This window comes from Fistularia commersonii, chromosome 24, assembly GCF_037954325.1.
Source record: "Fistularia commersonii isolate RoL2024-O1a breed Wild chromosome 24, RoL_Fcom_v1.0, whole genome shotgun sequence".
NCBI lineage: Eukaryota > Metazoa > Chordata > Actinopteri > Syngnathiformes > Fistulariidae > Fistularia > Fistularia commersonii.
In genome coordinates this window covers 6,076,581-6,148,669 of record NC_141307.1, presented here as the reverse complement: position 1 = coordinate 6,148,669, position 72,089 = coordinate 6,076,581, and the positions used below count along the sequence as shown (strand labels likewise).

The window sequence follows — 72,089 nt, the reverse complement described above, 5'->3', positions numbered from 1 at the left end:
TTACGAAGAGTATTCGTACTCCTCTGCACTGCGGCGACCAAAGTCGATCCAGCCCATGTAGTCCCTGTCTGCTATTCGGTGGTTGGCGCTCCCTCTGCTGTTCGCTGAGGAGTTTCTCCGCACAGAACCTGGAGGCGATGGGCAGAGAACAACACGGTTACATTGTCTGTTTGCCGAAACAGTTTGTGACTGTGTCAAAAATATCTAATATCAAAGCTGAAGGCCATTGTTTCTCCAAAGAGGGAGGTATTTATGTACTATACACACCACAGAACATACATTAAATGTGAGTGAGGCTGGCAAATGGACCTCTTTAGTCCCCCTTAAATCCAATGTATTGTCAAGAATTCATCATTTTAATATAAAATCTGAATTAATCATAATGGCATTTAGCCAAGTTCATTACCATGTGCAGCATTTCTATCCCCAGACCGCCAGCAGAGACCTGTTTTTCTGATACAAGATGTTTGCTTGCGTATTTGAGGTTATTCTGGATGGACACTTTAGAGCAATTTAAAACTCTCTTTCCCACATTGGTACACATGCATGTACATTTCTGTATACAGTGTATTCATATACTGTATTCTCAACCCACACACACACACACCTCTTATCCTGCAAAGGGAAAAAAAAACAACAAACAAACGAAATTTCAATCACCGAATCTATATTTTTGTTTTCCCAGGCCGGATTTCTATTGGCTTGGAAATCAATTGAGAGTGCACGGAGGTACTGGTTTCACTCCACCCACCTCCTCCTACGTGACACACGCGCACAGACTCTCACTTAGAAGCATACAAGCACATAAACAGCGTTTCAAGTCCCTGGTGTGCTGAGAAGATTGGATGCAGAAGGCTCGACAACGACACCTCCTACACGGAAACATGCAAGTGAGCAGCGTGCGCGCACAGACGCCCACAAGCCCGGAGATCTTACATTTCGCTCTAAATCTGCCCTTTGACTTCTTGTGCACTTTGCTGTCTGCTCAGACTTTCCTCCACTCCCCGTGAGTGCGATGTATATTGTTCACCACAGCCATCAAACCGTGTTTCAAACGAAGACCATCAGTCTGCAAGGTTCTTCCAAAAGTTCAGTCTTTGTAAGAATCTTTGATCCTGCGGAGGCAGGAGCAGCTTCTACAAAGAATCCCTTTCAATATATCGCAGTCAAGTGGACGCTTAGATCTCGACAGCGCCCTTGAGTGTCTCCGGTGTAATCGGGGCGCTGAGGGACGACCGGCAGAGGGTTGCGGGCTTGTTTCCGTGGCATTTGGAGCAAAAATGAAAGAGCGAAAGGGGCTGGGTGGAGAAAATGGCCGGAAGGCACTTACAGATGCTATTTCAAACCACAAAAGCTTTTCAGAACCACTAATTCATTTTACATAGCAAGCTGTCCACCGTTTCCAGTAATTAGCAACACTTGGGGGAGGAGACGGCCGGGGAACAGCACTTCCGTCAGAAAAGGAATGCCCGGCCCCAATATCATTACTTCCAGATGTTCTACGCGCATCCATGCTGAAAGCAGACAAACAGGCTCACAGCGCACCTTTCCTGGAGGAGATGAGTCTGGCCAGCAGCTCGCTGAGGTTGGCCCTGGAATCTGCATCATCCTCCGGCAGGGGGAGAGCCTTCAGCTGCGGGGCAGAGCGGCTGTGTCGAAGGTGGGGCTCCTCCAAGGTGTGGGCTTCAACTCCGAGGAGAGCGGCTTGACACACACACACACACACACACACACACACAGCAGCAGATGTTAGATATGCAAAGTGACGGGGGTCGCGAGCTGCGTCTCCCATCGTTTTTTTGTTTTTTTTTCTAACCCATACCTTCAGAGGCAACAGAGAGGGGGCGCCGGGCCTCGCCTTGGGGCTGAGAGGAGAAGGGGAGCCCCGAGCAGCTCGTACAAAGGACTATCAGCACGACACACACACAAAGCCCTGCAGTCATCTGGAAGTGCAACAAAGGGGAAAGTTGAATCATTTCATAGGGAGCCGAGTCTAGGTTCTTCTCCCCTGATCCACCGCCGAAACCATCTGCCAGCCCCTTTCCCCCCCTCTTCCAGCAGCTAACGAAACGGCTTGGGGATCACGGGAGAACAATCCACGCTGTAACCCAAGGCTGCTGACGAAGACTTGACAGGGGTCCGTGGCTCGCGGTCAAATTGACATGGGAATTTTCCTCCGACAAAAGCGTTTTGCAAACGAGGGAAACCAAAAATGTCAAAATAAGATGGCAAGTTTGGTTTGCTTTGTTGAAAGAAAAAAAAAAAAAACTAAATTCAAAACCAATTTCCATCTTTCCCTTCACCCCCATCTGCCTTCAGCCTGACGTTAACACCAATTAATGCACTGAAGGATTAAAACACAATTGTTATTTGTTGATAAAGGAAAAATAAAGTTTTCTTCTTACCTTGAGGGAGGAGGTTCAGCGTGTTGGAGTGTGAGCGAGTGAGGCGAGCACTTCTCTGTTGAGTGGGAAGGATGCCCCTTTTATACTCTCGTTCGGTGCCTTGAGCCTGAGTGTGTGTGTGCGTGTGTATGTGTTGCCTCCGTGCACATCTTAGTGTAATCCTCAGCGTGTGGGCTGTATTTGTTACATCCTCAACAAGATGACAACGGGCTCCAGTTTTATTGTTTATTTGTTCGTCATAAAAATCCCATCCGGAGCCGTTTCATTGACGGCCATCATCAGTGTGTTTTGCGTGCGACGCGTATAATCACGCAGAACATAACCCGAGGTTGACGCCAGGCAAGAGTCAAATAACGAAAAGTCTGTTTTCCTGGGGAGACTTAAACCATCGCATGAATCTCTACTTGTTATTTCACAGGTGACACAGCTCAAACTATGACCTTGACACCATCTTCCTGACACCGAGCCCCCCCGGCCCGCCTTGTCTCTCTCTAACTACCAGAATTGACCCGGCTCATCGATCATCCAATGGCAACAAATCCCCGAGCCCGGGTCAATACTCATCGACCAGTTGTTGTGACTTAATGTTTTTATTAATGAAGCAGACAACCCGCTGATGCCGGGTCAGGATTAGCTGCGCCCGAGATAACGGGAGCCGAGCAAATGAAGCGTCACTCATGGCGTCCTCTTTGGGTGGCAGTTGAACAATAAATCATACGCCGCCCGCAGCTTTTTGGTCTCAAATACAAATCGACGGATGCCGAAATATTACAAACTGGATTTGTCATTCACGTGATTACTCCAAACTCCCCGCAGAATCAAGACTGAATGATCCAATGCAATCACTTTTGATTTGGGCTCAGCTGAACCCAAACTGACGATTAGTTCTTAAATCCGAGGGAAGAGCGAGTTCGGATGTTGACCCGAGCGACGACCAGCTCCTTCTTTCTATTTTCCCAAGGCGTCGCTCATGACGAATGCGTCGGTTGCCGAATACATCCGAGCGACGAAAACAGACGCTGCAAAACATGGACAGAATGTTTTTGTCAAGATGACATGGCGGTACTTTGAGAACCTTTGTAGATGTGGGTTGGACGACTTGTGCAATGACTTTACTACCCTAGAAAGGTTAAATTCTGCGAAAAGGCTCTGCGCACATCATGCATTCATCGGACGGGCGTGACTTCGCCCATCAGCGATCCACACAATGAATCGTATTTACGAGAGGTTGTTGTGTTTACCCTTTCGGGTAGCATCTCTCATTTCATCACTTTTTGGTTTTAACTCAACCTCGCTTCCTGCCAGATTTCAACCGGAGATGGAGGACTGGAGATCTTTACTGTTTACTGAAATATAAGTCTGAGTCATGCAAGTGTGAGCATCAACAGATCAGTGTCTTCCAACATCAAGTTGTGCAGCTAAACACTTGGGCTGGGGTAACTTCAGTGACCTACTGTCTGAGCATACGTCTGGTCAGACACAAATCTCTATTATTCTGTGGTGGTTATTAAAGTAATTTTTCTTTCCCTCCTAAAACAGCAGTGCAGAGAAGCTCCCGCCGGATTTCTCGTCTCCCCTGATCTTGCAAGGTTGTGCGTCTGTTGCGTAGTGATCACTGAAGTTCACGTCACAGGATTCTCTTGTCTTAAGAGTTGTCAAAATTACATTTCGCCACCTCTGGCGCTTCTCAAAGCGCCTGGGGAACCCCTTCTTCTCCCGACTCCCGGCTGTCACTCAGCAGCCCCGCCGTCACATTGGCCCACTTTTTCCATTTGAATATTTTCATCTTTCACATTTCTCTCGTCTCCTCGGCCTGCCCGTCTCCTCCAGTGCACTGAGAACGCCGCGACGTTTTTCTCCTGGCATCCTCGGAAAGCGAGAGTGTGGGAGGTGAGGCCATGGCCGTTCAAATTAGAATTAATTAACCATGCTGTCATGTCGTGTATGTGAGATGTGTGCGAGTTCTTCTTCAGTTAAGTTTTGGTTGCTCTCTGCATGCATGCATGCATGTGCGTGTGTGTGTGTGTGTGTGTGTGTGTGTGTGTGTGTGTGTGTGCGCGCAGCCCCATGGCAACCTGTTGAACAAGAATATTCTCACGTCTCCATGTGGGCGTTCAAACACGCATGACTACATGTCTATCTGAACACAGGCAACAGACACCTGAACTGAAAGTCACGGTTTAAACGTATCTCACGGTCTGCGGTGGAAGGTTACCTAACAAAAAAAAATAATGTTCATTTATACTTCTGAGCTGCTCAACGCGGTGATAGTAAACACCTTAAATAATGCAAAGATCCGTGCGCGTATCCGTCCGTGTGGCAGCTCACGATGTGAACTCAACAAATTATGCCGAATAATCTAAGGGGACCATTTGGCTCTGATAGCAGGTCTTAGTCACATATTCAAGAGAGCTGATTTTCGCAGCTGAGAGCTCATCAGTTCATGAGGAGAGTTTGTCCGCCGTACGTTTCTCCCTCAATTTGAAGCTCAGCACGAGCGGCATGTCACAAAGAACATTACATACTGTCCAGCCATCTGTTCGTGTCACTGACACACACGGTGTATGCGTGTGTGTCAGTGACAGAGAGGGAGTGAGCGCTGAATCCTATAAAAGCAAAAACTTTACGGAACCTGATATTAATGTTCTGCTTCTTTGTCAAAGTCAACGTAATCCTTTTTAAATCCTCCATTTGCTGCTCGCAGGGAATCATGGAAACCTGAGCTTATTTTCTGATTTCTTTTTTTTTTTTTTTCCCTGTTCATTCTGGTTCAGGTGAACAAGATATTCGCTCTCGCTTCCCCGGGCGAGGTCTTCACGTGGGCCGAAGCGAGGAAATTAAGTCAATGAAAATATTCCCTCTTTGAGTCCCAGTGCACTTAATGCACATGCCGCAAGTTTTAAATGAGATCACGTGTGTTCTGTGTTGGAGAGCGCTCAGGAGCCCCGAGGCTTTTGACCTCCCATAAATATTGGAAACACAAGCATGACTCCGTCTCCAGTTCAAACAAAACACCTACTAACTCCCTCGCCGATTTATGTTTTACATCTGGTTTGCTCAGCCTGAACAGAGAAAAATTAAACTTCCACTGCCGTAAACCAAAAAAAAAAAAATTTATGTATTTTCGACCATGTAAGAAAAAGTAAAAATTCATAAATAAACACGGCAAGTCGATAGGATTAAGAAATCAACCAGAGATCACTTGCAGAATATACCAGCACAGTTTAGCAGCATCCTTCTGCTACTTTATGACTTAACGCTGATCAGAGACGGAGGCAACCAGAAAACTGCATCGCTGCGTCCAGAGCTGCGAGACACACACACACACTCACGCACAGGAAACACACACACACACACACACACACACCACTTATTGATTAGCGTCAACGTGCGAACAACGCCGCTGGTGCGTGGATGCAAAGGTGGTCCAGCAGCTCTCAAGTGCTAATGAATTCAGCCTCAAGAGCAATATGAAAAAGCCACCTGGAGCCTCTCCTGCATCCGGAGAGGAGACTCCGATGCCTTTGACCCGCAAACACCCACCTGGAAGGAGACTATGGAGCAAGACGCAGATATCTGTGACGAATGCACAATGTGGATATGAATGCCTAAAGCGGATTATGCACGGTCTCTTTTCTCCAACAAAGAAAGACTTCCTCATCTCTAAATATTCATACCTCTGAAACCCAAACTCACTCCTTCCCGCTGGAAACGGAGGAGCCTTTGCTTTCGACGCATCCATTGCGAGCCTTCAGGAGACTTCTCTTTGTCCTGTCACTGAATCTCCCAGGAGATCGAGGGCCAGTGTGGACAGGAAGACCTATTACCCCGCGTGCTTCCCATCAATTGTTCTGACACAAGGATTGATGAGGCCACAGCCACGTCGGCGCAGCAGTGAGCCGCTCACACATATTATCATGTGCAAATTGCACAGATCTTCTCGTTCAAGGTTTACCGCGAGTCCCCCCCACCCCCCCATCTGTGACATACAAGATATGCGTTGTAATACAGCGGCTATTTTCTTTAACTCTGAACCCTCTTCCCTGACGTGTCCATTTCCAGAGTGAAATTAGATTGAAGCATCGCCGAAGGTTTCTTTGTGTTCAAGGGTTTTTCGGAATAGCATGGAGACGAGAGGAAAAGTCCGTGCCTGTCTGCGACTCGGTGTGGCTGATCTTTGTAATCACTTAGTAATTAGCAGTAAGCCAGAAAGTTTAGCTCTGCTCGACACAAAGGTCCCGAGGCGATCGATACTATTGATTTGCATTAATGAAAACATCGTCTCGACCTACTTCTTCGTCTGCGCGCGGCCGGGGCTCCGACTCACTTCCACACGCACGGTCTACGATCAGCTTTTCAGATTACACTTCTTCCATCTCTGAACAGAGGGCGGGGGGGGGGGCTCAGACATGACCCTTCACACAACTATAATGCCGTACCGGGATCAATACCGAGACGGATTTGCATACACAAACCAGGACCTTCTGCATCCAGACAACCAGGAGAGATCCACCACCAGAGCCAGCCCCAGGTAACTTCCACCTGAACCTCGGTCCATGTGATCCAACAGGTTTCACTCCTTGGTTTAGCTTTACCTTTTCACATTCCAGTCCAGGTAAGGCACGACACAAAAGTTGCTCTTTTGTCCCGACGAGCAACCCCTCCATTAGCATAGCAACCCCCTTAGACCAAGTTTCTGCCCATCAACGCTTCCATTTACATAAAAAGTCGCCAAAACCCTGGCAGTTATATGGGGGAAACTCTCCACAGGTCATTAGAACTGCAGAAGCCTCTTGGATGAGGGCTGAAATGTCTTCAAGTGAAGAAATTCAAGTCTGGTTGCCACGACAAGAAGACGCTTCCTTCAATCAGCGGGATGGATTGAATACCCAACAGCGAGCGCCAAACTTTGTTCACAGATTGGCAGGAAATCGGCGATAAACCTAAATACGTTAAAGGGTGCGATTTGGGGTTTACATGAGACCTCTGCATTTGCTTTTCCTGTTGACACTGTCGTGAGATACATCCGCGAAGGCTTAAGCAATCCGACATTATGAATGAAACAGCAGCGACGCTAATGCACAATTGTTTTTGGCTATTGGAAGGATTTATCTTCCGTCAGTGCAATTTGTTAAAGACAGAGTTTATGTGCGGCGCCACGGATTTTGTATTTATATTCCCGCTTAGCAGCCAAGCGTCTGCCCTTGGCAGCGTTCCTGATAACTGCTCTCTTGTTGTCTTCTTGACTTGTTCTCCGGTGCCAACACTTTCTCATTTAGAAGAGTGTGCATGTGTGGGCGTGCCAGCCCTATTAACCATTATCTACACGTTTGTCCCGTAGCTCACTGCCAAAAGTTGACATTTTTCTCCATCCCACAAAACTTTCTGATCTGACCCCGTTGAATACTCGCTTGGACGGACATCTCCACAGGGAATACATCAAATGGGAGAACGACGCCTCTGGTATTAAGACCAAAAATCAATTTGGTTCTCACTCCTTGTTCCACAAGCATTTCAACTTTGATAAAATTCACAAGCCTGAAAAAAGCAAATTGCTTCATTTTTCTTTTGCGCTCTGATTTTTAACCAGCGTGGCTGGATCTGCAAACGCAGTTCACTCAGCCGCAGTGGATATCCAGCTTTCCGGGCGAAAACTAATAATGTGGATCTCTCCTGGAGAGCAGAGGAGGGTTTTTGCTGAAGCCACAAGGGCCTTGGAGACAACAGACTTTTCCTAGCCCCGCTTTCAAAGACTGCTCCTTGAACGCCAAATCTCCTCAAAGGCAGGGAAAGAAAGGATCCTGATGAGGTTTCTTGCGATCGCCGGCTTCACGGCAAGATCTCGCACAAAGCTTAGCAGGTAGCTTGGCACACACACACACACACACAGACTCAAACACACACACACGACTCTCCTCGCAGTTTGCCTCCATACTGCGAGTGCTTGAACCATTTCGGAAGATTAATAGCTCTCAGCGATGTGAGCTAATCAATATCTCTTTGGCAGGTAGTTAGGCCTGCCGTCTAACTAAGGAGGTCTGAGGATTCCGAAACGTCGCTCTTCTATTTGTAGATTCGGAGCCAGGCGCCGCAGCTTCCCGGACATTATCCCTGCATATCCATGTCAGAATGATGAATTACCTCACGGCTGCCTCGCATGTATATTTGGATGCACATTTTGTGTCAGCTTGCTATAATTCAGTCAGGTGTGTGTGTGTGTGTGTGTGTGTGTGTGTGTGTGTGTGTGTGTGTGTGTGTGTGTGTGTGTGTGTGTGTGTGTGTGTGTGTGCAGCCAGCAGCCATATTTTAACATGTGCGGCATCCAATTAGGTTGATGGGGGTTCATTAAACTGTAGCACAGTTTTATGTCCAAAACTTTAATTTAAGCAATTAAAAAGCTTTTCTTGAAAGGTTTGTCAAAATGTAAAACAAACAAACACAAAATGAAGACAATAATTCAGGAGCCATTGGTTCCAATGACAAAGTAAACTTCATGAAGAAACTCCAGTGCTACTGGAAGAGACTAAAATGCCTACACTTGAAAATCATGCATTTTCATTTGAGCGTATTTGCACAGGTACGCTGTGGACTACGGAAACCAGAAGAGGCTGGTAATTGTTGCTCCTCTGGTGCTGTCGGGAGGAGAGCCATCAGCGAGTTTCCTCCGGCTCCTCTGTCCTGAATTATAAATGATTTTGTGGCGTGTCGGCGATGACAGAGGGGAGTGTGTACAGGTTGCTACCGCGGAGCAAACGCAGGAATCACGGGAAGGAAGGATATCCGTGGTGACTTTATTGCCTCACTTTTATGTGAAAACGATAAAACCTGACGTTGAAAAAGCTGTAAAAGCTGTCGTTTCAGGAGATAAAAAATCTTTACCCCCCCTCATTGAAATAACCCTGAATCATCCCGCTTGAAATCTGATCGCAATTCCATTTCTGAAGCAGGCAGCTGCGCCGCTGAACAATTTCAAACAAACCCGAGTGTTTTTGTAAGACAATCGTCAAGGCTTTAATGGCATTACTGCGTCCATATCCATAAGTTGTACTGCCACACAAGTTCTCATATAAGAGGCGTTGTGTTTGCAGAAGTGGTGAAGTTCTTCCGGACACGGCGGGGGCTGCGAGCTCACTCGGCGCTGCTGGGATTTTCAAGGAGCTCCCAAAGGAAAGGAGCACAGAAGATTAGGCTGGGAGTTACAGTCCACGGCTCACTAGAACTCAAGTACTGCACTTCATTTTGGGCAGCAGCTCTGCAGCGCTTGGGAATCCAGAGACCCCTTTTCTGCACGTCAGGGCGGACTCAGACCAAACTCTGTTCCGTCACAGAGATCGGAGTTTGGAACTCAACTCGGACAAAGTTAACAGAACAAGAAGGTAATGAGACTCAGCGCTCAACCTTGGACGTTATAAGTCATTACTTTGGACTCAAGACAAGACCGCGACTGCAGCAAAGAAGGAAAAGATGGTGCGACCCAGTAGACTGTGACAAAAATGGACTGAGTTATAGGTGTATAAGCTAACTGCTACATAAGAACGCTACGAAAAATAAGGGACAGCAGAAAATCTCAGGCTAGACTGTATGTGTCAAACTCAACGCCTGCGGGCCATGTAGGGCCCGCCATGTCATTTTATCTGGTCTGCGAGAACGTCTGAAAAGGTCTGATTGTTTTAAGATAAATAAGCCAAATGCCTGCGTTGACCATAAACAACATTTCCCACTATTCATGCCGATCATGTTACCCACAAAGTGATGGCATCCCACCATCACATTGCATTGGATCCACATCAGTGGCCATTTTAAACAAGTGGAATTGAGAAATACAAATTATCCCCAAATGTCCAGGGGGAGAAAAGTTGATGCAAATGGAAAGAGAATACATTTGTGCTTTTAGAACAAAAAACTGTATGTTTTTTGTGTTATGAGGCAGCGCTGCTTGTCAAAGAGTACAATCTGCAACGGCATCTTGAAATCAAACGTGGAGCCTTCCAGAAAAAAAAAATGTCCAAGAATTAAAACCCAAACTACAACATATGCATTTGCATAGATTCTATGCAAATGCATACGTAACATTTTGGATTTGAATGAGTCATAAATTCAGAGTTATTTAACATTAAGGAGTAGTTACTTTACTTTTGGTGACATTTCTACTGTTATCATTACATGTGGCCCTTTGAGGGCAACCATTATGCTGATGTGGCCCCGCAGTGAATATGAGTTTGACACCCCTGGACTAGAAGAGCAACATCTGTATTAAAATGCACGCCGCTTTACGCTTCGGGGTTTTTTCTGCTTGAGGAAGGGATTTGATGGACATGTATTTTGAAGCCACAACAAACAAGCGAAATAAGTTAATAACTTGGCGTAATTGGCTGAGGCAGACGGCCGCCCCTTGCTCGCTCACCGGTTGGTTAGCCCAGGCCTGACTCCTAAACAATACCTTGAGAAAACTTGTGATTTGGGATGGTATAAATAAAAACCGAATTGAGGAACCAGTGCTGATAATGTGAACCACCAGCCTGGATCGCAACGCTTTTTCGGGCTCCAAAGTATTAGTGCCCTAAATGTTAATATAGATACTGAGATCTAGCCACACTGACCCAGACGTGCTTGCACACCCTTGATGTCGATGTACAATTTGTTGCACAGACGTGTAATAGAGGCAGAACACCGTCAATAACAGACGATAAACACCTTTCATTATCTCATCATGGCGCACCAATTACACAGATAAAGCCGTCTCGAGGAAGCTCTATTGATCTGTGTCGTTGTAAAAATGTAACAACCTCAACAAATATTGACAAGTGGGAAAGATAATTTAATTCCCCGTGTGCTGTGAATGTGCAGCAATATACTGAGCATTAAGCGGGTGAGGAGATCCATCTGCATAAAAACCAAGCACCTCATCAGAAACCTGGATTTCCCTTCTTTAAAAGTGAATGACTTATTACTTATTGAAATCTCCCCATTGTGGAATGTTTAAAGGAATACTCCATATGATTAACATCTAAAACACGGTACAGAGAATTGGTCTTCGCAGGTTCCGGCTCTCAACCACGGTCACTTTAGTCATCTTCCCGAGCACCCTCACATCTACAGCAACGACTTATTAACCTTTCCCAAAGATCCCCCGCTTTGGTCTAAATTTTGCTTTTTTGTGCCACGCTGGAATCGGCATGTTCTCCTTCTACGCCGGCTCAGCAGATGGTATTCTGTTGAGTGCTTCTTTGAAGCTTCTCGCCCATCTGGCTTCTAATTTCTTCTGTTGTCAAGACTTTTTTTTTTCCCCTCCATCAGTTAAGTTTTGACTTTATGCTTCCTCCACCCAACCTTGATTTTACCATCTCCTCTTTCTTGCTTCCTCAGAGTGACTGTCTCAGTCACCCTCTGCCACTTGTAGGCACCTTTTTGAGCATTGCAGCTTTACTTTGCATCTCCTAGTTTCTGTCTCCGCTCTCAGTCAGCCAGTTTGTATGAAAAACTGGCATCCTTGTAATATTGAAAGTTAACATGGAAGGCACAATTTTGAGATTTGTCTAGTAATTCTGCCACCTCACTACACCAATCATTTTTACTTTTGTTGACCTTGAGGTCCAGAGAGGCAGAAGGCGTTAGAGCCACGCTTCAAACCAAATGGGCCTTTCTTCAGGTGTGAAGACAGAAGATGTGGGTTGTGATTGCAGAAAAACCAGTCGGACTGCAGCATGTGCATAGTTACATCACTGCCAGTCGGCGACGCGCTGCCGTCCAGCCGGCTCCGCTACGTTTGATCGATGGCTGAAGGCTCCTAATGTGTAAGCGCTGTTTGTTTTGTCGTGCACATCTCACGCTGGGTTTTCTGAAGAAATTGTCACTCATCTTGGTTGTCTGCATTTTTTCCTGAGCAGATCAGTGTTGATTATAATACTGTCCTGGCTCGTCCCCCTTGTTCCAAAACTTGTTGAATCCTGAAGACAGCAGGGGATTTAATGATTTTCCTCTCGGTTTCTCCCTCCCTTTCTCTCTCCCACAGGATGTATAATTCATTAGGCATTAGCGGAATTTGGCAGCCATTTAGTCTACAAGAGCGGAGAGCTGTAATGTGACACGAAGTTGGCAATTACGAGAGAGAGCCTGTCCAAGCAGACTCTTTGAGAAGACGGGTGTCATCCGGAGAGAACGAGCGCTTCGGTAGAAGATGAAGAGGTAGATCACAGGTGTCATGCAATGCTTCTGACCACTGCCAAAGACCTCAAAGTGAAGGGAAGGATTCGGGAACAATGTAACTTGCACCGGCGCGGCCCGTCAAACCCAAAAGCTGCTGCCGTGGCAGTTTCAGTGACGCCGTTTGAGCCTGGATGGCATTCGGACTTTGTTTGTAAAGTCGCAGCAGCAGCAGCAGCAGGAACATCTGCAGGCCTCGACTGCAGCCGAGCTTAGCCTACATTTCTGAAATCAACAGGTTCGTAAGAACTAGGTGTCAGACAGCGGGGTCACCATCACAGCATTTTGAGAGTCAAGCTTGCATATTGTGTCGATTTGGACTCGACAGCCACGACTTAACCCATTAGGTTTGTTTGGATAGTTTCCCCCCCTTTTTGCAGGGCAGCAATGCACAACAAGCACGGCCGACCGTGACAGTCCAGTTAGAGTTCTTTCAGGTGGGAGCTTAACATATGTGCAGCAATTGTTTTGTTTTTTTTTGTTTGTTTTTTTAAAAAAATCAAATCCCTGAAGCCTCTGAAATCACCAATAGATGCCTGATGTGTGTAATCCTACCACACGATTGAACCGTCTGATGCGTTCTGAGCGTCAAACAACGTTAACTCCATCAGTTTTCTCATCTAGCAAACATTATAGCATATTTGAGTCATGCGTAACAATCGCATCTTACAGTTTGACTGCCAGGTGAACAGGGAATTGAAAATGCAAGCAAACCGGCGTCATTTGCACTGTATTTAATGATGGTCCGCGTAGATCAGCGGGGTTTGTCTCTGGATGGACTTCTAAAGGTTTAAGCGAGAGATGTCATCTGAAATGAACATGCTGTGTGCAAGCCTGTTATTATGGGTGTAAAATTAGCCATGTGCTCCATGTCACTCGCCACTAATAACTTCTCACTCCAGGCAAATCCCGGCAGGAGAGATGCGAGCTTAGCCGAGTGAGCCTCCGTTATATGGTTCTATCAGATTTTCTGATCATTGATTTATCAGGAATTCTAATTGTGAAAAAAAAAAAAAAAGAAAGAAATGGAGTTTTGGATCCATTATCTTCAACAGATACAGCATTTCTAGCCGTGCACGCACAGTTGCCCATCAAGTCTATTTTACTTTTAACAAGGACCAAATTGGTCATTTAGCCTGGTGAATAGGAAAAAAAACACTGAGGCCAAAATGCAAAGTCTGGGACATTATTTCCCAATCAACCTGAGCGATACCTGTAGTTAGATATTGTCAGTTTGGCAATAATAGATAAATTAATCTTTATTGGCCCTGACGTTAAGGAATTAGTCACACAGCCATTTATGTGTACCCAGGTTACTATATTTGAGACACACAAACTTATTGCCTACAGACGTCCATGGCCTCAGACCATAAAGATCTACAGTATGCAGGATCTGCCGTGTGCAGAATGAATCATAATGAATATTTCATATTTGGCATGCCATGTCTGTAGAAGCAGATGGTACCTCTTCTGTCTGTCTCCACTGCACCTGGACCCCGTTCACTTAGTCGCATTCAAGAATTTCTGCTCCCTCTTCCTTCATATCTGCCTCTTTGTCCGTCTAAACTGTGGTATGTGCTCGCTTTCCGGGGGTTGGTCCGCTCTTTCGAGTGAGAGCAGCTGCGCCGCTGCCTCCCGACATCCACCAGATTGTGTTTATTGTCAAACTTGAATCTGATCTGTCCTTTATCTAGAATATAAACAAAAAGCGCCCTTCAAGCCGTCGGCACAGTCAAACCATTTTCTTTTCGCAGTGAGCAATTACGGCGTGAATTTGTTCCAGAGGTCTGACATTTGTTCACCAGACCTGTAATTTGTTTGTCTGATGAAATTCCGAATTACAAAAGGTTAATTAAAAGTGACAAAGTATTTGAAATAGCGGCTTAATAAGCTAAGAGAAGGGTGCGATAAGTCTTGCCAATGCACATTGTGTTGTTTTGGGAAGAAACTGACAATAGCCTTTCATCTCATTATCTTAAACGGAGAAGGAGGAGGGGGTCGCCCATGTTCAAGCTTTTATAATTTAACATTTAAATCTTTGCCACAGCCATAAAGTGAAAAAGTAATCGCATTTTCATGCACTCTGCAAAAAACGGGCGTTAATGGGGATATAGCTACTGTATGTATTCCCATGCAGAGTCACCATTATCCTTTCCACTAGCATCCCATTAGTCAGCCATGAGGTCCACAGGATGCCAGTGTGGAGACAAAGAAGAGAAAAAAGTGACCGGAATCTATGAGGAATCGTACAAAGACTGAGCCAAATGCAATAGGCTGCACAAAAAGCCTGACAGACGATCTCGACGGAGCCAATCTGCCCATCTTCCAGATGGCTCCATCCACAAGCAGCGAGGTGGGGGTGCGCTTGAATATTCCTTGGAGAACTGACGACGCTTCTGTCGCTTCAAGAAAACCTTTTTATCGTGGGCATGCACAGCTCTTGAAGAGACAAGCCGGCTCCAGTACAGAGATGAAATGTTGAAATATTTGATCGAGGCCTTGGTCGTTTTTTGGACCGATCAGATTTCAACGTATTTTCAAATAAATGATTAGTCTAATAAACAGAGGCCTTTAGATTTACACTGCTTTTACATATGTACGGGGACTCCATTGTTCTGACAAGCCAGTCTCCCTTCCCCCCCTCGTCACAGGTTGTAGAACAAAAGTTTCTATCCGAGGTCATTTTTCAGACTTTTATCCTCCAAGAGATGAGAAACCCATTGGTCTGAAAGAAACAGCCTTTCGGACCGGTGCACCCAGCAGGTGCGGATATTCTATTTGGTATCGGGGGCAGCGATGTACAAAAGTTTAAGGCTGCTGCCAGAAACTAGAAAATTTGGATTCAGACCAAACATTTGGTTGTGTCAAAAGCACAGAGTTTCAAGACGGTGAATGTTTGTCTCAGCCATCGCACCGCCACGGACGGTCTTTGGCCAAAGACGAGTCCTGCTTCTGCATTAGCAGGATACCTTACAACTGCTGAGCCTAGGAGGCACTTTCTATACAAAAAGCACATCATCATCGGGAACAAAAGTTGCAATTCACACGCACCCCTATGAAAAGTATGTTTCAGCCCCTCAACCCCCCCCTTCGCATTCCTTCATTAAGAAATCTTGGTCCACGTAATTTGGCTTTTGAGAAATTGCAAAAAAAGAAAACTCATGTCAGAGTGGAAAGAGAGGTTTACAAAACTATTTGCGAGAATAGTGTCAGTGGTTGCATAAATATTCACCCCCTTTTAAATTGACTGACCTAATTCATAGATTCAGCCAGTTGTAGCAAGCAGGAACACATGTAGTGTTATGAGTTCACCAAAGTGCAGTTGATGTACGTCAAGTGATTGTGTAAAAAGGTCTGAGAGGATCTGGTTCATCAGTATCTCCGCTACAACATCAAAACAAAGGAACACTCCAAGCAACTCAAAAGAATTGAACAGGAGAAGGCCACAAGTAGGTTTCCAACTTACTGGGCATTCTACAGGTCAGTTACATCCATCACTAAGATAAAGGAGAGAGTGTGGCACTTGTCTAAAAATTGGGCCAAAGTGGGCCATCCTCACAAATATTGAGGAAGGAGGACCGGACCAAGACCCCCAAGACCTTGATGGCAAAATACAAAGACGCCCCCCGTTTCGAGTGTATTGAGACTAATGGAGTACCGTGGGTGAGAACAGCGTCACGTTTGTGCAGTTATGGGGGCATGGTTGTAAAAGGACTATCAACAATGGTGATGGGCTGGTTTGGTATCCACGTAGGGAACAAACGACAGACGGTGGTAGCTTTGCCAAAGAAGAATGGAAAGGGTTTTACCCAACAACTTCTTCCGGAAGAGGTAGAAACAGGGTAGGAGCACACAGGTAAACATTTGTGGTACAGGTTGCAAGCAAGTATGTGAACCCAAGTCTAAAAGAGCTAAACCTGGCAGCTGCACTGCCTGATAAAAACTGTTTGGAATTCGATATTCTCAGGAATTACGGCCTGATGTTTACCAAGCCTTAGAACAGCTCTCTGAAGACCTGCAATTAGCTGGCTTACAGGAAGCTGGAAAGGGTTAAAAAAGCATCTCTAAAGCCCTGAGGATTCATCTGTCTCAGGTAAAACAAATTGCCCCTAAATAGACAAAATAAAGCACTTTTGCAACTTTCCCTAAAGGGAAATTTAAGGGCAGCAATTTAAACACCAACCAATGTACACGTCAGAAGATGACATATGCACAATACGTGTGCAAGACTCAAGACGGGAGAAAGTAGGGAGAACCGAGTCATTGCAGAGGGGAGAAAAGATTTCCTTTTGCGGTCCTTGTTCCAGCCGTTGGATGAGCCTCCAGCTGAAAAAGCTCCACCCACAGTATAATGTAAAAACAGTAGAAGATTTTACCCTGTTAAAAACTTTTTAAACTCATTATGGAAGAAGAAGTAAATTCCTTTGGGATATGGGAGTGGGCAGCTCTGTGATAACTGACCCAAAAGGAAGATTTTCTCATGAATTAAAACGATTTCCATGGATTGAAAAGGAGCAAACGGTAAATTTATCGTGAAAACACGTTATGCCCTGTCAAATTAAAGATCCTGAAACTGGGAAAGTTTCACACTGGTCCTGTGTGTTATTGCAAAAATGCCAAGTAAACACGCCGCCATGTGTTGCACACAAAGAGGATTGAAACCATATTGCTTTAAGAGACACAGTTTAGTGGGTGAGTTGTAAATACACAAGTAGAAGAAAGCCAATGGATAAAGTATTTTGTTTCCATGCACGTGTTCCTTCAGCTTCGAATGAACGGTACATTTTGCCAGGGATGAAAAATGAAAGACAAACCTGATATCCTTGTTTAAATACAATATTTCAGCCAGAACAGTCATGCATCATGAGTTTTACTGCTCTTTACTGATGCTGAGATTGTGACTCAGTTTAGCCTCAATTGATTTTGTGTGTTTGCTTCAGACACAATGATAATTTTAGCCTTGCTGACTAAACAGCTACTTTAAAATACGAGAATGGGGTCCATGTTTTGAAACAATCAAACCCACCATTGCAAAAAATAGTATCGCCTTTCTTTGTGACGTCAGATTCATTTGATAGAACCCCAAGAGGAAATGGATATTAAAACGATTTGTAATCTATATTTACGCATCGGTGATTGATTACAAATTTTGTGGCTATTAAGAAAGAGCTCCACCAAACGAAGATCCTGGCAGGAATAGACTTTTGAATATCTTCACTGTCTTGTTTTTTTTTTTTCCTTTTTTTTTTTTTAAGTCTAGCTCTGAGCATTTTCCTGATGGTAGTGTGGCACTGTCAGCAGAGATACAACTGTACAATGAGTCTTTCTGGAAATAGAGTTAACCATGGCTTGATCTCGAAAAATAAATGCACCACAAAATCAAAAATCACTGGTCTTATCTGCGTCGCTGGCAGCCTGGACAGCAGCGAAGCCTCCAAACTCAGTCTTGTGCAGCTCAGCAGACTTCATCCATCACCGCCACATGTCAAAACAAGAGGAAAAATCACTGCAGCATAAACCCGCTGTGCTGCACCCGACAGGTCAGAAACAGTTAGCGGGGCGCAGATCTCTCTGAAACGCCGGTCGTCCCCCCCCCCCCCCCCCCTTTGGCCCTGGCATCCAAATTAAAAAAAACACACATCTGAGCTTACACAAGACTGAAAGTGTCGCCGTCTTTATTTATGTATGTCTACCCATCTTTATTCTGACATGCATTGAAGAATTCTCTCCGGTCTTCATTACGGATTCCATTCTCAACTTTAGCTGGAGAGACAAGGTGGAGGACGTGGTCGCTGATGAGAGGGACCCGGATTTGCACATCAAATGCATTCGCCTTTATCGTGACGGGGTAAGAGGAAGGGTGGTGCAAAATTAAACTGTGTGCACATTTAACACGGGCTTCTTGTCATGAAGAATCCAAATGTGTAGCTGCAGCTTGAACGGGACGTGGAGAGGTTAGTGGTTTCAACAAAGGAAGTGCAAAGGTTTTAACTGTGAAAGCTCAGATGAAATCTTATCAATCTTCTGCAGTCTTAATCAATACATTTCTAATCAGACCTCAATCATTCTTATGGTGTCATACAGTTCATTTATGAAGAACTTTTACTCATGTAGACAATCAGGATGACCGTTGAAATTGAATATTTACCACGGTTATTACCAATAGCATTGAATGTTAGCCAAGGATTTGTTACGGATTCATTGTGATTGGGTACGTCATAACTGCACATCCACAAAATGACACTAAGGAGAACACACTTCATCTAAAAGCCTTTGCTTTTAAGTATGAAAAGCGCACACACACACACGTACACACACACGCACACCTGGAGTCCAAGACCGAACACATCAAGGATGAAATGCATTTACATCAGCTAAGATCTCATTGAGAGACTGAATCAAATAAGTCTCAGTTAAACGAAGTTACATCTACAAAAGAAATAAGTTGGGAGGTTTTTTTTTTTAACAATTTCATCTCAAAGACCACGATAAAAACCTCTGCACACAATTCAGACCAAAGACCAGGTCAGAAACCTTTGGGAAGCACAAACACAACTGTTTGGCTAAGGTGGTATATAAGTGTTGGTACTGATGACCCACTGTGTGTAAACTTATCTCTACAAATAAAATGTCAAAGTAAAATATTTGAGAAAGCATTCAGACGCTGACGAATTTCTCATTTCTCGTCCTTTGTCTAGCCATTTTGAGGAGGATTGGTAGAACAGGAATGTTAACCTTGTACATTTTTAATGCACACCGCTTCAATATTTGATGTGCTGCGAGGCGTCACAGATATTGTGGCATCAGCTGACAAATGTTTACTTTGCACGTTGGGGGGGCTCTGTCACGCATGGACTTTATGTCTCAATTTCTTAAGCCGCTCCCTCCCTTTATCGTCAGGTGGAACAAACCGGGACCGACTCAAAGAGAAAGGCCACATTACTTTCCTTGCTTATTTGCAGACCAAGGGATGACTCTTATCTAGAATTCAACAACCTGGGGGCAACTTGTCTTGTCACACCATAAAACAATGCAGATATTGCTGCTTGTACAGCTGATACACTTTTTTTTTTGTATAATTGATTAAAATCATCAATTCCTCCCGCCAAAACGTGCCTCCAGTTAAGTGAAGCCCTCAGGCCACTCCCAACATCTGCACGGAATAATTTGTCTAGAGTGCACTTAAAGGCCGGATGAAATGAGAAATCCCATTACATTGGGTTACCATTTCATGCTGTTTGCAGAATACATGCAGTTTTAGTAATTGTCAAAGCAAAATTGTCTGCAACCAAGAATGGCGTATGAAGACGAACCGCTTCCCCTGCGCTGAACATCGGAGCTGTTCCCTTCAAGGATCGCCACAGCGAGTCAGCCTCCTCCATCCAGCCATATTCTCCGCGTCCCCTTTCACAACATCCACGGTTCTCCTCCGTCCACCTCCCGGCCTCCTACCTAGCAGTTCCAACCTCGGCGTCCTACCTAAATATTCATGATCCCTCCTCAGTCTGAATGATTTCTTAACATGCCAGACAGAAATTTTGGAAATGTATTCCTGATCCTGTCCATCGTAGGCACTCCCAAGGAGAACCTCAACATCTCCACCTCTGCTTCCGGTCCAAAAAAAAAGGTTTTTCTGAATTTGAATATCAAATATCACCATCAACAAAAGTTGGCAGTTGAATAGTTAAGGCTGTGTTTATACAGTTACAGGAAACTAGTGTTTAGTTAAATCATCAAAAGCTTGAAGTCCTACAGGATCATCTCACCACATGCTCAGCCATTTTTTTTTTTACTTGTGGTTCGATGCAATTTCACTTTGCACTTGTTGTGAAGGAAAATGACAACTTTGAGGATGCGAGCAACTACTTAAAGTTCCCCATGCCAACTTGTGGAGGAATAGAAGAGAATTCTGAACAGCTTGTCACAACTGTGTTTCCAGTCATGATTCATGGAAATGGACAATGACGGTAATCGTTTAAATTTGTCAGGGTGGAGGATTTCCTTTCTGCATCTTTAGCATTCTTACTGGGCAATGAATATTACTGCTCACAAAAGCCCACTTCTGCTCGGTCTAGTTTCCACTACTTTCTGTCAATTTGATTCATCTAGTCACCAAAATTCTGCACATCTTATTCTTAAATACCAGCGGCACACTTCTATCCCACCACAGCAGATCAGGATAAATTGCCATTCTGCTCCTGCTCCGTCCTCCTGTCACATCGGTCACCTTCTTCCACTCTCGCTTCTTTTTTACTCAGCTCATCCAAAGTGCTCTTTCCATCACACTTCTGGCACCTGACAAAACTGTTCCCTCAAAACCCTGGATCACCTGACCCTGCTGCGTGTCCCTCCCGTTTTCACCAACCCGTATAAAAATCACCCACCTTTACAACCTTTCATGCAAGCAGTTGTACATCCTTTGCCATCTTTACCGTCACCTTGTGCTAGATCTCCCGGCGCAGCTCTCTGCAGCCTCACAAGTTTCTACTTCTTTGCTAACCTCTATAAATCCCTGCATCTCAAGTACTCTACTGGTCTCGCCGATCACATCAGCTTCAGTCGTCAGGTCACCTGAAAGCCTCAAGACCTCCCTGAAAACTGTCCAACATTCCTTTCCGCTTGTCAACAGTCATCCTGCAAAACGCCATCCTATGCTGTCTGACTAAACTCACCTAACACCATTTTGCTATCACTGATGTTCAGATTACAAAGTCTGACAAGACAGTCTATCTTGTCCACCGATCTCCTCTCTTATTAGTTACCTTTTTTCTCTTGTCTCTTCCGAAAGAAAGGATCACCGTAACCATCCTTTTCACAAAGTTTAACACCACCTGCCTCATTATCCTTTATAGCAAACCTGTCCGTCACTTCACCGACTGTCCGATGAAGTCCGCGCCAATTACAACTCACCTCTGGGGAAACTCTGGCTCGCTTATCTAACCACGCAAGAATCGCTCCTCTTTAAACTCACATCCCACCCGTAGGGCGTTGCTACTTCAATTTTTCTAGCTTCAGACACTTCACCTTCAAAACATTCCTAACAAACTCCTTCATTTATCTCACACACACATATGGGAAAGAAGAAAAAAAAATCAAGCTTGGGACTGGCAAAAAAAAAATTATTTGTCATAGAAAACGACGACGATGCCAACGTAGATAAGGTTGGAATGCAATTTTCTTTTTTAAAGGGACAAGCAATAAGAAGAAAAAAAAAAGTGAAAGTGATAGCAGTATGAATATGCAGTTGCACTAAAGCTGCAGTTAGTTTAAAACCGAGGCAATGAGGAAAATAATACAGGCAGCAGAGATTTAGGCTCGATTTGTGAGTGACTAGACTGACAGGAGAGACATTCCAGGTTTTGGGCAGGACTGCGAATGTATTATTCGAGGGATGTTTCAGATAGGAAATGCCAGGAGGTCTTGCAAATCACATTTTATTCATTAGTCTAACAAGCACTTGAAAGAATGCTTTGACGTAATCCGACCCACTGGGCTCCATGTCTCGCATCCAACACCTCCTTGGTTTCTCCTTGGTCTGGAGCTGCATTATCAAGATGTGAACATTTTAAGCAAACCCCTAACCTCACATATTTGTTCATTCAAGCAAGAACACAAATACTTCAGGTTAGCCCATTTCCACTTCCGAGTTGGTCCGAACCATTTCTGACGGGGAGGGGCATCTGAGCATGCAGTCTGAAAACCTTTCTAGATCAACCGGATTAACAGCGGAAACACGAACAATAAACAGTGATTTTTAAGAGTTTCCCTGTTCACCTGTAACTCCGCTGCTGCTGCTGCGTCTGCTCAGGAAGCCTTAGCACTTCTGGGTGACCTTAGCTCTCCAGGCTGACGCCACTACTGGTAATTATTAATTGCTTCTCAAGGCAACAGACAATGAAGTTCATTTGGTTTGTTATAATTAGATATACAGTTTAAGAACAATGAAAGTTTAATATTGAAAAAAATATATATAATTTGGGTGTTTTATTTGATTTTTTTTTTCCTTTCATAAATACAATATAGAAAGGGTCCGGAGAGAAAAAAAAATATAAATCAATATAATTTTCATGTTGTTAACACGACAAATTCATGCTGTATTTTAAAGTATTTAAAGTGTTTTGTTCTCTTGTTTGTTTTCTCTTTAGTTGAAGATGTGGTTTCCTTCCACCAGCTAGACATTCTGCCTGAAAAACATCCCAACCCATCCTAAATGCCAGGATGTGAGATAATATGGTGAAAATCACACGCTCAAGTTTATGTCGCAATGAACATAGAAAAGTCACTAATGCATTTCATTGTAACTGCTTACAAAGTAAACAAGTCTTTTTTAACAGCAACATCATGTTTTGACCAGTATGATAATAGATATAAACATAAAAGAAGGAAGTATAAAACCATAAATGCTCACAATTTGTGGTGACAAAACAGGTCCCTAGAAATGCTTCAACTTGCGAAATTATTTTCCTGAAATATTGCAAATAGGAAATGATTTTGTAAACACAATAATATTTTTGCTCGAGAACTGCAATGACAACTACAACTACAACTTCCTGAGTGGGCGTGGCCTGTTTCAGCCAATGACGTCCGAGCACAATGGCATTTGACTGGATGAAAATAGATCTCAGGGAAATATAAAGAACTTATTTTAAAAAAATTACAGGAAATGGAAACTTTAATAAATGCGATAAAAAAAATCAGAAACATTTTAGAAAAAAAAGAACTAAAAATAAAAAGTTTAGTTTTATGAAAAAATAAAGATTTGCCTTGCAGGTCCTAGCAGACGTCTGTTTATGTTTCTGTTTGAAGGTAACAGATGCTTTGTGATGAAGAGGGTCTTCTGAGGGAGCCTGTTCTATATTTTAATTCCTTCCCAAATGTGGCGGATTCATTTTCACGAGAACAGCGTTGATCATCCTGAGTGATTGACTGTCCTTGGCGAGCAGGTTAATGCTTCGATTTAATTTTCATCCATTTGTGTGTTTACGGGCACATTTGTTTGATAAACAGACAAAGTAAATATCTTTCATAATTATGGGAAACTAAATATATTGACTTTTTTCCAGAGCCGCATGCAGTCCAGAGCTCACCACGATTTCAGAGCACACGTTGTCAACTTGATCTTTCTTGAAATTGACACACAGCCGTTGTAAAATTGTAAATTGCTCGGCCTTATTCTCTTAAACACACCGGACACATTCTGTAACAAAGGAAGGCTATAAAAGCTATTAATACTAACTGATCTCACGCCCATTGGATTTGAGTAACTGCCGGCCTGTCACTTAATCGATCAGCGATGTGCAATGCCGATAGCGCCGTGTTTGCCGGACTCAATTGATATTGACCAAATCATTACCCCGGCGGAGGCGACGACTGTGGCATCAGACTTTATCCGGTTAACACGTTACTTAAATGCTGCGTGCACGTTGGGCTCCACGTGCTTTTTGAGAGTAGGCCCTGAAAACCTGAATGGGCCGGATAACGGTCAAACTCAAAGCACTATTGCGCCTGTTTCTTCTACATTTTACATTGAACCACTCTTTTGATGATATTTTTTAATGAGTGTGTTGCAAATGGATAATTTATTCCCTATTCTTCAGTGCTTAAAACATGATGTTTTATAAATCTGACATTTTCTTTTTGTCTTTTCATCTTTTCATTTTCATCTTATTGATTTCCTTGTAATTCTCATTAATAAATACATTGGAGAATATTACTCTGCTGCAATTGATCAAATTAATGGAAAATAAGTTGGTATACAACTCAAGTTATAACAAAACACAATAGAGAATGAAAAAGCACAGAAACAACCAAAAACATACAAACATATCAAAATGTATGTATCAATCATATAATCAATAATCAGCGAAACATCATCACTTACAGTGACGTAAGCTTCAATTATAAAATCCCTCTTACATTTCTGTGAGACTATTTCACGGATAAAAAAGGGGCGGAGGCTTACAGTTTGATGATGAAGATAAAAAAAACTGTTGGATTTCATCATTACAATGAATTAGAAAGATTTAGAAAACCTTGTCAACCAACTGTCGGCATCGCTGGATGAGAAGTTCTCTCCAAAGCCGGAGTCGGAGAGAGAAAGCAAGTAGAAAAGGCGTTTGCGTCGCAACATGAAACAAACTTTGATGTGTTTCACCAGCGGGTCTCCTGACATGGTCGTGTTTGTTCACGAATGAGACGGAGATGAAGGCGAAGACGGGGGAGAACGGATGGTTTGACACTGCGCTCACGCACAGACCTGATTTCACGTGCGTTTGACCCTTTGCCGCCCTAAAACACTTAAAAAGGGCTTGTTCTGAAACAATGGAAGGGAAAGAGACAAACCAACACGGCGAGTGAATAAATAATATTATCTCCAACGCCGAGATAACTCGTCATGCTCAACGGCTTTGTTTCAATTTGAGAGTTCGAGAGACAAATTGGCCTATTACGCTGTGAAAACAACGGAAAACATAAAATGAATATTCTCCCCAGAGAGGACGGTGGCTACAAGAGGGAAAACAACCCCGTCCCTGCAAAATCAATGTAGGAGTCTAAACTAGAAGCAGAGATACAGCGGCGTAATTAGGTCTTTTCTGATCAGTGACGGCTCCAAAAACCAAACAGCACGCTTTACTCCTTCAGATACTATCCAGAAGTATCTCACAGCATCTTTAAATGAAACGCTGGCAAACATCCAAATTGCCAATTTGCCTTTTGTAAAGCTTTCAGGTGAAAGAAATCTACCAAAATGTCACTGATCAGTTTTGTCATTTGATCATGAATTGACATTGTTGATTTCTTCTTTTTTTGGGGGCGATTTATTTTTTTTTTCCTTTTAATGGATTCGGTTGACCAAGTTTGGCCTGTGGATAAAGAGGGCCACCAAATCAAACTCTTAAATGAGCGCAGAATTTCCCCCGGATCTTCGGACCTTGTGGACACACGAGCCGCTTCTTGGGTTCCTGATGCTCTTTCATTCGTTTTAATACCGAAAGTTCTAATGAGAGAATAAACCCTGCCGCCATCTTTCACATTCTTCCTGTCATACTTCCTTCAGGCCCGGCTTCTTAGTCACACCTGAATGGACTCCTTTGGGGATAGGGGGGTCCTCTGCGTGTGTGTGAGTGTGTGTGTGTGTGTGTGTGTGTGAGGGGAGAGTAGGGGGGTGAGCGAACGCGGCGGCCAGAACAGCACAGAGGCCAACAACCTCTGACATCCCTCCATCTTGCATCTGCCGCTTTCTGTGGTTGTCGTTCGGACGGCTGCCGCTCAGGCAGTGTGTGTGTGTGTGTGTGTGTGTGTGTGTGTGTGTGTGTGTGTGTGTGTGTGTTTGTGTGTAGTTTTGCACGAGCACATCTAATAAAGTTCTCTAATGCATCCTGACCAGCCACAGGGCTGGTCAGCCGAGACTAACTCCGAGGTTACAAGGCCAAAGCGGGTCTGTAATCCCATCATGGGTCTCTGCGTCCACCACGTATTCTCTTTGCTGCGGTCATATCCAGGTTGCCATGACTCCCTGAAGGAAAGGGAGGCGGTCGAGGAGATGTGACGACCCAAGCCGTCCGCTAGAGGAACTCATCGGCGAAGGAGTCACGTGTCCCACGGCCGCCGCTACGTCAGCGACCCGTCCCGCCGCCTTCCCCTAGAAGGAAAACGAGCACAGGAAACGAGCCGGAGCGTGACTCAGCGTGTCACCTCGATCTGCCCCCGCCGACTGGAGGAGTGTATGTGTGTTCGTGTGTATGTGTATGTGTGTGTGTGTGTGTGTGTGTGTGTGTGCACATCAGTCAACTACACAATGACAAATATAACCCACTGGTTTCAGGGTGAATTTTCCTTATTTTTTTCAAATGAAAAGACGTAAACAAGAGAAAAATGTTCTTAAACATCTAAAAATAATAAAACAACTTTCACAATTATCCGCTGGTTTTGTCCCAGTTGGTTTCTTGGGTTATATCAAATTTCCGATTGTTTGTTTTTGCCACTTTCAACGCATTTATCAGTTGAACTAAAGATAAATAACACTGGATCCCCGGCTCACAATAGGACGACGGGTGGAGAATAAAACAGTCAGTGAAAAACATAAGGACAGTTTTAACACCTTCAGCTCCCCGCAGAGGCAAAGCCGTCTGTATGTGGCCGTCCATGGATCTGCACGTGGTGCGAAAAACACTCACAAAAGCACCATCGGGCACATAACCATGTATAGCGCGGGTACACACACACACACACACACACACACAGGTTTAAAGAGGGTTGAATCATCTAAACAGTGCGTGAGACTCTTTGAGCTCGTAACCCCTCAATAGAGTCGTCAGTATTAAAGAAGAAAAAGTTAAACTTGTTATAATCTGTGTGTGTGTGTGTGTGTGTGTGTGTGTGTGTGTGTGTGTGTGTGTGTGCGCGTGTGTCAAAGGCCTAATTATCTGTTTGACACGCTATGCAAAATTTACTCCGCACATCCACTTTTTCAAACCTTGTGAAAAACAAACACACAATCATCGCCTCTCCCTCTGGAGCCCAGGGCGACACAAACACAAACACAAACACACACTCATACACACAAAAATACACACGTCAAGCCCACGTCAGCACCCTCACCCTCTGCTGGCCTGGGAGGGGCGAAGAGGTGGGCTTCTTCCAGCGGCTCGCATCCAGTCACGTTGCCCTCCGTCTCTCCGAGCGACGTCACCCGCAGTTCACCGATGGGCCGTGTTGCCTTTCGGGCCTGAACAGAAAGAAAATATGGCATTCAGAGAATAGTTTTTTTAAATAAATGAAGTGGCAAGCCACGGAAAATCACATACCTAACACGCAATCAGGGTGGCGAGTGGAGAGGAATCACTGACGTCTGAACTGTTGACCTAGTAGAAATGTAACACACATTGGTGATGTCATTTATCCAAATTCTCGAGTTGGTGATTTTGTGAACGATGTCGCATTGATGTATTTTGAGGTGGAAAAGGGTGATGTGAATGTAAACAGTCACATCATGAGTCACAATATGATGTTAAACAAATAAGTATTATGATATAATGGCGTGTTGTTATTTCTTGAGCATCTCACGCCGCTTCAGTGCAGGAATGTCTTCCTTGGGGGAAAAATAAAGACGGAGATACTTCGGACTCTCCAGCAAACAATGAATGAAACGGCTGGAGGAGACGAATGCTCTCGGCTGGTTCTGGTTTTGACAGACGAGCCACCAAACGGCGTCTCTGCTGCAGCTAATGAGTTCCTCTGAGAGCCTTTTTCAGGAGCTCACACTCGCACACACAAACACAGAGGAGTGAGGACCTCCCAGCCATCTGCCGAGGGGGGACTCACTCATGCACACACACACACACACACACACACACACACACACACACACACACACAAGGGTGTTACCTAACCTGGAAATCGGGCGGCTGCCCCCCTCCTCCTGCTGCTGTGTTTGACGGCTCCGTGTCGTGTCTTTGTGGTTCTGTAAACCTGCTGATCACGACACCTGAAGAGCAACGTTAGCAAGGCCCCCCAACCCAGAACCATTCATGATGTCATCAACAGTGACGACATCATACACCTTGTTTGATGATGGTAATGAATGATTGGTAATGAATTTAAAAAAAATACCTACACCTAAAAATACCTATACCTAAAATACCGTATTTAAATACCTATTTACAAACCTAGCTCGCCCTGATCTCACTTTTCTTTTTCATTTATTTAATACCTGTTACATGTTTTCTGTTAAGCACCTTCAACCAAAGCAAATTCCTTTTAGTTGCAAAATTACTTGGTTAATAAAGCAATTCTCATTCTGATTCTGATTTATTTGCATTTTAGAGTGTGTGTATGTGATTAGAGCTGAACCTGCACGACCATAGCACGTCACGAGCAGGGAACCAAAAACCTTTTTGTACAAAAATGTCAAATCTTGCAGTAGAAACAACATTCCTGATCACTTCATTACATGTTGAAAGGTATGACCAATGGTTCTGTGATTTGTTAGGGTAAGAATAAAAATAATAAAATAATAAAAATAATTCACGCTGTTACAATAAGCAGTTTGTTTAAAGCCAAGTTAACATGTTAACATGAAAATTATATTATCAACAAAAATCTGAAATAATGTCAAGACTCAATGCATTACTCAATTTTGCTGGAAAATGTTTAGCAAACTGTAAAAAATAAAAATAAAAAAGTTAATAAATCAGGTTGTCGCTGTAAAATAAAAAAAAAAAATGAAAAATGAAAGAAATGAAAAAAAAAGAAAAGCAGAGGCGGACTTGGGATCTGTTCTCTCTCTCAGACACAGACAGACAGACAGACAGACAGACAGACAGAAAGGCACGCGCGCACGCGCGCGGGCGCCGGCGCGCGCGCGCACACACACACACACACACACACACACACACACACACACACACACACACGACCTACAATTATAATGGGGCAATGGTGACATCTGATGGTGAAATCCTGAACCTGCAACCGGAGCACACATTTTGATGCCAAAACATATTGAACATAGAAGTAAAGCCCCAACCATTCATGCGCTGACCTCTGACCCTAAGCGAATCAAAATCAGAACTTATTATTGATCCGAAAGGAGGAAATTGCTTTCTGTTGCAAGCGGCTCCTGCTCAGAGGATAAAGTGGAAAAGAGATCAAAATAGAACTCAATGCAAGAATAAAACAGCTAATAATAAAAATGTATTAAAAACGGTGAAGATCAACATAAATGAGCATAAATAAAACGAAAGGTAGGTAAAAATATTTATAACGTATATACACGCGTATTTACAAGTACATGTATATGATTACATGTAGTATTTGTGTGTATACAGTAAATCTGGGTAATTGCACAGAGGACGAAACTATTGGAGTACTATTGCACATGATGGCTCCACCGGCAGCCGGCCGCTCAGAATGAGGAATTATACATGGAATTATACAAAATATACATGTCTCATGGCAAGAATGATTTCCTATGGCGCTTGGTGGTGCATCACGGTGTGATCAGTCTGGTGCCGAAAGAACTCCTGTACCTGACCAGCACATCGCGGAGTCCAAGATGACCTTCACCTCGTGAAGCATTCTCTCCAAAAACATCCCTGGCCTTGCGGTTCAGCCTCTTGAGCACTATTTTGAGTGTGTTCAAATGCCTAAGCACAAAAATAAGACAACTTGACTCAAATCTAAAGGAGGAAAAACAACGGTCTTGTGTCTCATATAATAAGTTATTTTATTTATCTTTAACTTGATGCTAGAAAAACTATCTATTTCCCGTGTTTCCCGATAATTATTTTTGACTTATTGGAAATTGCAGGAGGTAAACTGGGGAGGAACTGGTGGAAACAAACAAGGAAACTGCTTGAAAATGTCCAGGTTATAACATTTGGGGTGATCTTGCGGGGGAAAATAACCCACTCTACTTTTGTTTGTCGATACTTCCTGCGGGGCAACTCTGAAACACCAGCTTTACGGGGACCGTAAGAAAACCCGGGATTTCTTCTTCGGTTCAGCAGGTTTGACAACAAAGAAGGAACAAGGAGAAAATCATTGAAGTTCTTCCTGGTGGTCAACAACTTGCCATAGCTTAGAGTTTAGCTCTTCAGCACTTCAAGTACTTCTCATTGTAACTACGATCAATAAATAAATCTCTTCAAGAGACTCGTATTGCTTTTTGTAAAATCAGGAGCGACTGCAAAGTTGTTCTTGGGATTTAAAAGGACAGCGACTGAACAGGTCGTGTTTGCGAGATCACGCAAGTTTCCAATCGTGTGAAAGATCTAGTTTTATTCATGTAATAATGGCTGTACACAAGTATATTATTTCTGCAAACAGTTTCTTAAGTCTCTAAATATATTTGTCCAATTCAGGTTTCCACATGTTTCAAGAGCTAATCCATCCTGCAATCTATTATTTTAAAGGTCAACCAATCAAGTTTTCTCTACTTAATGTAGCCCATATCTAATATCTTAGTTTTCGTCTTTTGAATACATCTGTTGGATCTTAGTGACTATCACATGTACCTCATATTTGCGATTTCAATTATTTTCCAGGTTAATTTCCGCTCCTTTTCCTACTGTCCGCAGTGACAGATGAGCGGTCTGAGTTAATTCTAGTTATTAAAAAAAAAAAGTTAGGTCTCCCTCGCTGGGGTCACCTTCGGATCAGTCGAGCACAACTAAGAAACCCGATTGCAGCGCCCCCTCCTATTCTGGGTGCCAACATGTCATTTGAGCCAATTCCTTAATCCTAGGAGTATATTTACATTTTATTTGCACTTCCTGGGTGACACGGTTGACCGATTTAAAGCGGAGCAGTTAAAAGAGAGAAATAACAGTCACACATTTTGAAGTCAAAGAAATACAACTTTATTTAAGTGTAAACAACAAAACAAAACAAAAAAACTGCATAGGAAATGTTTAAAGTCCACAGAGTGCAGAGGGAGCAGCGGGTGGCCAATATATTATAGTCTCCTTTGCCTTATTTAGACTGAAGACCTGACATCTGCACTTCCACCCCGCGCACCGTGAGCAAGTGTGTGTGAGTGCGTGTGTGTGCTAAAAAGGAGGGAAGGTGTGCCGGCCAACGCGCACTAGATGTCGAAAAACGTGCGCACTCGCACAAAAACACACACACACACACAAGTGCCCACATGGCAGCGCAGAAGTGCCAGCAGCACCCATCTAAACTCAGCTGGCCCCCGCCGGCTCGCCCTGCCTCCAGGACTGTGAGGAGGATACATTCAGTGGATTTTCTGCTCAGACAACAGATGCGGCGCACAAACACGACACCCCATCCACGCTGCCGCGCGAAAGACCGCGACAGACGCGGAAGCCTCGGGCCCGTTCTGAGCACGGCGCCTCGTGTTCCACCTGTGTGTTCTCCACCTGCTTCCCTCAGTATTGCTGGGGTGGAACTCGCAAAAGCGCCACGAGATGATGGGTGCGACCCCGAGCGGCCCCCGGCTTCCGTTCGGTCCCGCGTTACGAGCAGGTGGACGGTGCTGGCGAGCTGAGCATCGGCGAGATCCCATTTCACCCTTTTCTTCACAAAATACATTCTAAAAGGGTCAATGGGCATCGAGTGGTGTGAAGTATTTGTACTTTTTTTTTTTTTGAGGGGTGGGGGTAAATCAGGGGGGAAAAAATTAATCAATAGATTTCAGAGGGAGGAATAATTTGTTTTATAATATGTAAATGGACACACAAAAGAATCAAGACTAGTACTGAGAGGTCCAAACAGGACAATGGGAGGAAAAGAAATATCACTACGTCTTCACTACGGGGACAACGAGACACCTGGGTTACAGGGCCACGGAGAACTACCTGAGTTTTATCTTATATATATATATTTATATATATATATATATATATATAATTTTTTTTTATTTTCCTTTCTAAATTTCCCAACCACTTTTCTGATCCTATCTTTTGAGTATACAATCATTAAAAGGAGGTCTATGACCTTTCACGCGTCACCTGTTGCAGCTTTGTTTATTTCTCTCTCTTAAAGCCTTGAGGCCAGAAATAAAATGGTGGACAAAAAAAAAAACAAAAACGCAGGGGCCCGACCGTTTCCTTTCTAAAACGACAAAAGCCGCGGCGGCGATCCGTCACGTGCTCAGCAGGCGCGTCAACTCACTTCTTGGGATTCCTGACAAAGATTGCTGTCGTCGTTTTGTGCCGGAGAAGCAGCGCTAATTCCTGGCGTGAGGAGAGGACAGAGCGGCGGGTCACGGGGGTCGGAGAAAAATGGCCACCGATTTAACATCTAACTCAACGCGTGTCGGAGGGCCAAGACAAATAAGCACTAATGGGTGTGGGGGTGGCCTCCTGCGTGTATCCGAGTACTGCCTCTACGGTGTTGGGGAGTTGAGGCACGGCTGGCTGAACAGGTTGTGCTCTGCGGAGCCTCAAGAGAAGAAGAAATACAATCGCAAAGGTCAAAGGTTAAATCCATCCAACGCAATCCTAACACACATACACATCTTTGGGTATATATTTTGGTAAAAATCAGCCCAATACGTCGTTACCCGCCCCGTCTCGAGGATTCCAACACCTATCTGTCAGTATAATACAAGGACTTTTAAAGCATGCAATGAAAAAAAAAAAGAGAAAGACAATGGTTTTAAAATACAACTTGTTTTTCCTCTTAAAGAGTGAAGACCTAAAGATCTTAAGGATAGAATGCTGCGATCGTAATTTTAAAAAAAGATGCAGACATGAATGAACGTTTCACACAGTAATACTGAAATGCAAAAAAAAAAACAAGGTTAGCTGTGGGTGGGAACCGAGCGTTGCGTTCAAAAGCAGCAGGTCGACTCAAACCGGCTCGCCGTCTGTGTGCTAATACTTGCATTTCAAGGGACAGTTCACCCCAAAAACTAGATGAGAGAGGAGATTCCTGATTCCCGATGTTGATATTTCGCAAGAATCTTGCCAGCCGGATGCTAAGGTGTCGTTTTCGAGTACAAGTTCCTAGAATAGATTTATAGCCGCAATGTGATTTCAAAGGAACTTGTTTTACCCCTGGGGAACCCTCTCTTTCCAGATCTGCGCGTGACAGCTTCCAAACAATAATGCCCCAGAACATTATCTTCAGCAGACCGGGGTCCGGGTTTTAGCAGTTTCGAGGCCCTGGAAAGAAAGGAATCTCTACAGCTGATGTGATTTTAGGGTGAACTGTCCCTTAAGGTCATATAAACCTTTGTGTATTTATGAAGCCACAGTCCGAAAAGTGCCAAACGGCACGCTGAAATATCGGTAGATTGTGCTGGAATCGGAGGTCATTCTTGTGCATTTAAAAAAGGCGGATTTGTAATGTTTAAACGCTCTAAAAGAGGCGGTTTCCTCTTCCCCCCCTGTTGCGCACAGTAACAAAGTACAAGTGGAATCTGCTCGTTCATCATCATGAGGTAAAGATAGTCGGGGCCCAGCCCCCTTAAGTGCATCCAATCAGAGAGCCAGGATTTATCCTCGCTCGCTCCGATCTTACATTTGTATCTCTGATATTATGGTCCAGTGACACTTGCTGTCATAACCGCACGGTCCGGATGCCAACGCTGTTTGGCACAGAACTCTCAGAGATCATTTTGGCACGATGCTTTCGGTCTGAAATATTTGGTTTCTTGGTGATTTTTTTTTTTTAATTTTTAAAAGGCATTTCTTTCTACAGTATGCAATGCAACAAACCGGTCGAGGTGTTCAGGGCTGAGGGACCACAATACATTGTTTAAGCTGTCAAACATGAGACAGTACCACGATCTTTGGTCCTAGAGATGGGACATGTACTGCACTGCGACACGACAAGAGTAAGAATGAGGTATATGTTTGAGGTATAAATATCTGATGAGGTACGTTTAAATAAAAGAAATGAGGTATTTAAGATGTGTGTAACAAGTCGAGGTATTTGGATGTTTTAAGGAGCAGTAGCTTTGCGTGGCCAGGGGAGGGTGGGGGGCTTCTGGACGCGAGGTATACGAGGAAAAGAGGTAAAACAACCGCTCGGGTACAAAGATACGTCTGAGATGTGAGGATGTGAATCCCGATCATGTGCGGACGAGCTCCGTCCTCAGAGGCCGGAGCAAGTCGGTCTATTCTTTCATTCGATCCCATTATTCTCAACACTATGCTAAGGGAGTGACGACGGAACCTGAATTGTCTCGCGCTTCCGGTAAGACGCGGATTGAACGAATGGTTAAAGGGTTTTGAAACGCAACAACGCATCCAATGCAAAGCATTTGGATCTACTCGTTCTTGTGGGATTGGATTAGGGGTGCAAAGGCTATTGTTTTGTCTTTTTTTTTTCTTAGGCGCTACTTTGAGCCTTTGGGTCATCCTATAATGATAAATGTGAGCCGCATCATTTTAAGGGGGGTGAGGCGAATGAGCGCGAGAAGAAGAAAAGTGTTGTCTTTGGCGCAAGTTGTTGACCAGGACGTTGACCAGGATTTTTTTGCGCCCGCTTCACATAGTGGTCGCGGGATGTGACGGTTCTCCAGCGGGAGAAACCGATCTCCACGCAGACAGTGCTGTTAACTTTAGTCTTCCCGGCAACAATGATTACGAAAACCTAGAGCCCGACCGATATACATATCTTGTTATTTTATTGGTCCGTTGTCTGCGGGTGCCCCACGCCGAAGCTCCTCGGACGCTGGTGTTTAGCTGTGCCTCGACGTCAGAAAGCTACTTTGTGGGTTTCGGATCCCAAGTTAAATGCAACACCTTTCTGGTTTGAATTTCTGGTGTTCAGGTGACTTTGGGACGTTCGGATGGCACTTCGTAGGTCCGGGTGGGGCAGATTATTCAAGTGTTATTAGATTATTCAAATATCGGTATCTGCATCGGTCAGGCTCTAGACAAACATCTATAAAGGTTTGGGTTTTTTTTTTTTGCTATTGTTATTTGCCATATTTAAGTTGGCCATTGTGCAGAAATTCTAACTTTGGTTGACTCAAGTTGTTGGTCTACAGACCTCCATCTTTAGAGGAGTGGTCTTCTAACACGGGACCTGAAGACGCTGCCTCGGTCTCCGCATCAAGCAAAAAAGGAGAAAAGGAAAATAGGGGCAGGGGCCTTGCGATCGCAAAATTCATCGGGTTTAATCAAGCATTTGGGCCCCAGAAGCCAAAAAAGGGTGGCTTTCAACCACAACCTGCATCCAAAGGATTGTTTCATTAAAACTGGTGTCAATGTCCTCCGGACAGCCGACGGAGGTGTCCACCTCTGAGGCTTTTGTCACACAGCATGCCTCGTCAGCAAGGTTTCATTAATTTCAATGATTAAATCTTTACGTCAATGTCACTAATACGGCTTCGGGAAGGGTGCGAAGGGCGGGAGGGGGGGGTCTCATCTCCGAATACATTTCCAATGGGTCCTGCCTTTTCGGAGGGTACGCAGCTCGACTACCACGGTGGTGCCGGGGAGCTACGAAGCAGGTTGTCTGTTTCATCAAAATTATTCGTATGGTCTTATCAGACACAAATTGAGGGATTGAAGAAGCAAACCCTGGGTTACGATCAGCCTAATATATTCTGTCCCTTGCGGGCTCTTTTGAGGGATCGTTTAGGAGAGGAATTCCAACATTTAATTTTCCCCCCCAAATTCCTTACTAATTCACGACGACTTTTACGAGTAAAGCTATCGAAGAGCCTGGCTAGTCCTGATCCTTTTCGAATCAGTCCAAACATGACCTGAGCGATTTCTGATTCTGTCGAGTTTGGCATGGCTTCACGCTCTTTTTTTCATTTTTCTCAGGGAGGGAGGGCTCTGCTGACTGTGCAGAGCAAGAAAAGGGTCGATGCATGTGTCAAAAAAAAAGCCTAAAAATATGAAAGGACACTGCTGTACCCTAGTTTCCTTCCTAGCAAAGCCTTCTAAATGAGAATAAATCATGCAGCCTCTACAGCGTTCTGAGTATTGTCTCAGCAACAACATTCAGGAGGTTCACTTAACTCATAATTCGAAATGCACAGCAAGAATTCCATTGATCCTGTGCAAATATCAACTGAAGAGTCTATTTTCTTTCTTTCGTTCTTTCTTTTTTTTTTTGTCTCTCTTAAATAACAAAGTATAGAGGTAGACTTATCTTTGTAAAACTTCACGGACTAAACCTCTGCTCAGTGACTATGAGTACATTCATAAAGAGCTAAATGAGGTAGGTATGGAGCAGAGGGCACAAGATTTCAAGAAAAGTGAGAAATTCCCTGAGTAGGAAACTTGAGGAGAGCTTCCAGAGAAGGTTGGGAGCAGCTGCGATTGAGGAAGGGAAAGAACATGGCTCTTTTTCTATTGATTATCGATTTGTCGAGGGTCCCCTTGAAAGTTCACGCCAAAGATTTGCAGAACACGAGTGAAACTGTGTTTTAAAAGAAGAAAAAAAAAAATTGAGGCTGCATTCCCCTTCTCATCCGGACACTCTCAATCCTCTATGAGCTCTCCTCCTGTTTTTCCTTTTGTTGTTTACTAATTCATTCTCTCTCTACCATTTCCTTCATCGGAAAAAGCCAAACGGAGGGAGAAAATGTAAAAATATCTTTTTTTTTGTCTTTTTAAATTTTTTTTTTTTTTTTTTGGTTTTGTTTTTTTTTTTCAGAACTTGAGAATACGATTATTTCCGAAGTCGACAACCACGATGACGCCGTCGGGCGTCACGGCCACGCCAGAGGGCCGGTCCATCTGTCCAAAACCGCTTCCCTGCGTTCCAAATTTGCATAAGAAGTTTCCGTTGGGCTCAAACACCTGGACCCGGTGGTTGCGCGAGTCCGCCACGATGATGCGGTTCTCCTGGTCCACGGCGACGCCCTGCGGCCGCAGAAACTGCCCGTTACCGATGCCCTCGGACCCCAGGAACCGGGCCGACTGGCAGTCCGGTCGGATGACAAGGAGCCGGTGGTTGTTGAAATCGGTCACCACCAGGTGGTCCTCGTGGTTGAAGGCCACTCCCCTGGGAGAGTCAAAGTGTTTCCACAGAGCCCCCTCGAAGCCGTACTTGTTGAGGAAGGAGCCGTCGGGGGAAAAGAGCTGCACTCGGTGGTTCCTGGTGTCCGAGACCAGGATCTTACCCTCAGAGTTGACAGCAACATCCCAGGGATAGTTGAACTGCCCATTCTTGGTACCCTTTTCCCCAAACTTCAGCAGGAACTGGCCCTCAAACGTAAACACCTGTCAGACAGAGAGAGCGTCTTAGAGCCCGTCGTGTTTACATCAGAGCAAGGCGAGAATAAGCACGAGGAGCCGCGTGTTTACACTCAGGACAGAGTTTAGACGTTTTCAGAAGCTAACAGGCTCTTAAGTCTTTCCTTTTTTTTTAGTATACACATTTTCTGGCCTTTGGAGGTTTGAGTACGGCACAGGATGGGTCAGCGCTGAAGATCAGGAAAGTCATAAGCCACGATTTTAATAGTAACGTACAACGGAACCGCATCGAAAGAGTTTATATCTGATAATTGAGATGTTTTATTCAACTTGGATTTCCATAAAGGACTGTTCAGACACATGGACAGATATACAAACATATTTCCAGTTGCATAAGTCCAGTTGCCACTGACAGATTTTAATTTTGAGAATTAGCCATTATCTGGATGAGTGGCAATCGCAAGACATTTCTCGTCTTCTGGCTTTTTTCCAATTACTTTTCAGGTGCCAATAATTTATGTTTTCTTTTATTTAACTGATGCTTCAGATTTCTTTTCAACGGCTGCCAATTGACTCGTGTCACTTCCAGATGAAATTGAAATCAATCAAATTACCGGGGAGGGTGAGTGTTGACAGCTAAATTGACTTTTCCACTTCCCGTCAAAAATAAAACACCATCAGAAGCCAAATGGCACATATTGATAAAGCGGCCCCACCTGCACACGGTGATTGTCCTTGTCGGCCACAATGATTCGCCTCTGACTGTCACACGCGACCCCGGCAGGACGATCAAACTGACCGGGCCGTGAACCCAGAGAGCCAAACTTATGGTGGAAGGTGCCGCAGGGCTTGAATATCTGTGGAAAGATTGCAAAGTATTGATTCCCTCTGATTATTTTGACGTTAAATGACAGTTTATTCCATGTTCGAAGGCATACTGGCTAAAATTTCTGCTCAGGTTCTGTGGAATTCCTTGCTCTTCCTGCTATTGTAAAGGCACGGCTAACTTGCTCTTCTCATTTTTCACATAAGCAATCAGTATGTATAAATATATGCACGTGTGTGTGTTTATAGGGAAGGGAAAAGGAAAAGCTTCCCTCACTCTTCCTGGCTCCAACGCAAAGTTTGCTCAGCAAATATAGCGCTACATAAATATTTCTTCCTAAGATCAACAGTGTGGAGCTTGCATTAACGACCGAGTGACTTCAGGGTTAAATACAATCTCGCTGCGGATTTCTCTTCAGGTGTTCATTTGTCAGGCTGAGCGGACTCTCTTGGGAAGGAAACGCAGCCAATAGTGAGAAATAATAATTTTTGGGGATCTGCAATTCATGAGCGCTCAACAAAAGTATGGCACCAAAACTGATGACCGTTTGTAAAGATCTGCGGTTATCAATATGGACGTGAGCAAAGGCTGCGATCAAATGTTGGGTCGGGTCTCCTTCCTGGTGCCGTCTGTCTGAGGCCGTAAGAAAGTTGTGAGAACAAATATTTTCACTGGCTTCAAAACCAGGTTTGTACAGCTGAAGTTTCATTTGAGACCATTCAAGACTTTTTTCTTTTCCTTCAAATGCCTCTCCGCCTGAAACTTTTAATAATATACGGAATTTAGGAAATTTGATTATAAATGGCCTATTCAGAAAAAAGAAAAAAAAAACAGAGCCACGATGTTAATGATTATTTCAAAAAATGCTAATAATTCTGCGGTTAAAAGATTGGATGTCAATAATATAAAACATGCCTTGTATGAATGTGGGCTGTGTTTAAGCTGTCATAAATAAATAAGGTGATACAAAATAGAGTGACACATCAGAGTGAATACAGATACCGTAATATTTCATTCTACACCTCACCTTTTTAATTTCCAGGTCAGAATAAAAAAAATAAAATAAAAAAAAAAAACGGTAAAATTGACATCTCTTTACTTACACCTGGATGAAAAATACAGGCAGTAGTAATGCAGTTTATGTACCGTAATTTCTGGACGATAAGCTGCGACTTTTTTCACGTAAACAACGATAGGGCTAATATATGGACTTTATTTGGGGGGGGGGGGGCTAACAAGCTTCACGCCGCTAAAACATTTATACTCGTCACATCGGACCGATGAAATGACCGGGAAATTCTGAGTCCCTCTCAACTCTGACACCGAAGAAGGCGACTTTGACAGTTTAAGTGTGCAGGAGGAAGACCAAGACAGCGATTGGCTAGCCGGTGCGGCTTATATAAAGGTGCGCTCAATAGTCCGGAAATTACGGTATATTTCTCCTGTGGGTTCTACCTGTATGCGGTTGTTACTGCGATCCGCCACCACCACGTATCCTTCCTTGTCCACGCTGATTCCCCAGGGCCGGCACAGCTGACCGTCTCCCTCGCCCTCGCACCCGAAGGATGACACCTGGGAGCCCAGGGAGCCGTAGCTCCGCCCGGATTTCACCGTGACCTTGAAAGGGCTTCCCTGGATGTGCTGGTTACAGACGAGCACCGACACCAGGTGCTCCCCCTCGCATTTGGGCAGGTAGCTGACAGTGTAGGAGCCGTTCTGGTGGTCGGTAACTTCTGCCGCGGAAAGGTTACTGTCGGCCACAGACATGACAATGGCGGAGACCGTGTCGCCGCCGGAGAGACGCGGCTCGCCGTCGTGGTCGTATCCAATCACGGTAAAGGAGGCGGGCTTTCCACGGAGGGCGCTTTTCAGACCTTCGCCGTGAGCCTTAGTTACCGGGGCAAAGGCTCCACTGCTGATCAGGCCCATGGACTGGATGGCGATGTACAGAGCCTGCAGGGTCACCAGATTATCTTAGATTAAAAGTTTAACATGGAAAATTTCCACAAATGTGACAGAAAAATCAAACTTTAATTCAATATCCCGCTGCAAGGACTTGCTAAACAGGAGAAATATTTTCTTCTCCTGGTTTAGCGTGGAATAAAATCTGGAGTGTCTCGACCGAGGCTTCCACTGCAGCTCCTGTCATAACACAGGACACGGACATATTTCCCAAAAAATAAGAGGCAATGAATGATCCAAGGGGATTTTCTCCAACATGTCCCTGTCACCCCCCTCGCTTTTTTGTGCCGCCCTTGTTTTTCCCCTTTAAGGGGTGCAATTATGAGGGAATGTTGGTGGATGGTTTCACTGGGAAAGCTTAAAAAGGTAAGGGATCAGGAAATCCTTGAGGAAACATTAGGCAACTTCATTTTCTTAAAGGATTCCTGGATGAAATCCAAGGGTGTTTAATATGATTTCCAGGCACGGGTTGTTTTTTTCCCCCCCGTTCCTTCGTCTTACCTGATCTGGAGGTGTGAACATGAAGCGGTCGTCCTCCTGCGGCTGCAGCAGCCCCCTGAGTGCTTTGAGCTCATGGATCTGAGTCAGCATCCGCTCCCTGGCCAGCAGCACGTCGATGTGGCGGCCCTCGTCCAGCACCTGGCTGACGGCAGCGATGGTGCTGTCCAATTTGGTCAGACTCTGGTGCAGCTTCTCCACCTGAAGGTACAGGGACTTGGCCTTCACCTGACGGATCTTCTCCACCTGGAGCGAGAGTTGCAAAAGTATGAGCATCCCCCAGCAGTGCTGGCATCCAAAGTCAGGAATTGTTCCAGAAAAATGAGCTAAAAGGAACTGAAAAATCTGCCAGATAAGAAAAAAACAGAAGAAGCTTCCGCTGACATAAAGCTTCATTGTTAGTTTGTTTCTTTAAAATCTTCCTTTCCTCTTTTAATTCAATTTTATTACTTTTTAGAAGTGATAATTAGATTAGACTGGCATAAGCAGCAGAAATGCAGGATGAGCATGTTTTCAGTTCTATGGGACTTCTGTCCATTCCTCTGGCTGGAGCCCGGGACAATTCTTCCCATGAGCGTTCCCTTGACCTTCTTGAATGCGGGTGAGTGGGTAACAACTTCAATTCGCAGTTTTAGATGAACCCCTTTTAAATTTGTCAGAAAGTGCAATTCTATTCCTCAAATCCTCTAAATCATTTACTTCCGCTCTGTCTGCCAGACTGCATGAAAGTGGCATAAATCAGCCTCGGACACCGGGCTGTCTGGGAACTTGACCGTCCCTCTCCTCTTGTGCCACACTGCGTTTAGTACACGGAACACGTGGATTAAAAAACAAAACCAAAACGGGAATAAAACTTCACATCGTCAAGGTATCGTGACGAGAAGTAAACGCAACTAACAGGCCCATTGACTTTACTGCGAGGCACCATTTCTCCACAACTGGAGGTCTGGCCAGCCCGTTTTACGAGTGCGAAGCGGGTCAGTGTCAGCGCACAGGCGAGGTTGTAAATGGGTGATTGAGTGTTACAGGGACACACATTTCTGTTACCGAGAGTAGACAGATAGAGTTACAGTACAGTCAGCGAGAATAAAGCGAGGCATTAAAGAGGGCGGGAGAACCTGAGAAGCAAGGATTGGCCTCTTACTTACCGTCACCTAACAAAAAGAAGAAAAACACAATAGCCCCACAGCCTCAATGGTTAGAGGGACTTTTGATAAAAGAGCGGGGACTAAGAGTCCTAGAGAGAGGGTCTATTGTTAATCCCCAACATAAGTGGAACTGCAATTTGCATCTGTGAGACTAGAGTTACACTTTATAGTCGCCCAAGACAAAGACTTTAGTTAGGCTTTCCGATGGGCCGACAACTGGAGAGCTTTGCGCACACTGAGGGCGGAGCGGAGAAGCTGGGGTGCGTTTCAGAGAGAAAGTGAAAAAGAAAAGTTGCAATAGACCAACATTTAGGGTGGGAGGAAAATCTACAGTGTCAATGCTAGACAAAAAACAAACCCGTTTTCTTGCTTGTGCACACTAGGAATAACTCAAGTAGCTTTGGTGCTAGAAGAGTGAAATCAATTGCTCTTTGGTCCACAAGAGGGCGCTTGGCTCAAACCGATCAAAACAAATTGTTTCATCACAATGGACGATGAACGGACTGAAATTAAACCCCCGTAATATATTTTGCAGTTGTATTAAGTACCGATTGAGATATTATGATGTATTTCAAGTTTTAATATTGAATCTGGACTCATTTGCCATCTTTTCCTTTCAGCCTCTCCCCTCATTGGTGGCCACAGCCAATCATCCTCCTCCATCCAACCCTTTTCTCTGCATCCCTTTCTCTCCAATCAATTACTTGCATGTCCTCTGTCATTACATCCATAAATCTTTTTGACTTCTCTGGCATGATCTGTCATATTCCGGGACATCTGCAATTCCCACGATACAAACTCGGCGCCGCAAAACCATCATTTGCTGGAAAGCCCCTGGAGCTCGGGAACGCGTTGCTGAGCGACAGCAGGGTCCTTCACTTTCCCTTCCTACCAGCTGATGATCACACTCATGGAAAAGTGAGTACCGAAGAGATCGACGGTCACGGTTTGTGCAAGCAAGCCGACCTCATTTCAGCAACTTATCAAAATAGCCACTTGGTTTGTGCGGAGATAAACAACTTCTTACCAATGGACAATTTGGTGTCTTCACTTCACCTACGGCATGGTTTTGGATGGGAATAAATACATGGGGAGAACATGCAAACCACACACAGAGGTCCTGAGATTTGAACCCAGTCATATGCATATATTATTTTTATTGCGATAAGACCAGATGACTGGTCACTGTGTTGCTCGCCACCCCCGATGAATCCCAGATTCAACTTTAGGCAGATCTTTGCAGACACAAGTGTCGAGAGGAGGTGACTAAGGAGCCGCAGTTGCCGATTCTTTCTTTCCTCCGTGAATCTCACCTGGCTGTCGGTTTACGTGAGGAGACCAAGCAAACAAAAGCCAGCGCCGCTAAGACACATGACAAAAGACGTGATTGTGAGCAGGGCGCACACAAAGTCAAGACCGCAAAAGACGTGTCTTGCCAGACAATCGTGACATCCTCACTGATGTGAGGAAGACTGTGGAGTTATAAACCCCGCTTGTTTATTATTCAGCTGACAGATTGACTGATCACTCAGTTTGGGGGTGGGGGGCTTATTTGTCAGTTGAACCCACGGTGAAACGGGAGCTAATTTCTGCGGCATTCACCTCTCTGGCCATTCAAATGCAAACCTTTCATGTATAAAAAAAAGGGGGGGGGGGCTGCCCAGAACTTCCCACAATGTAGAAAATGTAGAAACCCAACAATGAGCTAGCTCAGGCAGGTGTCAGACTGCTAGTTTGGTAAGAACTACTTACTCACCATAATCACTCACTGCTTTTTAAACAGGTCGGCACAAGAAACAGCTAACAGAACATTGCCTGCTGAGAGAACCACAGCGCAACCTCTTAGCAACTCTAAGCACCATGTGATCATCATAAAACCCATGTGCGCCTCCCTTCTTCAGAATGAAGCTTTTATCTGCCCCCTCTGGTTCTCCTGCAACTCCCACCGTATGAAGGGAGAAAGCACAGAGATCATTGTAAATCTTGCTCGCTACTCACCACTTACATACCTTACAAGAGGCAAACGTGTACAGTCGATCAGTTCAAAGCGAGGCAAATGGCAGCAACTCTGCGTGTGTGTTTACACGTGTGTGTGTTTGTTTGAGGGTTATCGTCGCCTGTAATGAGTGTCAGCCTTGAGATCAAGAGTGTGTTCTGCGGTTGTGTAAGGGGCGGGGGGGGGGGGGTTAAAGAGGGACGGCGGTAAGTGGAAACCTTCTTTTTGACACTTTGACCTACACACATACAAGTTGTAAATTCTGAGGGCATAACACACAACTTGCAATGTTTCTGAGCTACTTTTGACGGTAGGCAGAGGTATTAAAGTAGGATATATTGGCAGGTGTAGAAATATACTAAAAGCCTCCGGCACCAACTTCATCAACATTTTCTCCTGTCATTTATATTAAATTTTAAACTCCTTTCACCGCTGACCCGTACAATAGCATGGATTGTGAGCTGAGATGCTTCGAAGCGGTGAAGGTCGACGAGGTCGATGAAAATACCGCTTCACGATGAATCAAGGGGTTGGCTTTCGGAGATATTCGGACGTCACACTCGGTTACTTATTTTTTGGATCAATTGTTCATTGGACGCACATGTTTAATTGACCGCCGTGTCATTCAATGTCAAACATACAGTTCATGTGAGACACGATGCTTAAAATGCCAGACGTCAATGTGGAACCGTTCAAACTGAAACAAAGATCTTCAAAATCGTAAATCATTTGACATTATATCCTAATTCCAAATTCAATGGACAATGTTTCCTTTAAAGCAATTTTGCCCTGACATAAGATGGACAGAGGTCAAGGAGCTCTGTTATTTTGAATACTGCCATCAAACAACCGTTTTCTATGCAAATATGTTACATTTACGGCAAGTATATCCAATGTAATCCAAATTGTTTTGATAACATTGTCCTGTTACATGCACGTCTGTGCACGTGAGTCCATTCTTGTGATTGCAAGATAGCAGAGGAACCGTATTAAATCATTCAGTCGCAAACCCTCGGCCCTTTGCTACTTACCTTAATGTTTATCACGTCTGGCGAAAGATTGTTTTAAGGAGAGAAATGTTTTGCGTTAAATGTCCTTATTGATTGATCTCATAATTTGTCAATCAGTATAAAAAATGCGCTGTCAGGCTGAAGTCCCCCCTGCCTCTCCCCTCCATCGCAAAGACCGTACTGGAATAAGCCACGTGATTTTTATTATTGCATTACCCTGATGAATGATAGCAGTGTAAGCACCCTTTATCATATAAAAATCAATACCAGCGGAATAGCTAGCCAGCTAATAATTAAATTACATGGATTTAGGTCACTCAGCAGACCGCAAATACCTGTTGGATTTGTTTACCTTACAATGTCCTAATAGGATAAAAACATCAGGAATTTGCAAAACAAAAAGCCTCCAGCTGCACAAACGGCCAATTTGGATCAATCAACTGTATTCCGCTGTGCGCCTTGTGCATTCAGGGGTGGATGATGATGCCTGGCCATGATGTCTGCTGGCAGTGAATGTCAAATATTGAACCATCAAGTCGTATTAGCTGGAATCCAGACAAGCGCACAATGTTCTCAGCGAGAAGCCCACACCCTCCTGCCACAGGCTTGTCTAGGATAAGAAGATTCTGGATGGTTCAGGACTCGCCCCTTCAAAAGGAATGCTGCTTACCTCCTGTTACGCAGCATGTTAAACTTCTTATAAGCTAGCCACGCGACCCACAGTTGGTTAACACTTGATGTTAATATGGATGTTTGACGATATGCATTTTTTTAAGAATGGAAAATACAAAGGCACTCAGAAGGCTGCTAAGAACAGGGGTTTTTGTTGAGCGAGGCATGTTTAATGTGCTCGCTTTGCTCTCATTATCCACAGAGATTCACAACCAACGGTATTCAAGGCCCCCCCCCCTGCTGAATCCACTGAATGATAAACGCGTCGATTAATTGACTCAAGGTACCGTGTTAAGCATTTAATGCTCGATTAAAAAAAGTTTATACAGTCCTGACTCGGGGTCCTTTTATCATCATCATCATCATACTATATTACCAACAGGTTCAGTCACTGTGTTATGTGCAGCTTTCTTACCAATTTTGTTCTAGTTTTGCCCGGATTTTGTGAACACAGAACTTCTGTAACACACCTTTGCAAAATGTCATTTCTTTCCGTCTCTCGTAGTGCACTCTTTCCAATCCCAGTAATTTATTCAAAAAAACAAAAGAACATAATACGATCAGCAGCTCACCTTCCACAGTAGTTCGCACTCCCTCTCCTCGAGCGCTTTCTTGTGTCTGAGGACGAGTGCCTTGACTTCGGTCTGCACCACCTTGGCCTTGATCTCCACCTGCTCTGCCATGGCCTGGACCTTCTCCATGCTCAGCTGGGAGAAAACACACACACACATGCCATGATCATATTTCTGCGAGCAAAAAGAAAAAAATGCTACAGGAGCTGCTTATCTGTGAAGCGGCATCATATGAAAAGCCTTTTTATTACTCAGAAGGAACCACAGATGAACCCCAGAAACAGGATGTAGTGGATCAGGATGCCTTAAAAGAGAGGGCACTGTATGTGATATCCTGCTAAGTGGAGGAAGCAAACACCTGCTCTGTTATTGTGATGAATCCCTTCCTCACACCTAATGACTTCCCTGGATGGGAAAAGGAAACCGGGGCCGGGACAAGGAAGTCACTTCACACGGCACAAATGACAACATCTGCTGGTCTAAGCCGACACACGGCCCGTTATTAAAATATGGGAACTCAGCGCGTGGACGACAACATCAATGCGTCTTGCATCAATCAAGAAAATCCATGTAGCTTTGCATATATAAACCATAACCTTAAGCTGGATTTTATAATCATCTGGGTGTTTATTTTTCTCTCATTTTTAATTTTTCCCATTGGTATTCACTTCAATCTAAGGGCATATTTTAACATGTGAATTAAGTTAAAGCCAGGGGTTTAGTGTTTGACCTCCTTGTATGGGAACCAGGGGTTTGTAGATACAGATGTACATACTGGGGGAAAGGAAGACTAAAACTCAACTGTGTGATTAAACGTGACACTGACCATTGACAGTTTTGGCTTTTATTACTCACGATTTGGGAGAAATCCTGCCATTTTTTCCCCCATGGCATTTTCTGAGAGGTCAGAGGGTGAGCAGGACCTCACAGGGACGAAGGGGAGGTGGGATAAGGCTCTCTTTGTGATATCTGCCGCGGGGATCAGAGGTCACCTAAACCTTACAGGTCGTGATCTGCAACCTCTGTCTTAAGACACATACGGCCCACCCCCACCACAGCCCTGCAGGGACAAAGCCAGGCAGGCGGGGTCTTGCTCTCTTTTGCCAGCCCATTTGAGGTGGGTGGCTAAAGGGACAACTAAATCAGGCACGCAACAAGAAAATGGAGGGAATGGCGAAAACTGACTCGTTAGTTGTATTTTCCGAATAAACTATTTTATTCTTAGCCCCGCCCCCCGAAGCCTTCGAAACCCTCTTTTTGAAAATGTTTTTACTGGAGTATTTTCCGTATTCAAGTAAAGCCGCAATCTGGTCAATGTTTTACATAACCAAAGGTATGAGAGTGGACCATTTAAAAGCAAATACACCAACAAAGGCCTGCAGCCAACAAAAGAGCTTTCTGAACTGGTCAATAAAATGTCAGAAGAATGTGAAAAGAGCACGAGATGGCAGCTTGAAATGCTGCAAACAATCTGTCGGAAAAAAAGGTTAAAATGTATAATTATGGCATTGCTCGATTTCTTTTAAGAAATAAAAAAAGGACCGCTTGATCATGAAATTATCGGCAAGTCTTTAAAAAGTAGATAACTTATATTTGATCAGCTACTAAAACAAGAACATCGCTATTCCAGACACCGCCCGCGCACAAGGAAGCAATGATACTCAAAATCAATTCACAACTCCAACCCAACTAGTTATTCTTTGAACTTTTGTGATAAATCAAAATAGTTAATCTAATGATAAATGTCCTCCTCTCCAAAGGTTTCTGGCTATCGGCCTCTTTTCCTTCCTAACGTTAAAGCAACTGTACATTGGGATCGATTCAATATTTATGACATCATCACCCAGCCTCTTACGCAGTGCAGTAGAAGTAAACACTTGAAAACAGAATAATGGGACGTTTTAATTCAAGAGATGCATAAGACTCAAGAATATACGAGCGCTGGTTCTGGTTACTGAAATCTAAATTTAACATTTTCAATTTCATGGTGGAAAGAATCACTTTTTAGATGATTACCCTAAGGGTCTCATTTTTAAGGATAAATCAAGTACTACTGTTCATTATGTATTCCTTTCCATTTCCTGTTCTTCTTGGTCGCCATGTCCAGCTCAGCCTCTGCGTCTCCATATTCCCAGCAGAGCACAGCTTGCAACACAAAGAGGGTCAAACTGACCAATCCCAGCGCAGAGGCGGGGCGCGCTGGCCAACCACGAGGTCACCAGTCCGGGGTCAGGGGTCAGGGAAGATAATAGGTGTGGAGTGGGCGGAAATTTCCTACCTCAAGGGACAAGACCATGTCAATGTGTGTACGTGTGTGTGTATTTGTGTGTGTGTGTGTGTGTGTGTGTATGTGTGTGTGTGTGTTTACACCATTATCTGGCGTCAGCATTTACTTCCACGATGACCCGGGACAAAATCGACACACACACTGTGGAGCAGCACGGCATGGCGCTGCCAGATGGCAGGCAACATGGTGGCACGAATCCCCACTTCAGCAAATGAACACAGGGATGTTCATCTGAAGCCATGGCTGAGGAAGTGCGTGCATCATGTAACGCGGTTTCCGTTACAAAGTTTGTTCCACATGGCAGGAGGGGTGACATTTAACCAAGCCAATCTTGTGTTGTGATACAAGGTCTTGGAATTTCAACAACACTCGCCGTGACATAAATAACCAGCCATCGCGGTGCAAAGTGCGTCCCGGTCACACAAAGGTCAAGAGGAGATACGGATAGGTGAGGCGCAAGCCCCGCTGGCGAGATACTACATACCAGCGTGTCACACGACCACGGCGGAGCTTGTGTTTTATGTTTGGGACTTGTCTTTACCGAGGTCATAAAAATGTCCCACCTACCAGGTAAATTAGACATTCTGTCTGCGTGATGATGTGAACATGTGATAGCGTGTGTGTGGATGTGATAAGGCTAGAAGATATGGGGGGATTGACACGGTAATACTCTAGAAGTCACTGTTTTGATTTACAGCATCAGGTGAGGCAAGAATAACTGCATGTCAGATGAGAGTTTGGCCTCAGTGATTATAGTGATTTAATTCCACATGTATTCAAAATGAATGCGAAACTTGTCCTTTTGAATGAATAATAACAGTTTTAGCTCATTTCTTAAGAAATTCTTATGTTGTTACAGCCTGTCATCACGCAAGGGCTTTTACGGCCGCTCCCAATGATGCGACCAATTGCGAAGCACCAAACGAACTGAAATAATTCACATGTAAAAGGGATCTGGAGACAGACGTTCAGGCCCCGCTTACTCATTCACCTGCACACACCTGTCCAAGCACTGCGGCCGTGGGTGCGGGACAGTCTGTTTCTGAAAGCGTGCCTGAAACTGTTGAGGGCGTGGTTTGTGTTTGGCCAGAGAAAAGGAGAACATCCGTACACTGCAAGAAGCTTCAGCGAGCAATACCCAGTGACCGTCACTGATCGATAAGTATTTCAATCCTTAATTGATTGTGACCAGGGTTACTTTTAATGTTGATACTTATTAGTTTTAAAGACAGCAGAAATATTGGTCAGCAATACATCTCTCAAACGGAGTGTAATGTCTGTTTGACATTACGGTTCGGATATTAAACTGAGGCCGAGTGCAAGTGGTTGATGACAGATTTATATGTGACGCATGCGTTGCGGACTCATAGTCAGAGACATATACTATACTTCTATCGCATTCTGCTGGAGGTAATCACATACTTGAAAAGGACATCGGCTGATCGGTTTGTTTTGTGCGTGAAATATCGACCCTCTCATCACTCACACGAGAATCTACCACTTGAAAAGCTTTCGAAAACCTTGGCGTCCAAAGAAAAATGCAAGTGGCTGTAAACCTGTTGGACGTATTTTACAAAAAAGGATGCGGAAGCTTCTAGAGTCTTCACACTTAAGCACATTATGTTGGTTACAGTCTGATCTACGGATCAATTGTTGGCACAAAATAACGAAATGGGGGCGTAGACAGGAGGGCGGTTTTGAACGCAAGATGTTTTACAAATAAAAATTAGAGCCTCGAGTTCAGATGAAAAGATATTTGAACTATCTGCAGGGCTTTCGCAAGGGTGCACCACTAACTCTACTAATCTCAATGAAGAAAGGCGGTGAGGGGGAGAGGAATGAGAGAAAGAGGGCGAGAGGGGAGAGCACAGTGTTCCACTTTTAAAGAGGGAGGCGTCCTTTCTCTGAAATCCTTTAAATACCTCGTCCCCCCTCCCCCCTGTCCTCCTCTCAGGCTCACCTCCCCTTTGACCTTCATCCCTGCCCCCGCCGGACCTCACCCTATGTGACCCACCCCCTCCCATGACCAGCTGGACACCTCTAACCCCAGGCAATGGGGAGAGAAAAAGAAAAACCAGGACTGGTCAATCTCACAGGAATATCCAAGTTGGTTCGCTATCAGCAGCTCAATCTGCGCCGATGGCCGATGGCTGAGGCAGAGGCGCGGCAGCATGCCTCCGTGAGCTTCAGCGCAGAAGGATGAGTGGATTTATGCGGTTTGACCTTCCAGAAGATTGTCTTTTTCTTATACATGGGCGAAGAGCCGGGCTTTGTCAAATAAAGCCTTAAATCACTCTGACTAGGAAAAGGCGTCCTTTCGCAGCTACAGTCTACTTGGGATGACCGAGCAACAATTATACCAACAGACGGCAACCAACAGATTTATACCAACAGATTTACACAGCACGTCTCAGATCTCCACATCCTACTGGTGACTTCTACATTTTTTTGTTAAACTTTCTTACGTCAAATTCCCTTTTAAAGGGGAACCATCTCGTATCAGCACTGACACTCGCATTACACACCCAAACCTCCTCAGATATGCGGCTTTGGCCGCCAACCTTAGAAAATGAAGCCTGTGACCAAAACAAATTTGAGTTCATTTTCATTTTAGGACCCAGAATGTCTAATTCAGTGTCTTTTCCTAATGAAAACCTCTTAAAAATGTGACCTTTTCCAACTGGGAGGGCAAGAAATACATGAATTGGTTCACTTAAAACACGTAGTGTTACATCTGTCTGGTCTTTTCTGTCTGAGCCTTAACACCACCAACCGAAACGCGCCCTTTTTTATATCTCACCTGCACGGCCTGTCGGCCCTGTTGTGCGTCGGCCAGCAGCTGGATGGTGATGGACCTGCAGTCCTGAACGGCGTCCTGGAGGTAAACAAAGGTGTGGCCCATGTGCCGGCCCATGCTGCACTCCCTACAGATCGGCACTGAGCAGGTTTCACAGAAGAACAGGAAAACCTGGAGAACAAACAGTGGGCAAATTATCATTTGCACATTGAGAATGTTAAATGTGGACAGGAAAAAAAAATGTGATATGAAAAAAATAAAATAAAATTTAAAAAAATTGAAAAGAAATCAGACCTTTTCATTAATCTTGACATTTTAAGTAATTGAGGATTTTTTTAAAAAGACTTTGAAGGAATCCCAATTCATAATTGATGGTGTGAATATTCCAGAGTGAGATGAAATGGTCTGGAAGCAGACTGTTAAATTATGGCTACATATTTTCAATATTAAAAAAAACCAAGCCCGCGTTGCACTTTGAGTTGAACAATGTTGAGTCTGTAATGACAGCCAACCCTCAATAAAAACAATATATTTGAGTGTGTATGTAGACTAAGATCTGCTTGTGACGCTCTCTGTGTGACCAAAGGGAGCTGAACAGTTGTTTTCTTCTCCACGTTTCTCAGACTGACACTGGAACGAGGCGCATGTCTTGCAGCTGAGCACATGTGATTTGACTGCTTCACATTAAAATTTCTTTTTTCCCCCAGTAATAAACAGTTTTGCTTTTCAACGCCAGGTCTGCTAGAAAGCTGGTTTTTGTGTGGCTTTTATTTTACAAGGAGGGCTAACCCATGTGAATAAACTCATACAGTACTACAGGTCCACGAGCCAAAATAAACGAGACAGATGTAGTCATTTGTTTTCCTTGCTGACCCAAATACATAATGAGGTGTGAAAACCACGAGACCGCAGTCCATATTGTGAGCAAATAGTCTGTTTGACATCTTCACAAATCTCAGAGCTGAAAAAAATGCTCCGCGCCCTCGAAGCACCAAACAATGGAATGAGAATGGCAGGAATAATATATAAATCTCAAGTGTCTCTTCCACCTTGATTTATGTTTTTTTACAAAGTGTGTGTTTGTGCGTGCACACATGGGCGTGCGTGTGTGTCTGAAAATGCCCATGAATGTGTTAACAAGTCTGTAGAAGGTGAGCAGCCCCATTGGCAGATGGCCGCCTACAAATAGTGCCACGTTCAGGAGAGACAGAAGTACTAGCCACAATGTACTACAGCCATTTATTTAAAAAGCGGTGTGTAATGTTTTCTGGAATACTTATCTTTGCATTTCATGGAAATAATTTGTCAACAAAGTGCTTGCATACAGCTTATCAAAAAAAGGGGGAATTAAAATGGAAAAGAAATGCGCAGTGATTCAGTATTAATGTATTTTAAAAACAGCCATTTTATTACTTTTTGCATCACTACCTCCGGATATCATGCTTACAGGCACACACACACACGAGCACACACACCATCAGGATTTAAAGAAAAACCTTCTTTTCATGTTAGTGTATCTCAGCTGAAGTGCAGCCTGTGCGTGCCGGAGCCAATTCAAAGATTTTAAAAACACAGAGCAGGTTTAACAGCGCTGCACTAAGACAGTAAAAATAAAAACATCATAAATGTTTAACACAAGATCTAAAAGACGCATTCCTGTTTGAGCATGCGTTAGTTCTTTACAACATTCAGAGACAGGACATAGCCACTGCCTACAACCAACTGCCGTCACCAATCAACAGCTATTCACCTAGAATGTCTTTTGTTTTGTTTTAAAGGTGAAGGCAAACACATCGGCTCATCTCTCCGATGGTCAAACAAGCTCTCACGTGACGCCATGTGGTTACCTTTAAAATGCCCGGCGCAGGGCAGTAAAACCAGATCCACATGTGCACCGGCTGCAGAGTATATCCTGCCTTTTACACAAACACACAATACAAAACACACGCACAGCTAATTAATGAGGAAAAACTCATGAATAATAAATAAGTCATCTAAATGCATGTTGGACCATAAAATCTTCTCTTTCAAAACACTTGGCCTACAAAGCACAGAAGGACTAAAGGCCAGCAGAACTGGATCAATACTCATTGTGGACACTTAACATCTGAGAGGGGGGTAAAGGAAATGATTTCAACTCCACGCTCCTGCATCAGTTAATTATTGAAATCAAACTAGTGAGGGGGCTTCAATCTGTTCCAGTTTCTGCATGTGTTCATCCTCTCCAAGGGTCAAAACATTTAGCCGCTTCTGCGATCGTCCCCATAGCAACGGCTTAGAGAAACAAAGGGTTTTGTTTCCCCCCCTTAAGATTTCCATCATAAACATTATTGTGGGTCTGTCGGAAGCTCGGTTAATATTCAGCTTAAGTGGAGGATGCAATGGAAAACATATCTGTCAATAGTTTATAAAGGTTGTGAAACCAGTTGGGTGTTTGAACATGTACTGAGGTTACGTGAAAGTAATGCAAAGGATATCACATGGAAACAAGGAAATAAAAATATTTGACTGTATTTATTTGGGAAATTAGAGCTATTTCTTATACATATGTAAACACCCACATACATATATATTTCCCCTCTGGGGATCAATTGAGTTTATCTTAATTAATCTTATCTATCTATCTATAGATATCTTGTTGTCTACATTTGTTTGGGAAAACGACCAAGCAGAAACGCAATCCAATTCAATGACTGAGTAAGGATTAATTCCACTCGTCTGTTTTTTTCCTGATTTCCCCACGGCATTCAATCCAAACAAAAGGCAGTGATCATCGAAAGCTGCAAAGGACGCTAAAATGTAAAACAGCAGACAGTGATTCCACCCAGGATGTATGTGGTAAAAACAGGAAATTGGTACATCATTAAATACCCTCACGCCTAAGTCGTGTTGCTTCGGCGGTATCTTGTTTGTGCGAAGAGGCACGAGCAGCTGATCACGGTTTGATAGAAAAGACCCCTGGTCCCAGAGGAGAATGTCATTTAACCTTTGTTGCAAACACCTAGGCTTTGCATGAAGCCCCTTGTCTGAATGCTGATTGGTTGTAATGGAAGGCTAACTAAATATGCACCAGCCATCATATCCCAGAGAGACGGAGGATCAATGGCCTCCAATGGAAGAAGCCTTGAGTGGACGGGGAGGGGCCTGCAATCAATCCATCAATAAAGGCTATTCCCCCCAGGGAGCAGCATAATCTAATGAGACACACACACCTCCCCCTTTATTTGACTTCCTCCTCCTTTCTGTCCTCTCTAAAGCGCCTCTTTTCTTCTTGTCCTTTTCTTGCCTTCCACCACTCTAGTCCTCACCCTCGCCCCTCCTCTCCCCTCACCTCCTCCGCTCTGAGCCCCCCCTCGTCATCGTCTCCCAAATTCCAAGGGGACGGGACACACAAAGGCAAGGAATGCAGCTGGGCCGGAGTGGAGGAGGGCCGCGGGGCCGCCGGAGACGGACACCAGGTCGGGGCGGTCGGAGCGGGGGACGGGCGGATTGATGGCACGGGGAGGACGGCGACGTCGGCCATATACAGGAGTGGAAGTCGGCAGCATGCCGATAATCAAATGAAGCGCTTACAATTATCACAATTAAAGGAGGAGGAGCTCATTTAGCCTATAATTTTTCCGCGCTGACAGATTAATGACTCCCGACATGAAAAAGACGACTTTAGCATTCACGTTCGTTTGCCGGCCGAATGATCTCCCCTTTCAGAAAGCTAAGCTAATGGAAGGAAAAGTTGAAGTAGTTTTATGACATACAAATCTGCCACATGCCTAAAACACACACCCACAGTTAAGTATTCAGATTATTCACCGATTTGGAGTGTGTAATTTTGGGCTGTAAATCACAAGATTCCCTGCCAAAGAACAACTATCATTTTCTGCTTTATTAACCCTTCTCAAAGAGTTTGTTGCCCAATTTGAGGGGAAATTTGCCAAAGGAACAATTGAGATAGAAGCCAACTGTCCCTGCCAGAAACAGAGATGATAGCCTTGTTAAATCTGACATGGCAAACTGTGTTGAAGTTGGCAACCACACACCAAAAAAGCTATTTTTTTCTTGCGTTGAATATGTATTTAGTGTTGGCAATAGTAATACAAATCTTAAAGTAATCAAAATGTGAATTTGACCCGGAACTTACAATTTAAAAGCAAGCAGCAGTTAAGATAGCGCAGAAGAGTTCAGATGTGAAAAGCAGATTACACCTCATTACATAACTGACTGATTGTGATCAATGTTGACCACTTCTTACCTCTGACATGAGAGCGCTTGATATAAAGATGAAAAGAACAGACTATATAAAAAAAATGTAAAAAAAAAAGCTATTTATCATCTTCCTGTTTAGAGCAAGATGAAATACCACAGGTACGAAACTGAAACATTTAAATAAAATTGCAAATCTTGTATGTAGGGGGTGCAATAAATGTACGCAATTAAGAGATAAGTGTGGAAATTCTTATATCCAAGCATAAAATATAGCTATTTTCTGGATTATTAATGTTGCTCTCACAAGCAATTGAACACAACATTTTTTTTAAGGATGCCATCTAGGGCTCTGAGAAACAGGAACATTTATTAATGTCAGGTTACTTGATAGGTTGATCCAATCATTGATGATTTCACAAGACTATCAACAAATAATCATAACCAGTCCTAACATGAATACCACCTTAACATAAGGTGATGGGTTCAGGGCGATTTGATCAGAACCTCGAGGCGAGCGAAAAAGTAAACAGAAATGGAACATTGGATCTTTTCGCTTTAAATGAATTCGGCATCATCAGTAGGAGATGAAGAGCGGTCTGTCACACACAAGGTTGGAGATTACATAACACACGGGCCTCTTGAACACTGGTCAATAATATTGACCCGCGCAGGTCCCATAGGTCTTCATGGAAGGATCTTTTTAGGTTCCTGCCTCCTCCTGTCTTTATCAGTCTCTCTAAAAACTGCCATTAACGCTCTTCAAATTTGCCATACATTTTAATTAAAAAGGTACAAGCCGGAGCATTAAATGTAAAATGTGCCCCGGACAGAAATAACGGCAGCGTGGCGGATCGATTTCAGGACGCCCTCTCACATGATAGGACACGCCTGGCGGTGGGGGAAAAAAAAAACAAGCTTAAAAACACAGAATATGCTGCTTTTGCACGCGACCACTGGGAAAAGCAATGATAACAGAACACCACAAACTTAAAACCATCTTTTTTTTTTTTTACTGCCGGACATGCAACCCTCAGCCATAAAGCTGGGAGCAGCAGGCCTCAACCAGGTTGGGGGGGAAGTGAGTTATTGTATTTCATTAGTGCACCGGATGTTACTCGTCCTCCCTGCCCATTACACTCCTCCATTACGGATCCACGCTCAGACACACATGTTGGCAAAACAAACTACTACTATTTGTTTTCCTCTTTTCTTTTTTTTTTTTTAAACCACCTTGGGTTGCCCTTACAGGGGGCAGGGGGAGAAAAGAAAATATGTATGCATAACCTGTTTATTTAGTGACAAAACTTCACATTTGAAGGTTGTTTCTTGAGGGGAATGTAGAAAAATACTCCAAAATTTTCCATTTGTCCTTTTTTTGTATATTAACCATTACTGTTATTTTTCTTGCTTGAGATCCCACCAAAAAATGACCTGACAAATACAGGACATGCTTGACAAATGAAGATATGATGAAACGAGAGCATGGTTCTACGTCTGCGCTTTCAATTATATCTAAGAAAATCAGTTAAAAGTGACAGTCGAACAACAGCAGTGGATTTTTCCCCTCAGAAGATAGTGGCTGTAAATCGCTCTCATCTCAATTACTGAAAAAGAAATTTAAAGAACTGCGGATTTGTAATTAAAGGGGTGTAATCATTATCATTGGAAAGGAGACTTCCCTGTGCTGCATTTATTGTGTAACAGCAAGTAAATTGCGTACTGCATAATCAACACACAATACAAAGATATTTCCTCGTCATAATGAATCTGAAGTCTACAGAGTAAATGTACCACATAATTCTGGTGTTTCCTATTAACATGCTCCATTTCTGTATTTCTAAAGAGAATGCAAGTTTTGGGTCCTAAAAGCGTCCTTTGGAAAAACAATGGTTTTACTGTTGTGTTAGGCCATTTGTTGAGAGCTTGATGCTCAGATGGAGTTTGTCTGAATGGAAGCTCCACACAGAAATGGTAAAGACATAACTTTATATCATTACCATGTGATGAGATGCCTAAAAATTAGAGAATTTGATCATGCAAGCTGCTCACAGATAACTGTTTTTAATCTAAAGAGTGTTGCTTTTATAGATTTCACATTAACTCTCATATCTTTCGCTGAAGTGTCACAGTTTCTGACTTTGCCGATCTCAAAAAAATTTCTTGAAAGCCCCTCCTATTTATTGATGCTATTGTGCTCTATCTTAATGCTTTTTATGTTTGATGTTGTTATGCTGATAAATTTGATAGAAATATTGAAATATGCCGATTTAAGATTCATTAGATTCCTTAACTTTGACATTTTTGCATCACTTGTAATCTTGTGTTTGCTTCAGGTTTTTGTATCGCAATAGACAAATTGCATTTATGCTTAAGACGAAGCCTGTCAAACTTGCACGAGGCTTTCATCGTGCACCTTGATCTGCAATGAGCGGTTCCACCCATGATGCGGCTCTCGCGACAGAGGGTCAGGCCCCTTTCCTCCCTCCCCCCTTCCTCCCTGCAGGCACTGGGAACTGGGGGAGAGGGCACGAGCACAACCAGCCAGTAATATCACTCCGTGCTGCATGCGTTGCCTTCGTGCTTGCAAGCGAGGGGGGGAGGGGCTGGAGGCCATGTAATGTCACACGGTGGTGCCAGGAAAAAAGGCGCAGCGCGGAGATCTGCAAAAGCGCGCTTTCGTCAGAGGGCCGATGCTTCTTCATGCGCGGTGAGATGCTGGATGTCGTGTTGCTTTTCTGTTTTTCTGTTCCCTTTTGCGTTGGAAACACAAGGTTGCACTAAAGAAAACCTACTTCACCTGACCTTCAGGGTAGCTTCTGTCCTTCAAAAAGGAAAAAAAAAAAAAAAGGTCTTGAAACTCGACACGGGACCAGAAATGTAGGGGATTTATTGTAGGAAATAAATGACCAGAATTCCTAAAACAAAAATGCTGTGTTGCTTTGACATAAATCTAGGTCAGCCAACTAACGTACTTCAGATGTGAAAGGACACTTTGCAGATTCTTTTTCCTACAGCTTTCCTTCAGTCAAACTGAGATCCTGTTTCTTGACAAACACATTCGACCAAAAAGAACAGGACAATCAGTCAACTGACTTCACGAACCATCCGCTGACACACAAAAGCACACAATAAGTGCATCATCTAATGTTCAAGTTTAAAAAAGAAATGCCTTCATCAGCAAATTATGACAAACACTACAGTCAATAATATCCTGATAATACATTCATTCATTCATTCATTCATTCAACCCCCCCCCCCCAGAAACCCACCTAACATTTTGGTGTTTACAAGGCAAACATAGACGTTAGGCTGTCAACACCACTATGAATGAACTGGAGGCAGAAATTCAGAAACCAAATATTAGAATTTTCTGTCTGGAATACATTCAGTGTAACACCCAATTGGTTCAAGGTATGTTTAGTTTGAATCACTCAACTATCTAGTTGTTACACATTTGTGTTACTGTGTTGGTTTTGTCTTTGCTAAGTCAACACACAGACATGACCCATACTCTAGCGTATTTGCTAATTTACAACGTCTAGGCCCTTGGCTCTTTACACTGTATAACTTCAGTTTTATGTTTGTTCTTTTTTGTGTTAGAACCCCAGAGCAAAATTGAAATCTGTTTCCTTAGTTAAGCAGGGTTTAACAGAGATATGTGCCAGAAACAAGACATGTGGACAAAAATGAGGGAAAAAAAAAAAAAATCTAATGAAGTTAGTAAAGCCGGTAACGTGAGGGTGTCCTGGGATCAGACACCGGACACGTTAGTCACAAACCAGAACTTCAGCCAGGAATTACTTCAGTGAGTTGTTATGGGCTTAACCTGTGAGCTTCTAATGACGCCTTTTCCCGACATTCTTGATAAACACACACAGAATTCTGCTCATCTCGATTCCTGCGACATTTGACGTGTTTCTGCTCGTGTAATTTTTAAAGACTACACATGGCTTAATTGCATTTTCCAGTTGTTTCAATGTCAGTCTTGTGAACTTCAAATAAAAGGCGGTAAAAAGAGTCATTACAATGTGATTGTTTAAAAAAAGGCTAAACAAAACATATACAGGACTGTCACAGAAAATTAGAATATTGTGATAAATTTCTTTATCTTCTTTAATGCAATTACAAAAACGTCATACATTCTGGATTCATTACAAATCAACTGAAATATTGCATTTTTTATGTTAATATTGCTGATTATGGCTTACATCTTAAGAAAACTCAAAAATCCTATCTCAAAATATTAGAATATCATGAAAAAGTCATTTTTGTTTTTTTTAAATTGCATTACACATTGCATCACAATATTCTAATTTTCTGAGACAGTCCTGTATTTGTATAAAACACATTGTGATATGAATGCATTTATAATTACTAATAGTATAAATAGACCATTATGAATGCTTCCTGGGAATTGTCTTGTGACTGTGGGAACCCCGATGCCATGTTTATCGTACTTCAGAGCGTGTGCGCAACATGCACACGTGCACCAGGGCCTCCCAAATGAAATCGGCGGCAATAAACTTGTGCACGCCAGGGCCAAAAGGCGGTGAATTCAGACGGGACGCCCTCTCTCACTTTTTCCAGACTCCCTGTGCATCGCAGATTTTCCTTTCTGCGCTGCTATTTTCCTCCCTCCGTCGCCCCACCCTCCCGTGGCAATCCCACTTGGCGCGTTGCCATCAACACAACATGCATCCAGACATGCCTGTCGATGTTTTGAAACCCTGCCAGATACGACAAGGAGGAGGAGGGGCGGGGCAGGGGAGGGGGCGGCGGCCGTGAACCGGCCATCTGATTGGACGGCGGCCTTGGAGCGAGGAAGGAAAACAAACCACTGTCAGCTGGCCTCCTTGGCCGGCGAGCATGTGACCGACTGTCGCGTGCTTTATACTGTAAAGGGGGAGGAGAGGAAAGGAAGGATGAGATGTGTGTGTGTGTGGGGGGGTGGAAATAAAGGCATGAGGGGCGCTGAATATACAATACGGAGTGGAAACACGAGAGGCCGTTACAGCCAAGCGTTACAAAGCAGCTATTCGGGGTTCCAATTCTAGATGGCGGATGGTTTAGGCCGTCCGCCAGGATAGCGCTGCCTCCCGCAACGGACTCTTTCAATACAAACTACTATTCACTTTCTTCTTTGTTTCACCGCAGCGACATTCACGTGTTCACTGCCTGTTTGTTGCGTGCACACGCGCGTACACAGGCCCACACAAGAAGCGTTCTGGTTAGTCCAGCCATCCCACATACTTACAGGAACAAAAGTCTAAAATGCAGCTTCACACTGCGGAGTCAGCCAAGATTGATACTTCTCAGGGAGGGACTTGACAAAAGATTGGAAAAGTTCAGAATTTAATTTTATTCAATCTTAAATCGTGCAGCTTTGGTGAGGTTGACTCTTGATTCCTTTACGCAACGCTGCAGAACATTAGCGATCAACAAACATACCAACAACGCTCAGGCTTAAGCTGCAATATTTGACGAAGCTGCAGATTATTTAGGCCATCCATAAATTAGCAGAACGCACAAAAAATATCCAAGTAAAAAAATAAAATGTATAATTTTTGACTAAAAGACAGAAAAAAATTACTGAATCCCTATCAAGTAATATCTGACAAATGTCCGGATCCTGAAAGTTTGAAGAAACAAGATTTCAAACAAAAACTATATGTTATTACTCCACCATTAAGCAAGAGATTGTATCAGTATTTTTACAAATTTGTCGCAAGACGTTTTTGCATTTATAAAAGTGATGAATTCAAATGCTTAGTTGGGTGATGCTGCAAATAAAAGCTTATGAAAAAAATATCACATGTTTGGTTTACTTGTGCCGTGAGAATCCCAAATGTGAATTTCTACACCTGCACAGCTATCACAACACATCTCTCCATTGAAAAAAACAGCTTGTAAATAACCCGATATCCTCTTGAACCTCCGCGTTACCCCGTCGCACTGGCCACTTGTCTGCAATGCAGAGCTAATAATGAACTCCTACTGCTCCTGTGTATCACGGTTGAACATTTGAGAAAGCGTGGGGGCGAGGAAATCATGGCGGGAAGCTGCGGAGTGTCCCCCGTACGGGGCCGAGAGCTTTTATGTCAAATGTGTTAACAGCAAAGTCCTGCGGAGCGAGGTCAAATAATGGCCAATTAAAAGTCCATTTGTGCCCAACTACTGGGTAGGAAGTGGCAGCTTCCAGCGTTCCGATGGGTTTTTAAACCCCTGTTGCCAAAGAAAATGTGATAAATGCCTTCCTTTCTGTCCATTAAATTTATATAGCCCAAAGTCCTCAATTGGACATCAAAGCTTGGACACACACACGTATGCTCTCGCCCTTCGCCGGCATGAAACACATTCACGACACAGGAAACAGGGAACGCTCTCTAATTACTGGGCACATGTTGCGCATTAAAACCCTGCAAGTCCCAACTTCATATAATCCAGCTCTGCAGGCCGTGCAGGCGCACATGTACGCACGCGTGCGCACACACGCTGAAGTCCTCCTCAGAAGATAACTACCTGCAGATGGGAAATGTTATTGGAAAAGCAAACGCTGCTGCCACACACTCGCACAGATACTTCCAGGGGTGATGAAACGTAATCATTGGCCCCTCAACGGCACCAGCTGCTAAATCATGTTGAGGACTTTCTGCATCCATAATGTCCATTGTCCTGACACAGAGCAGGCAGACGGCGCTGATGAGAAAGGCAGGAGCCAGCGGACAAATTCTCCAACCAGTGTGAGCGCGTGTGTGTGTGAGTGTAAGAGAGAAGGGGGAAAGAGAAGCCAGGAGGTATAAACTCAAGTTACAGGAATTCCTCTGGCCTTGTATCAGAGTCTGTGTAGGCTTGGGTTTCCTTGCAAACATTCTTTGCTCGCGAGCTCAACGGAGAGGGCATAAATCTGGCCATCACCACACCAGCACGCCGCATTTTTGCAATGGCCGAGGGGATAACGAAGGGCCGCGGCCAGGCAATATACCTTTGTGCATTTATACCCGATTCAATTTTTTAAAAAAACTACGATTAATATCACATTGAAGTCCCCTGTTGTATGGGGCTTTCCCTGCTCGAAGCCGAAACACGACCCGCACCACGACCTGTTTGATGGCCTGAAACCACCGCGGTCTGTTTGGTGACTCCATTTTTGACCCGCAGCTTGCGATAGTACTGCTTCAGCTCAATGAATGCACACAGGCATTACATGGGAGCATTAACCAAATTTGCAGACCCAAGCAAGATTAGGGTCTTTAAGGTTTTGCGGCTCTGCAGTATTCCGGCTGAGTTCATACGTCCTGTTTCGACAGCTCTAAGGTGGCCAACTGACTACTTTCAGTGAGCATATTTTGAGTAAAAAGCAGTAAACCCATTTGACAAGAGCAGAATTGCAAACATAATTTGTTTTATTTTTTTAAACAAGACTATGATCTCTGTGAGATCCAAGGCAATTTTCAATGTGCGCCTTAAAGAGAAAAATAAAAAGACAATGAGCATTGTTTTGTAACAATGGGGGGGGGGGGTTGGATTGTTACTTGGGATCATTTCAGGAAATACTCTGTTCTATCGGAGTCCGATTTAAAATTAAACTTAAATTAATCACAAATTCCGCTAAAATTCCATCCATTGCAACCAAACCAGGTCCCTCCATCAACCATAGGTCAGACAGCCATGCTCTCTGCGGAAACAGAGGAGCATCAGTGAACCGTCAAACCGATTAGTTCAACTTCACCTCATCCACACAGTGCTGTACCCTTCTGACGCTCATTTCCAGGCAACCGCCTTCCGTGCAGCCTGCGCCTACAGTAACCCTCAGCCCGACCACACAGACTATCCGTGTGTTGCCAAGGGGCGATGCAGAGCCGGCACACATTGTCATGGTGACAAGCATTTAATCTACGGGACAGAGTGACATTTTGTAGGATTATCATATCATTAGCCGTTTCTCAGATGGAGCTGTACGCCGGAGGGCGACATCACAGCGGCCGAGGGCACCGCTTTCATGTAATCCCATTTTCCATTTGAGATTCACACACGGCGAGGAACTCGGGAGCTGCAGATGAGCAACGGCCGGTGCTTTGTTGCTCTCAAGAGCGCAGATATATCCAGCAGAGTGTGTTCAAACTCTTATCAGTGTGCGGCCTTCACAAGGCAAGGAGTCATATCTTTCAACTGAAACCTTTAGCCTGCTGACAATCGTTGTTTATGCATCGAATACGTTACGGGGGGGGATGTTTGTATCTATATATCAAGCAATTCTGAATCTAATTTTAGAATAGATGTGTGAAGATGTTGTTTACTTGAATTGGATACAACATTGAGTAGTCTTACTGAACTTCTACTGAAACATTGAACACAAGGATCTTAACACATGGCTTGTTTGAAACAGCCTCTTCTTTTGTGGTGACTGGATTTACTCTGCCACGCTTCTCATAACGTTCCGATTTCTTTCTCAATGTCATGTCAGTTTCAATATCTTTGCTGTTTACACAGAAGCAGCATGAGACACCTCCATAGCTGGTATGACTTTTCACATATCACATAATTACTGTCTTAACTTTACAAACCTCCTCAAGATATCTTGTAATTCATTTTTGTGTAATTTCTTAATTTTCTGCCTGTTTATATGCTAATTCCCCAATTCATGTTTTATGGTCCGATTTTAAAGAGGTATTGCTGGTAATATATATTGGTATTGATAGTTAAGACACTTAATAATACCATATTATTATTATTATACAGTGAAAATACAGAAAAAGGGTTATCTTGGGAATCGAACAGTACATTTAGGCACATAACACTGAAATCGAGGTTGTGATATTATGGCTTAAATACTATTTGGCTGTTTTGTTTCTTTCCACTTCAATTTAAATATCATGTTAAAAGTTATACACAAATAGTTCAGATGGACGCAATGGTTTCATTTAACCAATTCAGCATCTGACAGTGATAAAGAAACATCAAGCGTCCGCAGGGAGACTGGGAAATTAATTCCCTGATGAAATTACATAACCCTTGATGGGGACCGGCTCCCAGGAGAACATTGCACGGCTGGCCCGATTTACACAATACCGCGGCCTCTTTTTGGAGCCAGGGTCCTGACACGCACAGTCGGACACAGGACAACCGTACCGGACAAACACGGCGCCTTGTGTCTTCTTGTCAGGAGTCTCAAATAAACCATGGCTCCACAGCTGCACTCAGCGCCGCTCTGGCGCTCCGGTACTCCAAATTCAGAACACAAACAAGCCGGTGACAGGCGAACAAACATGGAACTGAAACAATACATGTATTGTTTAAATTGTTGTCGGTTAAACCGCTCATTGTCATTGTAAAGCCAGAGAGACTGATATTAGCTTCTCAAGTTGGGGATTTCTGGTCCTCCACTTTGTGTTGCAGCTTTTTACAATTATGTGTTTATTTTATATGTAAATTTTTATGTATTTATTTATTGGACTACTGTTTTTATTATGTCAATTCGCAAAAATATTCATTTTTTTAGATGTAATGAATTCTTTCCAGTTTGCTGATATTCAAATGTGATTTGCTACCAGTTTAATTTACTGTTTTTAAATACAATCCAGTTAATTCAGAGAGTGAAAATAATATGGAGGAATATGGCAGCAGCTATCTATCATTTCAGTAATCAAGTAATCTATTGATCACACTGATGATTAATTGGATAGAAGATTGGTACATTCAGTTTGCAGATGCTTCCTGTTGAGATGTTGCAGTATTCGAAATGACAAAATAATCATATTAGTCATCATATTACTGAAATGGAATGAGTAGTCTTCTCAGCTCTTAGTGGGAAATCCACTGACATCTAACCTGTATGATCCGCGTCTGAATATAGAGTACAGAGTGAAGTAGGCAGCACAATTTTCACCGTTGAATACATTACAGGATTTGATATTGTTTACACAACCTTCAGCAAATAACTATCCCGCCCGCCCAGGGCAGATTGAGAGGTCTAGATCATGTCCTGCGAAGCAGTTTCATGTTGTGTCACATCCACTAGCCTCACCTGGGAGCGCCTGGAACCGCGCCCTTTGTAAACGTAAAGGCCAGCATTAATCTGTTTCTTTTCAATATGTAATTACTGACCGACACATCTGATGCCCGACGCCCAAGAAGCTCCAACGGTCACCAAGACAAAACTACAGAAATATCTGGCTTGGACTTTGGGTTGAACAATAGCTTTCAAAATAGTAACATGTCACGAAGCATTCACACATCTTTCTGGGACAAAGCAAACGGCAGGGACAATATCGCTGCCAGGAAATGTCATTATTCTAAGCAAAAGAGCAGCTCCAACACAAACTGTGAAACCTGAACTAGAGCTGCAAGCAAATCAATTGGTAGGGATGGAAAAGTTACAAAAACACATGTTATTCGGTAATTTCTCACTTTCAGTTATGAATTTTTAAGCAACATTTTTGGTGCATTGTCACTGATACCTAAGCAACTTATTCACCATGTTGTAGGAAAACTTTTGAGACAAAATTTACATCTCTTTCTAAAATGTGAATTAGCCCAGTAGAGGGATGCTGCAGTATAAATTATGAAAGACTTGTCAAAAAAGATTTTAAGATGACGGTCTGTGTAAAAATGTAATGCTTAATTTCAACATTTCAGAAAATGATGACATTCATGAGTACTGTGGCGGACAGACAGTTCCACCATTATCAAACATGATACTGAATGGACCGGCGTGTCCAGCAGCAAACCGGGATGAGAGGGTCCACTTCCGTGCACGATGGACATGGAGTCACTCTACGCACAACAACTTCGCTTGCGTGGCCCTCTCAGGTAAAGAAAGACCGGCCTTCTCTTGTGTCATTCCCTCCCCTAGGGCTCGCAGCAAGCCAGTGACTGAGGCATTACTGGGAAAGGAAGCTCTTACTGGAAAACTGAACCCACTTACTTACTGGAATTGGTTTGTGTGTGCGTGCGCGTGTATGAGTAAGCGATAGTGCATGTGTGCGCGTGAGGTTGCAGGGAAGCCACTGAAAAACTCAACTGGAGACGTGAACTGGGCTTAGGTGACGAGGCGCTTGATGCTTTAGGAGGTGCTGGGATGATTCATTTTTTGACCCTTGCGGCTTTTCATTGAAATGCACCGCTTCTGGGGGGGTTTTATATTTGAATTGAAACAATGTGATATCGAATTGTGTTTAAGTCCTATGTCGAAGATTCACCTGTGATGCACTTACAACTAAAATGCAAAACGTGAGTTATTTGACACTAAACTGAGACCTGATACAGCATCTTGTCGCAAATATTGGTCAGTGTCTGCTGTTGAAACTGACACAGCGTCATTTAAATGCTTCTCAAATGCATACCAAACATGATCGACTAAACAATAATTGAAGCATTTTGCATTATGAGTACTTGACAGCACTTCACCGCCTGTACAGTGTGCTGTCTGTCAGTGTGTTTGCACGGAATAAAGTAAGACGTTTGTCTAATGGGAGCCCAACATCTGTTTGACCATTATTCACATCAAGCGAGCAACTACAGCTTTGTCTTGAAGAATGAATGAATGACCCAAACATGTCACTTGGTAATGAGTGAAATACACAAACAACTTTTCACTTGTCTACCCAAATTTCATTTTGCATGTGAATATGGACATCGCACTCAGAACCAGGGGAAAAGGACACATTTGAATTTGCAACTCTGGGAGAGCACTGTGACGGACAGCCAAGTGTCCAATGGCTTCCCTTTCTAGATGCTGCACAAAAAGTAAAAAAAACACGAATAGATTATAGATAGAATTAGAAGTTACAAAAAATTACCATGATCAGCGATCTTTCTTAAAAGAAAAAAATGTATATGTAAATGTTATAGCCTGGTCCTCTAACCCCACAAGTTTGGCACTATTTTCCCTCTTTAAAAATGTCAACACTGATAAGTGGTCAACCCCTGCTGTTGATGGTTATATTATTGATGCGAAGCATTCCCAGTGGCGGAAGGAGCATAAATGACCTCCCCAGAAGTTGAAGAGAAATTACATTACAAGGCCCCCTGCCCGAGCCATGTGTAATACTTTCTTGACCATATGACTAAGCCGGTTTCCTGTCTGACGAGCCTTTGCAGTTCAGTTTACTCAAATCACGTGATCTGAAATGAGAAGAGCGACCCTCGAGTTTCAACTTGTCTTCCCCATTAGCGGAAAGAAGTCAGATCTCCATTAAAAATCCACAGTTTGGACTTGGGGCAGCCTCGGAGGCATGTGCGCTGTTACTACGGGGGCCTCCCTCCACCCTGAATGGATGGTGTGGTGCAGATTAGCCAGACTCTGCATGTGCTCTTGTGTGTGTGTGTGTGTGTGTGTGTGTGTGTGTGTGTGTGTGTGTGTGTGTGTGTGTGTAAGTCCATGCGTGCATGCAAAGTTTTCAGTGTGTGTAAATCCAGCCCAGTACACGAGCTTGTTTGTCTCCGTGGAAGTAGGTGAAGAGCCGCTGAGCTCCCTTTGAACCTGAGGCCATATGGCCCCTGGTTTGGCACATAATACTATTACATTAGCAGTGCGTGCGTTTGTGTGTGTGTGTGTGTGTGTGTGTGTGTGTGTGTGTGTGTGTGTGTGTGTGTGTGTGATTGGATGCAGGCGTCATAAAAAATAAGGTTTAAGGATTGTTATCTGGCCCCTCACCTCATTGTCGTGGTGTTGGCAGAAGCCCATGCGGTCCTGGAACAGGGACAGCAGTGCAAAGTTGTTCTGCAGGGACTGGGCGAGGGACACGGGGCCCCCAGGCTGACCCGGGCCGCCGATGCTGTTGACCCGGCCCAGGTGGAGGCTCTCCCCCAGGCGCTCGATGAAGTGGTCCTTGGTGAGCCTCACCCGCTGGTGCGCTCGCATGCAGTTGTCGCACAGGTACTCCTGGCAGTCGAGGCAGTGGGAGGTAGCCGGGTTCTCCTCGTCGCAGGAGCTGCACTGAGGGCCAAGATGATGGGAGTGTAGGAGGCCTCCGTGGGGGTGATGGAAGCCAGAGGAGCCGCCGCCTAAACCTCCCCGGAGGTGATGGTGGTGGTGATGGTGGCCGTTCTTGTTTTGGATCTGCTCCTCGGTGCTCACCACCACGTCCAACAGGTTGCTGAAAAGGAAGTTGGAGGAAGGTAGGGAGTCCACACCGGCCTCTGAGATGGACACCTTCTGGTCGCACGTCGGGCAGCGCAGCTTCAACGGGTCCCCAGGACTCCGCTGGCCCTCCAGGCACTGCCTGCAGAAGGCATGGAGGCACGGGAGGACGTGGAGCCTCCTGGTGGTCTGGCTGGAGGAGGAGGAGGTATGGGAGGACGACGAGGAGGTGGAAGAGCTGGAGGAAATGGGGGCAGAGGAGCCGCAGAGCTCTTTGCAGAGCGGGCACGTCTGCAGGTCCGAGTCTGGAAACGAAGCCATCAGCAGCTTTACTGAAACACGGGCTCAGTTTACAAGTGAGGTATTCGTCAGAGGACACATCTGCCGGTTGTGATGTGGAGGAGGAAATCTGGCGTTTGAGGTAGATTCATGAGGTATTTCAGTCAGTTCAGTGAAAACGTGTCTGTATTACAGAACCTGTATCTGAAGCAAAAACTCGGAGGTAGCCTGTTTTTTTAAAGACTTGAGGTATCGGATAAAACACTTGGTCCGCTCAGGCGGCGGCGGCGTAAGGCGTCGAAAGACGGAGGCATCGGCGGAAATGCGGCCGACGAGGTTCGACCGGGCAACGGGCCGCGGATCCGGCTGGCGCCGGGAAGGGAACCCGAAAAAGTGGAAAAGGCTGGTTCGGTCGCTAGGCAGCGGGGGCTCCGGCTCTCCTCCCCCACCGGCTGAGCAACATACCGACGGACGTCCACGCTTCAAAGCACCCCCGGGCCGGAGCTGGCTCGGCGGATAAAGTTCTAGCGGCGCAGCGGCGTGTTCTCGAAGCTCCGTGCCGCCAAGGGGGGCCGTCGGGCGGCGTCACGGGCGGCCAGCGTCGGCTTGGTAGTCGGACCGAGAGCCCGTGAATTATTCATCCAAGCGACGCTCCTCGTCGTCGCGGGTCAAATAAACTAAACGAGGTCCTCCTTTAAAACAATAAATAAAAATAAAGACAAAATCAGCGGACGGGGCGTTTACAGGCGGCTTCTATCGGCGGTCCACCTTGTGAGGAGGCCGCCTCGGGCTCTCCTTCCCCCGCTCGGTGCTTCGGTGTCTGCGCGCAGGAATGCGGAGGCTTCCACCTCCGGCAGCATGGGAGAACCGAGCTCCCGCAACGCGGAGGGTGGAGGAGGGGTGCTGGAGGGCGGGGGAGGAGAAAAATCACCCCCGACGACCCGTTTCGGTGTCGCCGCTGTTCCCGGTTCCTCCCGTGGAAAGAGGCGTTCGCGGACGCGGGGGAGGGGGTCGCGCTCTAAGCTCCGGCTCCTCGGGCTGCTACTCTCGGCCGACTGAGGAGCTCCGAGGGAGGGGAGGGAGAGAGAGGGGGAGGCGGGGAGGAGAGGAGAGGAGGAGGGGTAAAATGGACCCACTTCCGCTGCGGGGACTGGCGTGGAGGAGTGCGCGATGTGGGTGGATGCCTGTGCGCGCTCCCGAGGGCCGTGCCTGTGCGCGTCCGCGCCATAGATAGATAGATAGATAGATAGATAGATAGATAGATAGATAGATAGATAGATAGATAGATAGATAGATAGATAGATAGATAGGACAAAAGCCAGTCACATGACCTGACTTATGAAAGATATCAGCAAAAAATGCTGTAAAAGGGATCAGAATTTAAAATAAAAAACAAATTAAATGAAAATATGCATTTTACAATAGTCTGAAAATCATCAGAGCAAATGGAGAGAGGGGATAATTGTTGTGATGTAATCATATTGTGGAGTTTTAGTCAGGGAAACACCCGGGTGATGGTAAAACATCTGTTTAATGAGCAGTAGTTGCTGTTGGCCACAGCCGCGTTGCACAAGAATGCAACACAACTAACTGTTCCCGCTCGATTCCAGGTAAAAAACCAAGACAAAAATAAAAAACAGAATTCATCGCACCGCAAACGACACCCACAAAATTCTCTGCAACCCCAAAATCATATTGAAAACAAGCCTCAACAAAAAGCCCAACATTCATGACTCGCTGCAATATCCTCCAAGCATCACATCATGACTGAGTGAGGTGACCTGAGGTGTAAAAATGGAAACAGAAACAGATGAAGAAGGGAAAGACAAATGTTCATAGATTTGCCACGTCAGTCTCATATTTTGTGAGATAAATTTCTATATTAATGATCTTTATGTCATGAATATGAGCATGTCCTTGCACAAACCTACAGCAACGCTGTGCTTTTATTTAGACTATTTCCCTTTTCTAGATTCACAAAATGAAATCAAACCTCCCCTTTAACCGGCAACAACCCGCAGACACTGTTTATTTGTGTGATTTTTAAAAAATATGACCACCACGATCAAGTCCCGTGATTTTTTTTTCCCCTGTTTCATGTGTTTGTCGCAGCTGGGATCCCTGACTTGTTTAAAGACTCACCAACTAAAATCACATCAGGATCTGTAGACACCAGTAAAAACTAAATAAAATGGCATAACAACTTCTCCTCAAAATGTCAAATCGTATAAATGCCTGATGAAATTATTTGTTAGTTTCAGCCATGAGATGTTATCTCATTTCATTTTCATTGCATTCATTGAGATTGTTTCATTGATTCATTTCATTACATTGATATTGTGTAATCAATTCCTCTATTTCTTGAACAACAGCCACGTACAAAACATAAGGCCCGGATACAGCAAAGGTGTGTTTTTCGCAAGATATCTGATTTCCATTCTTTCTCCCTCTGATGTTAAAAAAATGCCCCCCTATTTGGTCTTTCTCCATGTCATCCCCGTCTTTGCAATTTAAACACACTGATTTGTTTGACAGCTTTTCAGTCTTACCTCCACTCATCTAACTGTTTGTCTTTCAAAATTGAAGGAAATGCCAAGGCACGAAAAAACAAACCTGGGCAGTATGTGGCCTTTCCAGATCAGCAGAAATAATATAATCAAAACAAATTAAAATCACATAGTGGACATAACTTAATTAGATGCTTATCTGTTGCATGAATATCTAGAAATACAAATATACATATATATATATATATATATATATATATATATATATATATATATATAAAAAGAGAGAGAGAGAGAGAGTGAGATATTCACAGGCTGACTGATCACGTTCAACCATCGGTGCAGATTCTCATGCTGTGAGTTACGTTTGCATGACACGTCTCTGCTTTGCCCGTTTCCATGTAAACAACGGCCCCATTAGGATGTGTGCCGCTGCTTCCCAAACATCTCTAACATCTTTTGTCTTACTCTGAAGGTACTCATGTGTATATTCACATCTCACAACACCTGTCTATTTGTATACCTGAGCTTTTCAGCCTCAATTAGACTCAGATAATCTGTTAAAATTAGATTATCTTCTCTACTTTTTTGTCTGTATATTGCTTTTCTTGTTGAAGAGCTTGAAACCAAACCTGCTTGCTCTGTATTCCATTAAAAACGTTACACCCTTTTCATCCTGTTTTTGTTCAAAATGAATGACATTCCATGTTCATATTTACATTTCACTTCCTGTTCACGTTACGATCTGACGTCTCGGTCGACAGGGTGGGTCATGAAATATGACAAATTCTGAATTAGTATGAAAAACACTGCAAAGCATTTGAAATTACAGGGAAGTTGTGTGATATGTGGAGAAAGAGTGTGTACATGAGCTCAGGGAAAGAGAGGGACGATGAAATATACCGCCATCCTTGTGATGGATGATGTAGTCCGATTCTAACGCTGGCCGAACCCTGAAACAATCTATTAAGATTTGACATATAAACCATTCCTCGAAGTCACGCAGGCTTTTCT

The 72,089-nt window shown here is 44.1% G+C and overlaps 2 protein-coding genes across 2 annotated transcripts in view; both read right to left on the bottom strand.

The window, feature by feature from the left end:
• The window catches only part of LOC147219761 (cholecystokinin-like), a 2,921-nt gene extending 392 nt beyond the window's left edge, over positions 1-2,529 (bottom strand). Inside the window, exons 1-4 of the mRNA XM_086171249.1 lie at positions 2,406-2,529; positions 1,823-1,943; positions 1,546-1,704; positions 1-128 (exon numbers count right to left, since the gene is read on the bottom strand). The exon at positions 1-128 is cut by the window's left edge and continues 392 nt beyond it. Of these exons, the coding sequence (XP_086027375.1) occupies positions 1-128; positions 1,546-1,704; positions 1,823-1,943 (408 nt within the window). The 5' untranslated portion in view covers positions 2,406-2,529. The remainder of the gene's footprint in view (positions 129-1,545; positions 1,705-1,822; positions 1,944-2,405) is intronic.
• Positions 2,530-30,948: 28,419 nt separating this feature from the next.
• On the bottom strand, positions 30,949-69,572 carry trim71 (tripartite motif containing 71, E3 ubiquitin protein ligase). The gene is made up of 7 exons (XM_086171446.1): positions 67,864-69,572; positions 51,009-51,176; positions 45,922-46,056; positions 40,527-40,769; positions 39,519-40,016; positions 37,954-38,094; positions 30,949-37,264 (listed from the first exon to the last, which is right to left on the bottom strand). The coding sequence occupies exons 1-7, from the start codon at positions 68,608-68,610 to the stop codon at positions 36,692-36,694; spliced, it is 2,505 nt and encodes an 834-aa protein (XP_086027572.1). The 5' UTR covers positions 68,611-69,572; the 3' UTR covers positions 30,949-36,691.
• Positions 69,573-72,089: the final 2,517 nt, after the last annotated feature.

Coding starts and splice junctions, on each gene's coding strand:
- trim71 (XM_086171446.1), bottom strand. CDS start 68,610: ATGGCTTCGTTTCCAGACTCGGACCTGCAGACGTGCCCGCTCTGCAAA. Junction 51,177..67,863: donor GCCAACACCACGACAATGAG/GTGAGGGGCCAG, acceptor TTTGTTCTCCAG/GTTTTCCTGTTCTTCTGTGA. Junction 46,057..51,008: donor AGGGCCGACAGGCCGTGCAG/GTGAGATATAAA, acceptor GTTTTCTCCCAG/CTGAGCATGGAGAAGGTCCA.